The 71,747-nt window shown below is 37.2% G+C and overlaps 5 protein-coding genes across 15 annotated transcripts in view; 2 read left to right on the forward strand and 3 right to left on the reverse strand.

Moving 5' to 3' along the window:
• Positions 1-673: 673 nt before the first annotated feature.
• On the forward strand, positions 674-5,631 carry LOC140770607 (zinc finger CCCH domain-containing protein 17-like). Its single transcript, XM_073111861.1, has 11 exons — positions 674-698; positions 796-1,247; positions 1,331-1,426; positions 1,506-1,595; positions 1,713-1,814; positions 1,970-2,116; positions 3,711-3,869; positions 4,118-4,252; positions 4,331-4,390; positions 5,317-5,414; positions 5,490-5,631. The coding sequence occupies exons 1-11, from the start codon at positions 674-676 to the stop codon at positions 5,629-5,631; spliced, it is 1,506 nt and encodes a 501-aa protein (XP_072967962.1).
• Positions 5,632-17,703: 12,072 nt separating this feature from the next.
• LOC140770961 (uncharacterized) lies at positions 17,704-25,334 on the reverse strand. 9 transcript variants are annotated; one of them, XR_012106079.1, is made up of 10 exons: positions 25,093-25,334; positions 24,105-25,017; positions 23,917-23,981; positions 23,737-23,789; positions 20,120-20,232; positions 19,889-19,961; positions 19,625-19,805; positions 18,189-18,372; positions 18,007-18,077; positions 17,704-17,883 (listed from the first exon to the last, which is right to left on the reverse strand). XR_012106079.1 is itself a non-coding variant. In XM_073112300.1 (8 exons), exons 1-8 carry the CDS (start codon positions 25,289-25,291, stop codon positions 18,287-18,289), a joined length of 1,683 nt encoding a protein of 560 aa, XP_072968401.1. In that variant the 5' UTR covers positions 25,292-25,334; the 3' UTR covers positions 17,704-18,286. The 9 variants fall into 9 exon arrangements, 1 of the variants encoding a protein (XP_072968401.1); XR_012106078.1 differs by having other exon boundaries at positions 17,704-17,912; XR_012106081.1 differs by having other exon boundaries at positions 18,007-18,101.
• An 8,707-nt stretch (positions 25,335-34,041) lies between these two features.
• Positions 34,042-45,738, forward strand: LOC140770859 (protein cornichon homolog 1-like). 2 transcript variants are annotated; one of them, XM_073112170.1, is made up of 5 exons: positions 34,042-34,282; positions 36,736-36,917; positions 45,147-45,269; positions 45,344-45,421; positions 45,495-45,738. In XM_073112170.1, exons 1-4 carry the CDS (start codon positions 34,217-34,219, stop codon positions 45,372-45,374), a joined length of 402 nt encoding a protein of 133 aa, XP_072968271.1. In that variant the 5' UTR covers positions 34,042-34,216; the 3' UTR covers positions 45,375-45,421; positions 45,495-45,738. The 2 variants fall into 2 exon arrangements, 1 of the variants encoding a protein (XP_072968271.1); XR_012106069.1 differs by having other exon boundaries at positions 34,044-34,282; positions 45,344-45,425.
• A 2,493-nt stretch (positions 45,739-48,231) lies between these two features.
• On the reverse strand, positions 48,232-52,987 carry LOC140770994 (zinc finger CCCH domain-containing protein 17-like). Its single transcript, XM_073112338.1, has 10 exons — positions 52,878-52,987; positions 52,322-52,773; positions 52,143-52,238; positions 51,973-52,062; positions 51,750-51,851; positions 51,481-51,627; positions 49,867-49,986; positions 49,718-49,777; positions 48,479-48,576; positions 48,232-48,403 (listed from the first exon to the last, which is right to left on the reverse strand). The coding sequence occupies exons 1-10, from the start codon at positions 52,900-52,902 to the stop codon at positions 48,262-48,264; spliced, it is 1,332 nt and encodes a 443-aa protein (XP_072968439.1). The 5' UTR covers positions 52,903-52,987; the 3' UTR covers positions 48,232-48,261.
• Positions 52,988-69,611: 16,624 nt separating this feature from the next.
• LOC140770776 (pentatricopeptide repeat-containing protein At5g66520-like) overlaps positions 69,612-71,747 on the reverse strand; it is a 3,531-nt gene continuing 1,395 nt past the window's right edge. The window contains exons 1-4 of one of the 2 annotated variants that reach the window (XM_073112045.1): positions 71,381-71,747; positions 71,168-71,249; positions 70,468-70,632; positions 69,612-69,975 (exon numbers count right to left, since the gene is read on the reverse strand). The exon at positions 71,381-71,747 is cut by the window's right edge and continues 1,395 nt beyond it. In XM_073112045.1, the coding sequence (XP_072968146.1) occupies positions 71,486-71,747 (262 nt within the window). In that variant the 3' untranslated portion in view covers positions 69,612-69,975; positions 70,468-70,632; positions 71,168-71,249; positions 71,381-71,485. Of the gene's footprint in view, positions 69,976-70,467; positions 70,633-71,167 lie in introns of both variants that reach the window. The other variant, XM_073112044.1, reaches the window with a different exon arrangement.

Raw genomic sequence — 71,747 nt, forward strand, 5'->3', positions numbered from 1 at the left:
TTAAATTATCCTTTTTGACTAGGGAGTGAAAACGGTCAAAGAAAGTCGATTCGATCTAGTTTCGTATTCAAATGTTGTATTAAAATTTTTTTTTATTCAAATTAATGTATATATATAATTTAAAAAATTATAATAAGAATAATATAAAATTTTATACTTTACATAAATCTTAAATCTACATTTTTATATATATTAGTTAATTATGGTATAAATCTCAGTGATATAATAAATTCTTATAGAATTAAAAATTAAATGCGGATATATCATATCATTATCCGTCTCTATATTTAGTGGGTATGGTAATTAATTTTAACTTTTTAATTTGTATCTATATTAAAAATAATTATGGATACAAAAATATTTTGCCATTATGCGATCACCTTAGTGTTCAACCATTTCTTATAACTCAATTTCACCATGTTTTGATGCAAAAAATTATTACTACTATAACTATATTTTTTCAAACTATTCATCAAACTAATATAATTGCTGCCAAGTAAGTGTTTTTCCTCGGAATAGGTGGCTTTGAAACTATTTAGAGGACTAGGCGAGTTTTCAAACCCGCCACGGCGCCACCACACCGTCGTTTTAAAGGCGGTTTTTAGACGATCATTACTACTTATTTAAAGTTTAAACCCGAAGACGTTGGACATTACGAAGGAAATCGGAGACGATGACGATGACGCCAGCGCTCTCAGGTTTGTTTCCAAATCTTTCTATTCTAGGGGCTCGATCTTGATTTCGTTGTGCTTTCTTCTTGTTTTGATTTTCCTTCTCTTCGATTTTGTTGGGTAGAACCTCCGAGATCGGCGAACAAGAAGTGGTTCCGTAGGCCAAACGGCACCACCGCCTCCAGGGTTTGCTATTACTGGAAGTCCGGCCGCTGCACTCGCCGAGGATGCCCTTTCCTTCACGGGGAACCACCCACCGATGCGTCTGCGGCAACGCCTTCCTTTAGGAAGCGCAAGAACGTGTGGAAGAGGAACCCGGAGACCAAGAACTCCACTCCGGCTCCCAAAGAAGAATCGTTTAAGGGGGAGAACCCAAGAAACAACACAAAGAACCCCAACTCTCCTCCCAAAGGCGGATACAAGAGAAAGAGAAGAGAAAGTTGCCAGCCTAATGACATTGTATGTCGAGGCTTCATCGCTGGGAGTTGCACTGATGGGGAGAGCTGCGGGAATCGGCATGTCTACAGTATAAGCGACAGCTTCTCCCTTTTGGCCCGTCTTGAGGGTCACAGCCAGGTAGATACTGAGGACCTCAATCTTGGTTTCTTTATTTGGTATGATATTGTTTTGGCATCTGATGAGAAAGTGCTATTGTGCAGGCTGTTACGGGAATTGCATTGCCGTCAGGGTCGAATATGCTGTTCTCAGGAAGCAAAGATAAGACAGTGAAAGTATGGGACTGTGGGACAGGGCAGGTTGGTTTGATCATGGACTTTTAGTCAATTGATTTTTTGTGTTTGACCTGTTAATCAACAATTATGTGTTTGATAATAGTGTGCCCAAGTCATTACTATGGAAGGTGAAGTAGGTTGCCTCATCACTGAGGGCCCATGGGTTTTTGTTGGAATCCCCAATGCTGTTAAGGTACGACTAGTATGACTTTATTTTTGTCCTGAATTTGTCTGTTTCATTGTTATTATATCAAGAATGTTCCATTTGGTGTGCTTGGTTATTATTAACTTCATCATTTGATTCTTGCAGGCATGGAACTTGCAAACAGGCTTAGATTTAAGCCTTGAAGGACCCAAAGGGCAGGTCTATGCTTTAATGATCGGCAACGAGACACTTTTTGCTGGAGCACAGGTGATCTACTTCTATTTCCTTACCAATCTTAATGTTGAGTACATGATCTCTTGCCAGTCTTTGTGATGCATGCTTCTGCTTCCCTACTTCTTAGTTTTTCCATATGACGATCACATAAATCTAAATGAATGTTTTTCTAAATCTTATTGCTGCAGGATGGAAGTATTTCAGCTTGGAAATCAAATGCAGATGGGAAAAGCTTTGAATTAGCTGTTACCCTTGGTGGCCATCTAAAACCAGTAGTCTCACTAATTGTGGGCGCCATGAAGCTATACTCTGGTTCGATGGATGGTACCATTAGGGTAAGTTAACATACTTCTGAAAATTCCTTGATCTGTTCAGTTTTTGCATGGGTGTAAATGACGTGCAATTGCTTGCTAAGTATAGTCAGTACCTACCGTATTTATTTTTTCTGTTTTATTCCCCTAATAAGAATATGCTGGATGTAATTTTTTATGAATGCTTATAAATTTATTAAATGTATGGTTTTTCTTTTCTTGTTCTAACTCATTGACACGTTGTATAAAGTACGTGTATGAGCACCTTTTAGATATTACAAAAGTTATTGTGATTTATAACTCATAAACATTTTAAAGTAAGGGTTTTCAGTTTCAGCCTATTTGGGCCGATCCTGATCTAGATTAGCCAAGAGAAAGAAACAAAGAGAGGGAAGAATGCAAAAAAGAAAGGGAGAAAGAGAGAAAGAGAGAGAAGAGAGAGAAGAGGTTGACCGAGCTGGATCTATGTTGGAGAAGTTTGTCATATGTTGATGGAAGCCGAAATTATGCCGGAGAATTATCACTTAGGAGAGTAGGAGAGAGAAGACGTTGGCATCTAAGTTTGTTTTTTCAGAGAGGGAGAGTGAGAATAGAGATAGGGAGAAGATGGAAGAGAGTTAGTGGAAGAGTTAGTAGGAGAGTGAGCTAATGCGGAGAGAGTTAGAAAAAAAATTATTTATATAAGAGTGCATAAGTGATAGAAAATAATATTTTTAATTTTTAGACTTTATATATAAATAATTTATATTTATATCTTATTATTATTAGTTTTAAAAAATTTATTTTTTTATATTTTAAAATAAAAGTTGATATGGACAGTCGATATCGCGATACATATCGTTTTTTCATACGTCTCATTCCGATATCTAAAACCTTGAACTACATATTCTTTCCAACAAGTGGGACAAATGCAATTAAGGCGAATTGGAGATGTGCATCTATCTCCATTAGATGGCAATTTATCGAGTAATCTCCGATCGTCATTTCCAGTAGAGTATGAATAGCCGAAAGCTAGAGAGTAGCTAGCTGCCTAGCCACAAACTCTTGCAACATTTTTGTGAATCTTATCTTCGAACAGAAATTATTTAGGGCTTAGGAGCACCATGAATAGGCAGTATATAAACAGGGATAAGCTAGAAGAAAGAACAGACTTAATATTTGAAGAGGAAAACAAATTCCAGATGGCATCCTCCTGTTCTGAGATTTGGATAGCTAAATGGCAGGGGATGACTGACTTTAGTAGAGTGAAGTTTATGATGATTTATCTACAAAAGAATATAGCTTTTTTCTTTGCTAAAGTCAAGGTTTTGACAAGTATATGGTGATTGAACTTATAAGCATAAAATTTAAGATGATTCCTGTATGCAGAAGATGTGTAAAAATTGAAAGGAGTCATTTCACAGTCTTTTGTATTTTCTCTGGGTAGTTTGAATGCAATTCTTGGTGCTATTATATGGATTGTTCTCATATGGTATTGTTATAAAGGAAATTGGATTGCTTTTACTTTTATGAATTGTGGGAACTATCAGGTTTATTAAAACTGTATCAAGTGAGCAAAAGCAAATATGCTATTTGCTGAGCAACTTTGAAGTTTGACTAATGTTTACGCCTTTGCCAGATTCTGGTACGAAGTTTTCTCCATGTGAATCTTTCTCGTGATGTGCACAACAAGAGGATCATTTATGTACTTGTTGCTTCATGCATCTTGAGGTTTAGCGTGATCTTCTCGAAATTTGGTGACAGTGTGCGGTTGCTTTCTTTCTTTATCAACTTGTGTTGAGTAAGTATAGTCAGTATTCTCTGTAAGTCTTGTTTGCTCAATGTACTTACAGATTTCATATTGATCTTCTGTCCTCCAAATGAAACATTGCACATCTAATCGAAACAGGAGTTATTTTTTCCTCGTTTGTTGCTATGGTTTTATTTTCTATTGAAGAGATTCTTTGAGATCAAACGTGGATTTGAATACACATTTAGTTTCCATTGTTTCAAATTTTATTCCATCTGAGTGCGCTGGTTTAATTTCTCGGATTCCTTCAGGTTTGGGACGTTGCAACTTTGCAATGTACGAACACCTTTACAGGCCACCAATCAGTTGTTACATCACTATTATGTTGGGAAGATTTTCTGCTTTCCTGTTCATTGGACCAAACAGTAAAGGTTAGAGATCTCCACGGCAAAGTAAATTTTATGAACACATACTTTGGTTTTTCATTTTGAATGCTTGTTTGATTACAGGCTTGGCGTGCTACAGAAACTGAGGTCCTAGAAGTAACACATACTCATACAGAAGAACATGTAAGTCCTGCACATTTCTATATCATATATTTTTTGAATAGCTTGCACTTCTTGCATTTCAGTGTGTTGTTTAAAACTATTATTTGATTCTAATAGCCGGTATACATACCTTTAATTAATCCAAACTGCATCACTCGTGCTAGTTGTAATATTGAATTGTTCAAAATTTCGTGCAACTTGTAAAGAAAAGACGATATCTTTAGATAGGAAGCAGGTGGCAGGACCCATAGGAATCCCGCTGTATAAACCTTTAATTTACTTTCTATCTAATTAGATTAAATGGATGCATTCCACTTGTTTCATCATATTCTTAGATTCCTCAACTACCGGTCATATTTTTGAACTGAGTACCTAGTTGACCTCATTTTGATTTAATAATAATGTGGTAACTGAATTTTGGATATGAGAACAGGAGCTCACAAATCTACATTAATGTTTAGCACTACATCTGGCTTGATATATAGATTGCTCATTGCATGTAATATTTATTGGGTCTTCAAACCTTGCCCAGGTGCCTTTATGAAAATATTCACATTAAATATATTTTTTCTTGTATCTCATATCCTTGATCACTTTGTAATTTTCATGATCTATAATAGATTAGTTTTGTTTCTTAGACAAGTTCGACTGTAATTTTAGTTAGAAAAAATGCTTTGTACTTGCTTTGCCCTAACAAATTTAAGAGCTCTAGGAGTATAATTAAAAATTGCAAAAGAGGAAAATGTACTTGTTGCTTATCCTTGCATTATCACTATAAGCTGTGTTGAAATGTGAGTTGTGCCTCCGTATTGATGTAACCTTATTCTATGCAACTATAAGATGTGCTACTCACTTGTTAGCATTTCTGTAATGCTCTTTTAAGTGCTAGTAGAATTTTATGGTAGCTGTATTTCAACTGATTATTTTTGTATACTACCTTGTTGCAGGGAGTGCTTGCATTACGTGGGGTGTACGATGACCAAGGCAAACCAGTCTTACTATGCTCATGCAACGATAATAGTGTCCATGCCTATAACCTACCATCGTAAGTATCTTTCCACTATATATGAGAATAATAATTATTTTTGGCAGCTTGACAAATCTTTTGTGTAATTTTCAGTTTCAGGGACAGAGGCAGGATTTTCTCCAAGGAAGAAGTGAGAGCCATACAGATTGGTCCTCATGGTCTCTTCTTCACAGGAGATGGAACTGGCGATCTTAAAGTCTGGAAGTGGTTGAGCAATGAGAAATCAGCTTCTTGATTTATTGCTGTCTATGTACATATAGTCTTTTGTTGTAACTTAAGGATATTATATCATATAGATGATGTATATATATAAATATATATTTGTATATATTTTTTTTTAATAAAAAAGAGTAAAGATTTCCTTATTGATGTACATATATACGTAACCATGAGCCTTTATTTTTCTTTTAACCAGATAATTCATCCTTATACTTATGGACATGCACACAAGAAAGTTTAATAAATGTGTGGTAGAAATATTAAATCATAAGCATCCACTATTTAGGGAAGTCTTTCTTGAAATTGTTGATGAGTTGGATTTAGATCTATGTATTATACTATTAGTTTTACATCCACTAGGTGATGATAATTTTAGTTTTGCACCTATATTGGCTACTTGGAGCTGTTTGAAGTTTCTTCATGCACTTTTATGCTGTCTCACATGGGGTTCTTGAATGTCAAAGCTGGGTTTGTTTTGTCATTACTGTTCAAAATATCAAACAATAAGCTTTATAAATTTTTGCTAGGTTCTATCACTTATCTGGTTTAGATTTTCTACATGATGGTTGTGTAAAGAGGTGCATGGTGGTCTATACTTTTAGTTGTTTTTTTTCTTCATATAATTTTACTAGGTAGGTAGTGGATTTGTGATTCTACCTATAATTATCTTCCCTCCTTCCTCGACTTCTTCCTCTGTCCTATTTTTTCTCTTTGTTTTCTCACACTTCGTTTATTATTTTTTAATCTTTACCCATTCTTTGTCATCTTTTTATATAATTGTTCATCCCAAATGCTTCATATATATATATATATATATATATTGTGTATGTATGTGTGTGAGATTTGAAAGATAAGGTAATTTTATTGGTTTTAATAAAACAAGAAGCGTTGTAAGAAATATCATACAAGAATAAATTCCCAATTTTGCATTTCAAATAAGATAGAACCCAATGATCGAGATGATTTGATCATTCAGATGTTTTATCTTAGGGCGATGTTTTCAAGTTTTAAGTCTCGTTTATTTTAGAAATAACTTTTTTCTTATTCTAAAATATAACTTTTTATTTTAGAATAATAACGAAAGAGCGTTGTAAGAAATCTCGTGCAAGAATAAAATTTAACTGAGATGATTTTGTCAGTCCCAACAAAATATTCTATAAATATTCTATCTTAGGACAATGTTTCCAAGTTTATTGTGAATAAAAGGAGATGCCGGGTAGATTCTTAATGCGAGTTTATGCTCCGACATCCCAAGAAACTATAGATAGTTTTTTGGTCCATGTACATGCGCTTCTTGGTGGATAAGTTTCTGAGAATTGGTTTTATCTTTTCACCTATTTGATGATTTTCAAGTACATGTTGTAGGGCTTTTTGGTAGATAAATTTACTTTCATGTAATTTTAAATCCTTTCTAAGCTTGGAGAGGGAAAGAGTTTTGCATCAGTTAGCATGAAAAACTATAACGATGGGTCATTGCAGAATAATGCTTTAGGCAACTGAAGTGCATCCAAGCAAATAATGGTGGTGATTACAAGGGCCATTTTAAAAATATAGTAGAGATTATAGTATCAATCATTTGAAATAATTTGGATGTAGGATATATATGCACATTCCCAAGGGAATGTGTCTTCTGATCAGACGGTGAGTAGTCTTATCTTTAGACGTCTTTCTCAAATTAGGATATATTATATATTATGTATATATATATTTTAGCCTTCAGTATGATTATATGACTTTATATAGAGATGATTTCAGTCAAGTATATTTTATCATGCATTTGATTAGGCTGATCTAGGATATTAATATATTAGTGATATATAGAGATGATTGGAGATAATTATACTGTTATGGTTTTATATAGAGATGATCTTTATTATGAGTATGTATGTGATAGACTAGCAGAATTATGCATGTGTTACATCATTTTTCTCTTGGCTTCTTTACCACCTAAATTCCTAAGTTGCATAATCTGTTGTAGTACTGAATATATGCATATGATCTATCATGTATAGGAAATCATGAAAACACTTATATATGTGATGTGATGGCTGGAACGGTATCTGGTCCGGACTGGTACTGGACATACTCTTAGCGTATGGCAGAGTATGGTGATGGCTGATGGTTATACTCTTAGCGTATGACAGGGTACAACTATCATTGATATATCCTTAACATATGGCAGGGTATGATTACTTTCTTCTGAGATACCCTATCTCCAGAGATATTCTTAGCATATGACATGGTATGCTCTGAGCTTGTGACATGTTTGTATCGAGTTTGGGGCTGGGTACCGTAATCCAGCATGGTGGATGATATTCAGAGTTGAGATGAATGATTGTGATAGTGAGAGATATGTGGATTATGTCTGCTTTGACATATACGGTTATCTAGTGGTTGGCATGCATCATGTATATTATTGATGTGACTAATATCATTGGATCATAATTGTTATACATGATATGTTATTATATTCGGTGATGTTATATGGTAAATAAGCTAAAAATAAAAAAGTAGAGGAATATCATAATGGGACACAAGTGGAAATTTTCGATGTTGTGGTAGTCGTCGAAAGGTGACGGACGGCCAAGGGTGGTGGGGATGGTCGTAAAATAGGGTGGCTAGGGATTCAAAACTTGGAAGAGTTCTACGGTTAAAATTTACTCTTATGAAGATAAAGATAATCTAAAAGCTATGACAAAAATGATAAATGTGATAATAATAAATTGACTAAACTAAAATAATTTTTCATTGCTTAGATGTTTGGATTCCTAAAAAAAGGAGCCCAACCCTATATATATTGAGGTAGGATATAATGAGTCATTCTAGGATTAGCTATAAAGACTAACACGACTCAAATTAGGACTTGCATTGTAAGCTTATATGACATAATTAGACTTCTCTTAGTGAATTACATGACTTAATTTGATTTGACTTAGTGACTTACCTGACATAACTAGATTTATCTTAAAGGTTTATATAGTATAACTAGAGTTATCTTAAGGGCTTATATAATAGATAAACATAATTAATTAAATGATAAATAGATTCAATCCATGTCTTCATGATATGATCCGGCTCACATCAGCTTAATACTCATCTTCGTGCTCGAAGGTTACTTCCTCGTGAAAAGAAATCAACATTCGTTTTGGAATTGAAACTTTAGTTACTCCAGCGATCTACTCCTATTTGCTTCCTAACTGGAAATGTTTGAAACCGTTGCTTCCTCTTGTTTTTTATCTTAGCATTCTCTGAACTCATAAGGTATCGCTTGGCAACTCATAGAACTATTCGCATGCCACAGTTTTTGAATTTTGAACTGGCCACTAATAATGTCAATGAAACAATTTTACAAAGGAATTCTTTTAGATAACATGGCTACTAAACTGACTACTACCTTTAAGATTGTTTTTTTTAGTTATCAGTTTCTTTAAGTATTAACAGTAGTTCTCCAGTAGATAGATGTACTTCTATTCAATCACACTATTGTGTTTATGCTTTCCTGTTTCTGTTTAAATTTATTACAAAACCTAGACCTGCTGCCAGAGCATTGTCGTGTAATATTTTATTCAATATTCGCTTCTCTTTTTTTTCTAGTATTTGTTTCTCAAGTTAATATTTACAAAAGCTGGTAGCCAACCAAGAGGAACAATTATCTTATTTATGTTATTCAGCTACATTTTGTTTTGGTTCATATAAAACTATTATATAATAACTGTAACGCCCCGTTCGGCACGGGCACGTGCACGCGCCCACATGGCACACGCGGCGCACGCGACAAGACGGGCGGGGCCTGTCACGCACAGATATACTTCTATGCACATACAATCATGACATCATCAAATAGTACCTGCTAACATATTCATACTCACATAATCCAATATTAAATATATCATATTATCAACCAAACAAATCTGTTAAAATATGAATATCCAAGTCCACAATCATATACACTGGACCACTACCTAATCTGGTAGGACCCACACAGGCCACAACAAACCATCAAGATATAATTAAACAACTGTTACACAAGTCCACAATAATCTAACATGGACTATACAAATCATCGTCTGATACAATAAAGTACAAATATCAAACACTGGTACAACTCAATTTCTATATAAACTATCATCTATACCGTCTCGCACCTATAGCTCACTTCATCAATCTAAAATATCTTCACGGGATCTCTCAAATCGCTATCACGTACCATATATCTGAGAGGGTTAAAAAAGAAATAAAGAGAGTCATGAGCAAAAGGCTCAGTGAATAGACCTTACCCTGAATCAGTGATGTCAAATAGAAAGTAAATCATGTACTGGATAATATGAATCAGAAAGAATATTATGTCATGAATGAGTATATGAATGTATCCTTAATAATATATAAATGAAAAGTAGATAACATGTCATAACTGTTATTCATTTCAAGTTATTTTTCACTTGATCTTGGTTTGGTATATTTTTATTTGCAAGAATTGATATGCTAAAAGTACTAGACTTGTTGAATGCTTATTTTGAATTCTTTGTAATATCTTGTAAACTAGATGTTTTGTCACAAATTGCCAAAGGGGGAGATTGTTAGGTTTTTTAATTGTTGGCAATTATGTACAAAATATTCTAAGTGTATTTTTACATGTATATGAGCTTTATACAAGTCTAGAATATCTCTGGTTTGAAGAATTGCAAGATTATTAGAGAAAAGCTGTTGAGTTCACATCGCGTTCACAAACGCATTCGAACGCGGGTACTGCATTCACACAGACCGAGAGCAGCGTTCACAAACGCGTTCGAACGCGGGTACTGCGTTCACACACACCGAGAGTAGTGTTCACAAACGCGTTCAAACACAACCTGAAGAATTTAAGCTGTCGCGTTCGAACGCATTTGGGCCCGTTTGAACGCACCTGAGATTAAGTCAGGCCGTTCGAACGCACCTGGGCCGCGTTTGAACGCACTTATGAAGTTTGTAATTTATTGGATTTTCGTGAGTACGGATAAGACTTGGATTTGGCTCTATCTTGGAGATCATATATAAGGATTGTGATGCCCTATCTCTAGGGGGTTGAAGAAGATTATTGAAGGAGATTTCTTGAGGCTACATCGGTTCTTTAACTAACAAGGTTCCACTCATCTATAAAAATTTAATCTTTCATCTTAAGGGCTATCTAGACGAAGGATCAATCTCAAGAGCTACTGAGGTTGGACATCAATCACGAGAAGCAGTGAATCGTGGGTTCTAGCGATCAAGACTAAGAAGAATAAAATCGTTTGGATCGACGGGTTGTTTTGTGAGTCAGTCTTGTAATTACTAATATTCTAGTGATTGGTTTTGATCCGAGTTTGGATCCGTGGTTTTTTCCCGTTTGGGTTTTCCACGTTAAAATCTTGGTGTTAATCTCTACTTTCATTTTTAATATTTCTTCCGAGTTTTACTTAAGCGAACGAGCGATATCATTGCCTAGAGGTTAGATACATACATGTGTCTAAGGGTTTTTTCACAATGCATAACAGGAATTTATGTGGAATAGGAATCAAGAGAAAAATGATGTAATGCAGAGTCCAACTATATCATCAATACATGCATATTCGTGTTAATCTATTACATGCATACTCATGCTACAGATCATTTGGACATAACCTTACAACAATACAATCATCTCTCATCATCTCTATTTATCATCATCATACTCATATCCAAGATCGGCCTAATTATATGTATGATAAAAATATGCTTGACTGTAATCATCTCTAGATAAAGTCATATAGTCATGCTGAAGGCCAAAACATGCATGTACATAATATATAATATAACCTAATTTAAGAAAGGCGTCTAGGGGATAAGACTACTCACACTTGATCAAAAGACACAACCGGCGTATCCCCCACATCTGCCAATCAACCAAGTGACAACTCATAGCAAGGTCCACGAGGTCTCAAATAAGGGGTTAGGGATCTGAAAATATTTAAGTAGTATAATGTTAGCCGTTTATCTAATTAGAATTAATTCAATTAAAATATAAAGGTTTATTAGGTTTAGAATTACTTTTTTTTATTTTTGATTACATAACTAGATCTATATTATAAATACGATTCAAATACTATAATTATACTATTATCATAAAATGCTAATTATAGTATAAGGAGAAGAGGTTTGTTTTCTTTTATATAAGAATATTTCTAAATATATAATTATAAAATAAAATAAAATAAAAGGCTAAATAACTATAAGTATATTGTTGGTCTAATTATAATTAATTTTATAATTCACACTCTATCTTGATTAATTAAGGACTATGCAGTCTTTATTCGATAAAATAAGAAATAAATAACTAAATAAGCCTAGTATTTAATTTGTTGTAGAATAATAATATATAATAAATTAATAGAATTACTTAAAATATATATCATAAGAATATTAGAATATAAATCTAATAATTATAATTTACAAATCTATCTATTAAACTACTAGACATATAAGTAAATAAATAAATAAATATTGGTATTACCTATATTTATACGTAATAGTTTATAACCTAATTAATCATTAATTAATTATAATCAATAATAATCATATTGATGAATATATATTATTATCCAATAATTAATGTCTAAATCTATTTGTATTAATTGAGAAAGAAATATCTAAATAAATAAATAATAAAAATAAGGATTATTACACTAGTGTTGGGCTTGGTCCAGCACTGGCCTACTACAGTGCTGGGCCGAGCCTAGCACTGTTGTAGAAACAAAGAAGAGAAGAAGCAGCTGAGGAAGTAAAAGAAGAAAGGAAGAAGAAAGAAGAAAAAAGAAAGAAGAAAGAAGAAGAAGAAGAAGAGAAGAGAAGAGAAGAAGAGAAGAAGAGAAGAATGAGAGAAGGTGGGGGAGGGGTTTGCGGACTCGGGCCGGCGGGGAGGGCACCGGCCGCTGGTGGCCATCAAGCGGCTCGGCTTCGGCGAGTCCGAGCCCAAGGGCAAGAGAGAGAGAGAGAGAGAGAGAGAGAGAGAGAGAGAGAGAGAGAGAGAGAGAGAGAGAGAGTGTGTGTGTGGGAAAGAGAGAGGCTTACCTCGGTGGCGGCAGCGCTAGACCGGCCTCGGCGAGAGCGAGAGAGAGAGAGAGAGTGTGTGTGTGGGAAAGAGAATCGAGAGAGAGAAAGATATAGAGGGAGAAAGAGAGGCGGTGGGAGGGAGGCCGTGGCGGCGACGGCGGGGCCCACCGCGCCAGCTGGCTCGGCTAGGTTGGCCGGGCCGGCGCCAGGGGTGCGTGGTGCGCTCCCCTCCTGCCACTGCATGGCACGAGGCCGGCTACACTGTGGCCGACCACGTCGTGCCATGTAATTAGTTTTTTTTTCTTTTGGGATTGGGTTGTTACAATAACTCTCCTACTTGAATCAAAAGAACTCTGAACAGGGATTTATTTCTTTTAAGGTAATAAATCGTATTTCTATTTTCTCTGGTGGCCCTTTCTAGACCTTTATTCTTACCTGCATAAGTAGGAAGACATAGCTTTATTCTAAGTATCATTTTCTACATGTTCTAATGGTTTCAGCTCTTGAAGAAGTCGCCTCGGCTTTGCCAAGATGCATAATTGTTAAAAATTGGCTCAAATTCAGTTTCAGTAAAAACAAAAATCAGCATGTATCAGCTTTTCTGTGCCGCACGTTCGAACGGGCCCTGAGGGCATTTGAACGCGGACTCCAAACAAAGAGTAGTCTGTAATGTAGGCATTCGAACGGCTCCAGCCGCGTTCGAATGTGAGCCAACCCAAGAGCAGCCATTTCTGCAGGCATTCGAACGGGGCTTTGGCGTTCGAACGCTAGTCTGTATTTACACTAGGCACGTTCGAACGCGCCCACCGAGCATTCGAACGCCCCTTTGGTTCTGCTGCTTTGATATTGGGCGTGTTCGAACGCGCCGCCGAGGGCGTTTGAACGTGACGCGGAAAAACCCAATTTGAACCGACCCTATAAATAAAAATGTTGGGTTTTAGAGTTGTGGGTAGGCATTTTGCAAGAGAGAAAAGCTTATAGGGGAGAGTCACTATTGTTTAGAGAGATATTAGAGTTGTAATATCTTTGTATTTAAAGATTTGCACAGTGGATTAAAGATTGCTCCGCTTATAGATGTAGGCATATCGCCTAACCACGTAAATCTTGTCTCTCTCTCTCTTTATTGTCTCCATTGTTGTCTTTGAGAGTGTTTGCTTACATTAGGGTGTTAATCCGTGATTAGAACTTGCTTAGGGCTTTTTCTATCACCATTAACATCTCTCTAGAGGTTTTCAAGCTTTGCATTGTGTTTCCTTCCACTATTCCCATTTGAGCTATTTGGAGGTGAAGGTCTTGCTTCCGCTTCCTTCACCCATTTGATAGTTTTGTACAACAAGTTGGTATCAGAGCTTTAAGGTCTCAAACCTAGGGCTTTGAATTTGGGGATAGCATTAATTTGCAAATATGTCGGGATCATCCAAATTGGGGAAACTTATTTCAAATGCAAAATTTGACGTAGAGAAATTTGATGGCACAAATAACTTTGGAATGTGGCAATGTGAAGTGATGGACGTCTTGTTTCAACAAGAGTTGGACATCACCTTGGAGGAGAAGCCTGAAGATATATCCGAGAGGGATTGGGAGAAAATGAACCGGCAAGCTTGCAGCTCCATCTGGCTTTGTCTAGCAAAGGATCAAAAGTACTTTGTGATGAAGGAGACCTCGGCGAAGAGCTTGTGGATGAAATTAGAGGACAAGTTTATGACTAAGAGCATTAAGAATAGGCTATATTTGAAGAAGTTTTTCTGATTTCAGTACAAGGTTGGAACGCCTATGGCCGAGCATTTGAATGCCTTCAACAAGTTATTTGCGGATTTGTAAAATTTGGATGTGGAAATTTTGGATGAAGACAAAGCCTTGGTATTGTTGAATTCGTTGCCCGATGTATATGATCATTTGACTACTATCTTACTGTATGGAAAAGAATCTATTCGATATAAGGATATTGCAAATGCATTGATCAATAATGAATATCGCAAGATGGATAAACAGGTTCATACGGATTCTCCATCTGAAGCATTGACAGTGGGTGGTAGATTGAAAATTAGAAAGTTTAGTAAGCGGGGTAGATCGTCCAGTAGAGATATTCCTGCTAGAGATGAATGTTTATATTATCACAACAAAAGCCATTGGAAAAAGGATTGTCCGGTTTTGAATGGCAAGGATCAGCAGAAGGGAAAGGCAAATGTGACCGATCTTGAAAATGAGTTTGATGATTTGGATCTGGATATTGCACTTAGAATTCATCTGTACCATGTCTTACATATGAGTGGATTTTGGATTCGGGTTGCACTTATCATATGTGTCCTCATCGAGATTGGTTTTGCACTTTTGAAGAATTAAGCAATGGCATAGTTTTTATGGGTAATGATAATGCCTGTAAAATTGAAGGAATTGGCATAGTTCGTTTGCAGTTGCATAATGGATCAGTGAGAGAGTTGACGGGGGTACGATATGTCCCTCATTTGAAGAAGAATCTCATCTCAATGAGCGCATTGGAATCCAAAGGCTTCACAATCGCAATTAAAGATGGAATTTTGAAATTTGCATTGGGAATTCGAGTTGTGATGAAAGGCCTTCGGAAAATGAATTTGTATTTTTTGCAAGGCAAGACTATGATAGGCAGACATGGTCATGGATTACAAAGACCAAATTTGAAGAATGAGATTTCCAAGAGAATTGTAACTTTTGGAGAGTATTCTATTTTGAATCAAAGCATTTGTAGAATGGCATAAGCAAAGACTTCTCGCAGCAGGTGGAGAATGGAATCCTTGGTGCTCCACCAAAGTCTACCAATTTGGATGTAGAAGACTCAAGTTTGCATAAGGTGGAGACCTTAACTCAGGAAATTTTGCAGAAAGGAAAATTAATTGTAGTTAGTAGACCAAGAAGAAAGACCCAGAAGTTTGCACGGTGTACTAAAAGAATGGCATATGCACTTTTGGTTGTTCATGACGACAGTGCAGTTGTGACTGGGGTCAAGGTCCAACATTGCTTGGACTTGACCAAGTATTTGCATTGGTGGAGTGAGTTGCTTGGCATCTTTGAAGTCTCATCATATTTGTTTGCATTTGGGTTTTGGAGTGGTGCACTCACTTTGCAATAGTGAAGACCATTTGAAGTTTATTTTAAAATTGTTTGCAGAAATTGTTTGGATTTGGCATCTTGACGCAAATTTGCAGGCGGTGCAATTTTGGGATTTGCAGTCACTTAGTAGTGGTGGAGAGTGATTTGGTGAAGTTGTGAATTTGTCGCCAAGGTGGAGAATTGTTAAAAATCGGCTCAAATTCAGTTTCAGCAAAAAAAAAATCAGCATGTATCAGCTTTTCTGTGCCGCGCGTTTGAACGGGCCCTAGGGGCGTTCAAACGCGAGTTCCAAACAGAGAGTAGTCTGTGATGCAGGTGTTCGAACGACCCCAACCGCATTCAAACGTGAGCCAACCCGAGAGCAACTGTTTCTGCATGCGTTCGAATGGGGCTTTAGCGTTTGAACGGCAGTCTGCATTTGCACTAGGCGCGTTTGAACGCCCCTTTGGTTCTACTGCTTTGATATTGGGCGCGTTTGAACGTGCTCCTGAGGGTGTTCGAATGCGACGCGAAAAAACCCAATTTGAATCGACCCTATAAATAGAAATGTTGGGTTTTAGGGTTGTGGGTGGGCATTTTGCAAGAGAGAAAAGCTTGTAGGGAAGGGCCACCATTGTTTAGAGAGAGATTAAAGTTGTAATCTCTTTGTATTTGAAGATTTGCATAGTGGATTGAAGATTGCTCCGCCCATGAATATAGGCACATCGCCGAACCACGTAAATCTTGTCTCTCTCTCTCTATTTTGTCCATTGTTATCTTTGTGAGTGTTTGCTTACATTAGGGTGTTAATCCGTAATTAGAACTTGCTTAGGGCTTTTTCTATCACCATTAATATCTCTCTAGAGGTTTCCAAGCTTTGCATTGTATTTCCTTCCACTATTCTCATTTGAGCTATTTGGGGGTGAAGGTCTTGCTTCCGCTTCCTTCACCCATTTGGTAGTTTTGCACAACAATAATTTCATATCTCGCACCATTTTAGCTTTTACTATCTTTGTGATTGGAAGCTTGTGGGATCTGGAGAGGAGAGGAGAGACAACTATCTAGCGAAGAGGTGTAAACATCTATATGGAAATTTTGTGGGGATTATGCAACCTTAGAGCTCGTGTCAAGTAACTAGTGGTTCTTGTCTGTTAAATATGTTCTTGATAAAAAATAAAAAATAAAAACGTCCTATCATTGTTTTTATGAAGAGCATTTTAGCTTGTAGGAATGAAAATTGGTTTTGTTGTTTACCAAATAATTGAAGATATCTCTCCTACAATTATTGGTTGATGTGTTTGCGCTGAATTCTCTAGCTGATAGGGTCTCGTGAAAAGTGGGCTGCTTAGATTATTGTCCTGTAGATAGATATGCATTGTAATACATCACATTTGAACTGTTTATAGATTACAATTTATTTTATGTGGACTAACATGTAATTCCCATAGGTATCAGGCTAAAGGATTCTCTGGTCTGCTACAGAAAACAAATTCGATTTCCTATCCATGCTTAGCTCTTTCCAGATGTTCATTGCAACTGATTCCTCTATGAATCTTCTCCCTCTTTATTCTCGTAGCATTCCATTTGAAAGGATGACAGAACTTGAAGAGGGTGTCCAGAAGCGAAGCAGTTGACAATGAGTTTTTGGAGAAGTTCCAATGTGATGGCCTCGAAGATGATAAAAGGTACGGTGCAGCTAAATGTATATGTTGAGTCTTGAAAATTTAGGAAGGTCCATGCTTAATGCAGTAAAAATATGATTATAGACTGCAATAATTATAGTTAATATTTCTTCTTATTGAATATTTAGTGCCCACTATTCTCACGATTTCTGAGTATCTTTTCTGTAAATATGCTGTTTGGTGATACTCAATGTAGAACGATCTTTCTCTTCTACTGAAGATGCTGGAAACAACGTAGGTTTTATATCTTCAGTAGATAACTTGTTTTAAGTTGAGAGGTGCATATGATCAAGATGTAGCAACTGCAGTAAACTTTGGAATCAATTGTAACCTATTCCTTCGAAATGTATCAACCTGTTGGGAAAGCTAAACATTTTTTTATGCTATAGACCCAGACCTCTCAAAAACGCTGCCATCACCTCCAAACAGAAAAATATGAAGATATTACTACAACGACAATTTCACCATCATCACACCTGCATTCAAGAAATCCAATTCTGGAGCACTGAAACAAGTTAACAGCAAGATTAAGATACTATACAATTGGTGATTATCGCAACTTAAATTTAGTAACAAGTTACAAATGCAATGCAACTTGCCAGGTTTAGTAGCTCCAGCAGAAAGTGGTGTAAAGCTGCATATTCCTCTGCTTCTCGAAAACCAAGAGAATCTTCACGAGTGAAAGAATGCAAATCTATGGTTAACAAGGGCATTTCATGAAAGGAGGAACAAAATATCACTGATTAAGAATAGACAATTTCTCAGGAGACTGTTCCTTAACCTTTGTGAAAGACGTCTATAAGGGCAGGAGTTGGTCGAAGATTCTGTCCTCATTGCAGATGTCCAAAGATTTTTGGTTAACTTGTGCATCTGTTTATGTCACATGTCAGAGACAGACCATAGATAGGCTTCTTGCTCTGTTGCTCGTTTCTCGTTTTGTCTCTTAAACATTTCCTTCTCATATCCTGCAAAAAGAGATGCAACATCAATCATATGTCAAGAATGCTCATAAAATTCTCAGACTAAGCAATTAAATCTTACTTGCATAAAAACTACAGAACCAAAATTGCTTCACCACATTGCTGCTCAAAATGTACATAAAGAGAAAAGTATGACTATAAATGCAACTATAATTGCAGTCATGCAAACTATGAACCTAACCACCATTTTCATCACAAACTTCATTAAGTCATTGCACAAAGCATCTACTAGTAGAAACTTGCTGCTCTTAAAAATATAAATATTCTGAAAGATACAAATACAAAGAAAATGAATACTAATATAGTTGTTAGATTTTTCAGTTTGTTAAACAAAGCCACCAGAATAAATGCCAAACATTTTCCAGTCAGAATATTGCTTGAAATAAAAATAAATAAATAAAACTTTTGTGAACATGTTGAAATCAAGCCAAGTGCTTCTGCAGTTAGAAGCATGTTGTAAGATCATTAAGGATAGAGGCACAAGGTGGAAGAATCTGAGCTAACAAATTTTCAGTATAATTATAATGATAATCACCAATATATAATAGACAAGAGAAAAAATAATACCAATAACTGGAAGAAAAGAAGCAAAAAGACTTGGCATAGACTAATATAGATTATCACATCCGAGGGTGGCATCTATCATTTTTTAACAACAGTATAGAAGTCAGATTAGGTCAGGGTAGTGATAACCTAGAAGCATAAGAAGTTGATCGCATAAATAAAAAGCACCGGACACACCACAGAAAATGTTTACGTGGTATCAAATATGAAATTATTTCAGGCACGCAAAGAGATCCACCATGAGCATTGCATGTCATGATACAACCTACCGGATAACAAAGGTAAAGTACAGAAAAAAAACAGCCAAAGATAAAGAATATATCAAACAGCATATACAATGTCCAAATGTAGCATGAAATCTAGAAAAATCAGAGGGAGGAAAATGAAAATAATGACAGTATATTGGGAATGGTGAGTGATCATATCATGGTGAATCACAAGTATTTGCTCAAAAAGTAGAAAACAATACAATGTCACATGCTCCTATCATATCACAGGATTGAGATAATCAGTTAACTGGAAGCAAAAATAGAACTAAATGATGCTTATAGGCTCAGTTTCATATGATTCAAAGAACTTGATTTGCTATAGCAGCATAATGGCATACGTCATCAGTTAAAACAAAACATAAGTGGAGATAAGAATATGCCAAGAACATATGAGCAGGACGAACCACTACTGCGATCTACTCCATCCCAATGGCGGCCAGGTCTTATACCATATCGATTTGGAGGGCAATCTATTCCCCGTTTAAGCCAGCTATGACTTGGAATAGTCTGAGGAATTATAAAGCCAGAGTCTTTCATCTTCTCATTGTCACCTAAATCTTCTAAAACAGGCTCTGAAGACTTCCGCTGCAGCAGATAAATGAACAAGCATGTGAATCTACTGATGCCAAAATAGTATTTGTCCTCCTTATAGAAAAATTATGCAGTACCTTGACAAGATGTGCCATAGGGTCACCCCATCTAACCCTCTCTTTTAACATTTTGTCAAGATCAGGATCATCCCTGCAAACAGAGAAAAGAACATATATAACATGCATGACATGGTAGATCTCAAATGATTATATGCCCATTTGGAATTCTAGCCAACAAACTGTACATCCCTGCCCCACCTCTTGTTGGACACTAAGCAAAAAGAGGAATCCACTTTTCTTCATGCTTACCTCGTTCGTGCAAAAGGCTTATCCTTCTCAAGCTCTAGCTCTAGTGCTTTAGCCTCAACTTCTCTCTTCTGTGCTAGGCCTTTACCCCACTCCAATTTGTCGTGGCTACGGAACTAGAATAACAAATCATAAGCTGTAAGCATGGATCCAGTAAGAGGATGTAGGTATTACATCAGATATTCATCAGGGAAAGCATGAAAAAAAAAGGATAATATGCAGGGATAAGGAATTCAACAAACTCAGTTTAAAAATGACTAACATCAATCCTGTTCAGTATAAAAACAAACCAATTAACAACCAGGAATTTAGGGGGATCACCATAGTGGACACTATGTTATGCCTTGGTCCTCACCAATGGGAAGGATCTCAAGTCTTTTCTTTTTTCTACTTAAGAGATCAGAAAAAAGTACTAAAACCAAAATCCACTTTCCATCAGGCAAGTCTACGTGTCTAATAACTATCACACATCCATAAAAGTATAATATACTGAAATATATAATGCAATAGGATAACAAACCAAGCATTACTATAAAAATGAAGCCTAAATTTCTGCATTATAAAAGAGAAAACATGGTATAACAATAATGACCACTAGAATATTAGTCAAGATTTGAAAATATCTTTCCAAACTCACAACTCCAACAATTATGCTATTTTCAAGCTAAGCCCACTAGTCTTCATCTTCTTGATCCTTGTTGAAAATCTTTCTAATGCCACATAGCCATGAGGCCCATGACAACTGAAATGATTTATGATGAAAACCTCTTATTTTTTACATCCCCATGTGACCTTCAACCTCATTACCATCAAGTCAAGCTGAAATCATCTCATGCATGGTTCGCCGGATCGGCCGAACCCGATCCCAATCTAGGCCTAATCCGAACTCTCTCTTTCTCTCTTTCACTCTTTCTTCTTACTCTCTCTCTTACTCTCTTTCGCTCTCTTTTTTTCTTTTTCTTTTTCTCTTCTTACCATATAACCATTGTTTCTTTTACAGAGATATTTAGCTTTAGCAATCTCCGACGAACTCTGGTATATAGTTTTTTAATTAAGTTCTTTATTTCTCTCTCAGTTTTTTTTTATTTCTTCCACTCTCTCCCTTTCTTTCTTCTTCTTCTTCTTCTTCTTCCTTCTTCTTCTTCTTCTTCTTCTTCACTGCATTGATTTTTCTTTCTTTTGTTTGATTTTCTTCTGCTTACTCTCTTTCTAATCTCTTCTTTTCAATTTTGACTACATCATAGTTTTTCTTCTTTATTTTTTTATTTTTTATAAAAAAATTTCTAATTTTTTAAAAGTTTTCTAATATTTTTAAATAATATTTAGAATTTTACGTAATTTAAAAGTCATCCAATCCAGGTGACTGATCTGGCCAATCTAGCTGATACATATTATTTTTTTGAAAGGCCGATCTCTATCGATCCCGATTTTTCAAACCTTGATCTCATGAAGCTAAAATGTAGCAATTCACAAGCCAAAGATGTAGCATAAGTGACCACATATGTATATGATAAGTTGATAACTATAAGCTGTGTATTTGATATAAGTCTATGTTTCTTTTCTAGGATTTCAGTTTCTAGCAATTAATATTATGCCTGTTATTACTTGTTAATTTTATTGGTAACCTTACAATTACTAAGTGTCATTGGCTGGTCAAATAAGATTATTTTTAATTCATCACATATTATTAGCTATTTCTACCTATTACTAGTAATGAAAACATTTATGGTTAATATATTTATCCTCCCTAAAGTTGGGCCAAAAATTAGTACGGAAAATACTTTTCACTAAATAATGGTAAATTAGTCTACAGTTTTTTAAATTGATCACATGACACATGATATTTTTTAACGAAGAAAATCAAACGAACAATTAACGTAACGAGTACTTTAGATGTTTTACATAGATAAAGGGGTCAAGATGCTACAAAATAAATAAAGGGATCTATATAAAATATAGAAAATAGTTAGAGGGCCTTGGTATAATTAGTTAATTATGACAAAAAAAGCTTAAACAATTTGCTCAAATTGACTCATGTTATTTGGAACAGGGGCATGTATCTGATTGGCACTCCGTGTGCTGCTCGCATGATAACCTTTCCATCAACTATCCCTTTGGTCAACCAAACTAACATAGGGCATTACAGTCATTGTGAATCTCTAGGAACATCCATTTTAGTTTGCATACACGTTTGCACCATAAGGGGACAATTTAAATGACTGCTAGGGGTATAAATAGACTCGACTAAGGCAAGGTTAGTTGGGCTCAGCCTGCTTGGAATTAGCAAAAGATATCTCGGCTCAGCTTGAACTTGAATCAAGTTAGTAAGGGTCAACTTGAGAATAGCTTGAGGTTATACTAACTTAGCTTGGCCTTGGCTTGATTAATAGACAAGCCATGCCCATTGTAACAATACAACAAACACCCACCTCACAAAAGTGGGACTGAAAGAGACAAACTAAATTCACTGCTTAGATGTCAAGCTCAAACACTAGGTAGGTGGGTTTCCAGTTATAAAGCACAGATACAAATATGACATATAGATACGAATCCACCGATCTAGCGAATCATAAAAAGTAAGGATATGATTTGATACACTAAGGATATATAGCTCATATATGTATATATTTATGTCTTCACATATATTAGTGAACTTTGTGTACTTTTATTTTCTTAATTGAGGAATTTTATATTATCATTGTGTGTGATAGTTTACATAAGGAGACCTCTAATTTATCCATTAAAACACTACCATTTGTAACAAAGAACTAGTATTACGTAGTACATTACTAACTAAGATATAAGATAAATATAAAATACACAAGCTCTAGATCTAGCTTTTGGGTCAATTAGTTACTCTAGATTTCGGCATGTCTACTCTATTCCAGGTGCAGTATCAAGGTGCTATAAACTTCATCATTGGCCCAACAGATCAAGAGCTAGAGATGCCAAAAGAGAAAGCAAGGATAGAGAATCTACTTCGATATCTATTTTTAATTTCTACCCTTTTTGTAAATCCCTATACATATAGTTCTAGTCTAGTTATTGCATTTCTTTTCAACCATTCCTACTGTTGTAACATAATTTCCTCATATAGATCATAAAATAAACAAGCGAACTCAATTTTTCAACAAAGAGAAACTTTCTAAATCCAATAAGAAATGAAAGGTAACAGTCTCCTTGGATTTGACTATTATTGATAGGAATCTCAAAGGAATTATCCACAATATTAATTTTATTTTTAAAAATTCAGATAGTTTAAAAAATTATCTGATACGTGTATCTAGTATCCTATTCGATACAGGTAGGGTGAGGCTTCCTAAGTTTTCGGCCACCATAAGACACTAACCAATAGAAATGAGTAAGTGAGCGTCATAATAATTATTCACCACAGCAGAACCACAAAGCGCTTGTTGTGACATTGTTTATTAGAATAGACTTCTAAATCTTGTATGCCAAAAGTTAGAAAAAATCAAGCTAGCACTGCTAGCACCCTCTATCTGTACAGAAAACATCCAAGAGGAATATGACTAAGGAACACACACACACACACAGGTAGACACAATAAATAGAGAGATATCTAATGGTTTTTAGAATGATGACATGAAAACAAAATCTACCTTTGGCTTCTCTTCTTTTTCTTTTGTTATCTCCTCCTTTGATATGCGTTTTCCTGCAAGAACAATCAACTCAACAAATTGCATGAAAAGGAAATTCTAAATTCAAATCCAGCATATAGTAGAAAAGCATTAGAAGCTACAACAAGAACACTAAACAAATTTCAAAGCAAATAATCAGACCTTCCTTATCCCTAAATACTGGCTCGGCATCTTTCCCAGTCATGGACGGATCCATGGCAGCAAATCTACATGAACAAGAAAGTACCAAAAATTAATTCTTCAAGATAAGACTGAGTTTGTAAGATATAAAGCAAGGACGGAGCAACTTCTGAAAAGAAAGCAGCTCAAATAAGGCTTATTTAAATCACCTAGATTTCTCCTGCTTTTTCTTCTTATTTATCTCTTCCTTGATTTCTTGAGCTGAAAATAGTCCTGACCTCGGTGCCCCCTTGACTAAATATGCCTCCTTTCTCCCCTTTCTCGGAGGAGAAAGGTCCTCAGAGGAAATCTGGGGATTCGTTATCTCTGTCGAATTGCGATGAGGTCGACGCGGTGGAGAGAGATCATCGGACAAGCCCTTTTGACTTCTCCTAGGAGGAGAAAGGTCAGCAGCAGAAGGCCGACCTGGTTTTCCATCAGGCGAATGATGAGCACGACTTCTCCTCGGAGGAGAAAGATCAGCAGTAGAAGACCGACCTGGCCTTTCATCCTCAAGCGATGGACGAGCTCGACTTCTCCTAGGAGGAGAAAGGCCAGAAGCAGAAGACCGACCTGGTCTTTCATCTTCAGGCGAACGCCGAGCACGACTTCTCCTTGGAGGAGACAGGTCAGCAGGCTTCTCCGATTTATGACGACCATCCACATGATGGGGAGGAGAGAGGTCTTCTTTCGACCTAATTCTGATGCGCTTGTGAGACTTCCGAGGAGGGGACATATCACCCACTTCATCGTCACCCAAATTAGCTCCCTTCTCTCCACGCTCCGGTGAAGGCGTGTCAAGGCGCCTCCGGGGCTGCCGTGGCGGAGAAAGGTCGCCTCTTTCAGCGTCCGACGGCTCCCGCTCAAGCTCTGGAGATGGCGTGTCGTACCGGGCGCGTTGCTGCCGCGGCGGGGACGGATAAGGCCCCCCTGCCACATCCGAAGGCTTTGCCGGCTCCGAAATTGGCACCCAACCACTTCCGTCATCAGCGATGGAGTGATAGGGCTTCCGAGCACGGATGGCTTCGAGCCTCTTCATGCGCTTGACCTCTATATCCTCATCAACCTGGGGTAATTCCTCCCCTACACACAAATGATCCAGAAATTAACGAAATGGATTGGATATGCATTATACTAGGGTTAGGGTTTTAGAATTACCAGCGGAATCGGATTCCTCTTCCTCGATCTGGACGGGTTTTTGCCACACGGGATCTTCGTCGACGACGAGGACGCCTCCCCTAGAATCGGATTTGGGCTTCTCCTTCTTCCTCTTCTTCTTCTTCGCCTTGTTCGGGTCCTCGGCGCCGGATTGGTATCGCTTCAGGTACTCTTTGAGGGAAGCGCCGGTGGAGGCCATTAACGTGACGGAGGCGGAGGAAGAAGACCTAATTTGATCAAGGAGCTCTCCGGTATGAAAACCCCACAGTTACCGTGTGGGTGCTGGGGGGGTGGGGTGTAAACGGGTCGGATAATATTCGATCCGACCCGAATAGTATCCGGAAAGCATAGGATATGGATACAGATGAGAATTCTTTTAAAAAAAACACAAAATTACATATCACCCCCTATATTTTATCTATTTTATGATTCACATCCTGTCTAGTCTTTGAGTTTTTATAATCCGACCCCTATTTTTCCTTATAATTCTCATTTAACACCCTCCATTAATTTAAATAGTACCAACAAAGAAATATTTCATTATATATAAAATAATTTTAAATACCTAAATTATCCATGAATTCTTCAAAGAAAGGGAGAAAAAATAGTATTTTAGTAATTTGAGGTTTTTGTAACCTAACCCCTACTTTTTTCTTATAATTCTTATTTAACACCGTCCATTAATTTAAATAGTATCAATAAAAGAATATTCTATTATAATATATAAAATAATTTATAAATACATAAATTATTCGTGCCTCCTTCAAAGGAGGGGCGAATAGGAGAAATAATAGTGGTGAGGGTATTTTAGTAATTTAGTTGATATCAGTTAGTTAAAATAACGTTGGATGTTAAAAGAGAATTATAGAGAAAAATGAGGAATCAAATTACAAAATCGTAATTTAATAATTTGGTCGTATTAGTTAATCAAAATAAGGATGTTAAACGAGAATTATAGAGAAAAATTAAGGATCAGGTTACAAAATCGTATTTTAGTAATTTGGTCAATACAGTTAGTCAAAATAACGTTAGGGTGTTAAACAAGAATTATAAAGAAAAATGAGGAATCGGGTTATAAAATCATTAGAAATGAGGTGTAAATCATAAAATAGGTAAAATATAGAGTGTGACTTATAAAATATCCTTAAAAAATCTGAGTCAAGTCCGAGTACAGATTTTATATAGTTTTCACTTGGATACGAATTCTTAGACAACCATATATGGATTTAGATACAAATTCAAATTCAAATATCTGTTTATTTACAACTATACAACTTGAATTCAGTAGTATTTGATAGATCATTAAATTTCTAAATTCTCCTAATTAGTTTAGCTCTTTCATCTTCTGAAATCCACATTCCGCTTAATAAGGTTTTCTAAGTTTTAGAGCATACTCTCGATAGACCGAGTGTTTCTTCATTCGAGGAAAATGAAGCTACTTTTAAAATCCCATTAAGACAAAAGCCATGGACTCGAATGGTTACAATGCTAGATTTTTTTTTCGTTGTTCCTAGGGTTTCTTAAAACTGGCGATCTTCTATATAATCATTAGTTTCTTCTCCTCTAGTTGTTTAGAACCTGGGATAAATAATATGAACATCATTCTTATGCCGCAAGAAAGACAAGAAATACCTCAACTTCTTCTATAAATATTTCTTTAAATTATACCGAACAATAATCTTCTAAGATTAGTTTTAATAGTCTTTGGTTCAAATCTACATTCGATAGAAAAAAAAATTTAGTGCTTTTCCAAACTCTGATAAGTTTAAGAAGATATCTCCTAAGAAAGATTATCTGAAATAATACATTGTGGCACTTTATCTTTAGAAGTTTTTATATATTGTACAAAAAATTCTACATAATCGTCAATATTGACCTTAGGTTCAACATTTGTTGTCATGGATATGTTTAAAACAAGTTGATATTCAATATCAGTTGAGACAAATAAATTTACAAGCGGATGACTCTTATTTTGCCCATGTTACTCGTAAGATTGGATGCTTAAGTTTATCGACGTACATTTTCATCTTAATTAGTTAGAAATATATTTTAAAGAAAGGGAACTCTTCATAAAAATTCTCATCAAGTTTGTCATTAGTATTATAATGTTATTTATTGTGGCAACATTACGAAGGATATGTATAAAAGAATTAATTTTACCATCAAATACGTAATGTTCAATTAGGTCAAAGGGTTGAGCAGTAGGATGATTGAGATGAGACAAGCCTTCTGCCACCAAATAATTCAAGTTAATACAACCATGATTTGAAAGATGTAAACCAATAGGTTGCTGATGCATAGAATTCTACCTCTAAATTGATCTAATATAGAAATACTTTTTTTAATTAATAAAAAAATTGGTTAATGTGAATGGAATGTATCTTGTACTTAATATATCAAATATATAATTAAATTATGTAATACATTGTAATTAAACTAATGCATATGCGTCGAGTTGGACGTATTTTGTCCCTAATATATGAAATTTATTTACATAATTCATTGTAACTAAACTAATATACATATGCCAATTAGAACACACTATGTGGTTAATATATGAAATTCGTAATATATTTATGTAATATGCTATAATTTAACAATATCATTTTACAGCTCATTTAAATAATAATGTATTATGTATTTAAATCACATGTTAATTATGTAATACGAAATTAATGTGTTATCCTTAGTGATGGTTTTATGAATAAGAATGATAGCTTACCCAAAACAACCTTTTATTTATTTTCTTTTTTTGAATAATTATATAAATTAGCAAATTAATAGTAAGAAACATACATTGCCAAAATATTACTATAACATATTTCAACAAAAAAAATTAAGATTGTTATAAGAAATAGACATTTCAAATCAACTCCATAGTCATCCAAAGAGATTTGCATCAATTAGGAAACTTAGACTTCAACTATAATTGTAACACCTGCTACCAAATTTATATGTCCCTTATGTGAGTAGAGTTCATATGATTTTCACATAATTTATTGGTCAATATTTCTACATATATACAAGATAAAAACCTAATAATTCTACAAATAACTCAAATAAAAAAAAAAGCTCAACAAAATTTAAGCCATAATTTGTCGTAAAATACATATCTATAAACAGAACTAATACAAATGCTCACGTAGGGGCTACAATCTATTTATATTTTTTTCAGAAATAAATAAATAAATTTATAAATAATCATAGCCAGCTTCTTTATGAACTCAGGATTATTAACTAATCTGAAAATATTTTCACCAAAAGATGGTGAACATAATTCCAACAAGTATACATCTCTATAGTCTAAAAGTAGCATAAAAATAATGCAACATGACATATATATCATGCCTATCATATGTCTGTGCATCACTCAAACTATCAAATCCTCTATTTTAGGCTCGCATAAAGTCATAATCATAAGCACATTATACACTCATATCAAATATTACCCACTATAGACAAATGACCATAGTTATAGGCCCATCACTATTACTATCACATAATATTATCGACCATAGACTAAGGACCTTAGTCATAGATCCATCACTTTCTTTTATGATCGTACATGTGTGCAAGTGGTATAATATTCTAATGCACAAACAAGCATAATGAAACTATTATGAACCAATCTCGAGCTGGTTGGTCTAGTCAAGTCAGGGTTGCTGTGAACCAATCCAGAGCTGGTTGGACTAGTCAAGTTGAATCTAGTATAAAATTGTTTGGAGAGCAAGCCCTCCCTCTGTTAGTCGAATTGAATCTAGTATAAGGTTGTTTGGAGAGCAAGCCCTCCCTCTGTTAGTCGAGTTGAGTCCAGTATAATGATAAAATCCATTATATGGAATTACAGGGGTGCCTTAAAAAAAGAGGTATTGGATCGGTGTCAGAACCTTGAGAGGGAGCATACACTGGACTTTATTTGCTTGGTGGAAACCCATACAAATTGAATAAAAATAAAAAAAATTGCTCGAGGTCTTGGAAGAAGATGGACTCACTTTTAAATTATTATCTTATGGAAGCCCATGGTAGGATGGGTGGATGTGGTAGATGTTTAATGCTTTGTAGTTCATGTAGTTGTTTACCCGCCCAAGGTGCTTGCATAGATGATGACTTTTGTTTATGCTATTAATCATTTAGAGGAGCTAAAGAGTTTATGGATAGAGTTGCTTGCTACTTCATCAAACAACACTCCCTAGATGATAGTTGGCAACTTCAATGTTGTTCTATCCTCGGAAGACAAACAAGTTGCGGATATAGTGGTTATAGGACTAAAAGCCAAAAATTTCAAGGCTTTTGTCGATAAAGCAGGCCTATGTGATCTTGATTTCGAAGGGTTGCCTTTTACGTGGTGTAGACCAGGGAGGGAGAGGATATAAGTGCAACTTGACCAGGTCCTATCTAACCCTAGTTGGCTTGAGCAATTTTGACTTTGTAGGGTGGCTCACCTCGATAGATTGACATCGGATCACGCATCGATGCTATTTCTGTTTAGGGAAGACACCAACATCAAAGTGAGTTCTTTCCAATTTGAAAGCCTTTGGATGGAGTGCGAGTGCAAGATCACAATTGTGAAGGCGTGAGACAAAATGTGTAATGTTCTCCAATGTATGCACTTACACATAAATTGGTAAATACCAAAAGAGCGTTGAAGACTTGGAGCAAAAAAGTTGTTGGGAATATTGAGAGGTGGCTCAAGCTTATTAAGCAAGATATCAAGGATTTGGAGATGTTGGACGTGCATGAAGACTTAGATGAGACCAAGCTAGGTTAGCTTCTGATAGGTTTTATGGTACCAAATTGATAGGCTCTGATACCAATAATAGGGCTACAAAATAATTCCTTTAAGATCTGAATTTATTGTAGGAAGCAGTCAGTGCAATCGAGAGAAAATATTCATCAAATATTTTTTCGTAGTCAAAAAATTATAAAACTAAGTGGAATCGATCTGTAACTTCCTGATTACGTTTTTTGTATTTACGCCCTTCATAGATTCGAATTAAAACAGGGACAAAATTATAATTTAATGTGGATGATGGTGGTGGTGATAAATGGAGTGGATGTTAGGGTTATGAATGATAATGGAGATGAAGGTGGATTGTCAATGTGGTTTAAGGGATAAATATAAAGGGAAAGAAGTGGTCGAGATTCTAAGAAAGAGGGAGGACTCGACAAACGAGAGATATTAGAAGTTATGAGAGACCTTGCCAACGGTAGATATGGTAGGTTGGTGAAGAGGGAGGAGAGAGATTAGGGTAGAAAGAATAGAGAGAAGATAAAAGGTAAAAAATTAATAATCCAATAGTATAATGATTTTGGCTACCATCACATCTTTATAGAGACTAGCCAACAAGCCAAAATAACAATTATTAACCCTAATTCTAGAAGATTCCTGTTGATCGTATTTGAACACGCCCGATGATATTTGAACGCACAAAAGACATTCTTTGTATGTGTGAACGCGATGCAGGCATTCGAACGCGACTTTCGAACATGCTTGATCGTGTTCAATTGCACATTTTGCGTTATTTATTTTTGCAAACTTAATGCAGACATTTGCAAGGGCATTCGAACGCGACCCCTTCCGTGTTCGAACGTGACTTATAGAAATTTTATTTAAATAAAAATAAACAACTAATGAAATAAGAAAAGACCCTAACTAAATGTATCAGCTTCATAGCTTATATGATCTTAAAAATGTATTAAATCGATAGATGAATATGAAGTGGCTCTAAAGATCCCGTCAACAGTGGGTATAGAACAATGATAGGAATACCAGCTATATACTCATGTTGTTGCCTTGATCCAGAGTTGCCGTAATAGGATCACCGAGATTATTAATGATGAAGGAGCTTGGGTGAGAGATCGGGACTAGATCGCAAACCAATTCAAGAAGCACTATTAGAAGTTGTGGGGGAATCAAGACTCTGCAGAAACCAACCAGGATCTTTGGAGTGCCCTCCTGAGGCTCTCAAGGTTAGATAAAGTGGATGCAGCGCTGTGGTTACTCAAGTCTCCAAGGAGGAGATTCAGGCTGCGATATGGATCCTCCTTAGAGGTAAAGCGTCTGGATTGGATAGGTTTCATGCTGAGTTTTTCATCAACTACTGGGATATTCTTGGTGATGATCTCTGCACCGCTGTCTCCCACTTCACCTTTGGAAAACTTTTAGCAAACTAGAGTAGCACTTACCTCACGCTCATTTTAAAGGACCACCCAACAACCGTTTAAGACTATAGACCAATTGCATTTTGCAACACAACATATAAGGTTATTGCAAGAATTTTGGTGAATCAATTCAAACCTCCATTTTCAATATTTTTAGTGTTGAATAGGCAGCCTTTATCAAGGAGGGTCGATCCACAATAATATTCTAACAGTGCAAGAGATCGTTCATTCCTTATTCAACGATAAATGAGCCCCTCCAATGTCGATGGCAAAGCCCAATATGGAGAAGTCTTATGACATGATGTCTTGGGAGGTTGTTATGCAGGTAATGAAACTTATGGGTTTTCCAAGTCTTTGGCGAGAATGGATCTGAGTTTACATTAGCTCCCTGCAGTTTGAGATTCTCATGAATGGCATGCCAACGGCGTTGATGAGGTTGCACAAGGGTCTACAATAAGGAAATCAGTTTTGCCATATTTATTCATCCTCGGCTCTCAAATTCTCATATCCTTACTCAAATAGGCAAGTAAAAAGAGGTTAGTTAGTGGGCTTCAATTATGGTACAAGGCAAGTTTCACACCTATATGTCGATGACTTGCTTGTGGTGGCCAGGGCAGACAAGAGAAATACTATGACCATTATGGAAGCCCTGGCAGCATATGCTCATCTCACTAATCATGAGATTAATCTTAACAAATCAGAGCTTTTTCTTCCTCTTTGGGTAGATGCCTAGCTAAAAGCCAGGTTGAGCAATATGCTTGAACTAAAACTTGCATCTATACCTTTCACTTATCTAGGGGTGAAGAACTTAGGCCATTGAATTTTGGTTAGTGGTCATCAAGATTTGGTAGAGTGAGTCAAGCGAAAACTCTTGGGTTGGAAGTGGAGCACCCTATCAATGGTAGGTCAGTTTATCTTAGTGTAGGCAATGCTAACTACTATCCCCTACTACTGGTTAGGATCGACGTGGATACCTGATTTCGTCCTCGATGTCGTCACCAAGATAGCTAAATCTTTCCTTTGGGAGAAGCCAACAAACTAGCGAGGCATCCATCTTGTGGATTGGGACTTGATCACCTTACTAAAAATAGAAGGTGGCCTCAACTTGAGATGTCTCTACATGATGAAGAGGGCTATATTCGGGAAGCACATCCTCAATATGTTGCGGGCGGAGATAAAGGCCTTGGGTGGAGATAGTACAACATAAATATGGGGAGTTATCTTTGTGGTTGCAGGAGAAAGACAAAAATGTTTCTTAGCTTTGAAGGGCTCTAAAGCAAATGGCAAAATTCCTAAGAGGTGGTTTTCGACACTACGTCGGCAGCGATCATGATACAAGGGTGCTGTAAGATCCTTGGATATTGAACGTACTACTAATTTGCTGGCCATGCACGTTAGCAAGCTCGAAATTCAACTTGGAGACCAAGGTGGTAGAACTTCTTTATTGGTATACATGGGATGTGGAGAAGCTAATAGGAGCTTTTGGTGTGGATGCATACGGAAGATGGTGAAGCCATGCCAAGATTAATTTATACTTATCTAAAGAAGCCTAGGTGTGAGAACTGGTTGGGTTGGGCCACTCTCTAGCACCTCCCTTTGGTGCCAAGAGTGAGAATTTTGATCTGGAAGACTTTGTGGGGAAGGATATTGACCCGGGCTTTTCTTTTCAATATCAATTGTAGGATTGTTGACTTCTATGACCATGAATTTCAGGAGATAGGGGTCCACCTATTCTTTGGATGCCGGTTTGCAAAAGCAGTTTAGGATAGCATGGTAGAAATACTTGATGTTGATAAAGAATTCAAAGAACATCTAGATGCAAATTGGATTACAAAGGTGTGAGACAATGATCCTTCAAAAGGTATATGGGAAGCTAGAGGAAGAAGTTGCAACATGATAGTGGAAGCAGACGCAGATTGTGTAATCCAAATCCTACAAGGCAGGCGCAATGTCCCTTGGTGCATCCATGGAATTGTGCATGAGTGATTGATTTAGGATCATGGGATCCTTTTCTATCAAATAAAAAGGGCTATTGCACAATATGTACTTCTAAGTAATTGCCCAATAGATCCTATATCTATTTATATGAAAAAGAAATCATGTAAGGAAGGGGATTTTTATTTGTATAAATGGTACTTCAAACTTGGAACGAGTATGAAAAAATTAACGATACTTCTATATCTTTCGTACCTTGATTTCCTCCTTTAGAGGCATCAAATTTTGTCATGTGAGTAGAGCCAAAAAGATAGCAATAGACTGGTTAACTAAATATGGTAGGAGGGTGACTACTAGGGTTGTATGGGACTGTAACTCCCAATTGTGAGAGGAACTAGAAAAGATCCTCCGACATGACATTGCTGGTATCTGATCACTGTGGTGTAATTTTTAGCTAGTTAACAACTGAATATATATATATATATACTCGCAAAATTTCAAACCTTGCATAATGCATTTTATTGATGTATTGAGATATTATACCCAAAGGTTCCAAATATCGAGATCAGCTATAAAACAAAGATATATATCGGTTGTTTCGACCGCCAATATTAGATATGTATCAAACTATTTTTTAATTATAAAAAATTAAAAAAAATAGTTTAAAATACAGAAAAAACTTAATTTTTTTAGATAATAGAAAATTAAAAATAAAATTTGCTCAGTTTTAAGTCTAAAAGTTAAAAAATGAAAAATTCTCTCACTTTCTATCACTCGCCCACGTACTCTCCATCTCTCTCTCTCACCCACGTTCCCCTCCTTGACACTCAATCAGAGGAGTTAAAAATAAAAAGCCCTTACTCTCTTTCCCCCTTTGCTCTCGAGGGGAGACATGTAGGAACCCAAAAAAATAATTTAAAAGAGAGAAAAAGATTTACCCGAGCTCGTCGGAGTTGTTGTCGAACCCATCGGAGGGCGATATATATAGACATCGGCGTGTGATTTGGGTGCCCTGTCGGAGACGGCGATGGTTTTCGTCTGGCTCGGCGCCTTCTTCCTCCTTATCGCCCTTATCGTTCTTGTCATCTACCAGGTATCTTTTTCTCCCTTAAGTTCTGATTCCACTCGAAACCCTTCCGGAAAATTGCAACTTTCTGTTACACCAACTCTTGGAGAGGGGAAAGTTCAAATTTTGATGGGCTATTGTTCGAAGGTCTTATTTTCTTTGACCAATTGTTGATTTCGTAGTTGAGTTATTGGGTTTCTGATTCTGTTTATGTTTGTCAAAAAGAAGGCTTTGCCAGCTTCTTTGCAGTTAAGAAGTTCCAAATCTATTAAGAAATTGCTGAGAAATGGCTCTGGTAGGAGTATCCAAAACAGATCTAGGAAAGCCAGGTTGAAGTGGTCGAACCAATCAGATGGTGTACTCTAAATCATCTAACTGCAGTATCCTTCACCTTACAATTACTCCCTTCACTGGACATGTTAGAATTGTGTATAGGTGATTGAACATTTGTCGATGTTTCCACAATGTCAATACCTAAGGTAAGTCAATCATTTGTTCATTAAGGAGTTAGTAATCTACACTAGAGTTTCTTGTAGAATTTCTCTTATATTTTGGTTGTGATGTCCTATTTTAGGTTAGAAATCTATATTAGAATTGAAAGTAATCTCTAAGTTCATACGGAAGATCCATTCCAGGTTTAGAAAACCTTGTTCTGTTTTGTAAGGGTCTACACTTATCTTTTGCAAGGGAAGTGTCAGATTATGTATGATTTTCTTAGAAATTCGTCCAGTGTTTTCATGCCAAATTGCATGATCAGTTTTGTTATAAAATAGATTATAATTTGGAAGAAACAGCAAAATGTAAAACAAGCATAACACCTATAAAGAGAAAAAGATGAGAAAACCATAAAGCTTCAAAGTGTAGGCTGAAAGTTATTACTTTTGGCCAAACATGAGTCAATGACCAAGATTGACTTCTGTACCAGTTTCATACAACATTGAAAGTTGTGCAACGAGAGATGTTTGGGTAATTCTAGGTTGGGACTGAACTATTACTCACAAAATTTCAAACCTTGCATAATGCATTTTATGGATGCATTAAGACATTATACCCAAGGTTCAAATATCCGGATGGGCTGTAAAAAAAAAATTGATATATATCGGCCGTTTCAGTCGCCAATATCGAATATGTATTAGACTACTTTTTAATTATGTAAAAATTTAAAAAATCAGTTTAAAATACAGAAAAAATCTTGATTTTTTTAAATGATAGAAAAATAAAATAAAAATTGCTCAGATTTGAAGTCTAAAAGTTAAATAAAGAAAAACTCTTTCACTTTCTATCTCTTGCCCACTCACTATCCATCTCTCTCTCTCTCTCTCACCCACATCCCCCTCCTTGACACTCAGTTAGAGAGGAGTTAAAAAGAATCCCTTACTATCTTCCAGTCTCTCTCTCATGTGTCACTCTCTCCCCCTTTGCTCTCTCTATCTTGCTAAACAATGAGGGAGAGAGAGAGAGAAGAGAGGAGACATGTAGAACCAAAAAAAAAATTTAAAAGAGAGAAAAAAGATTTACCTGAGGTCGTCGGAGTTGCTGCCAGATCCATTGGAGGAGGAGCTTGCTGAACTTCTATTTCGTTGGGGTATTTCAAGAGATGGGGTGAGTTTCGTACTGGGTTGTTTCAACTGATCCGGACCGGGGCTAATATGCCACTAGGGTGGGATCAGAATTGGTTATCGCCTCAATGTTCCTTTTCTTTATGATATGAGAATCACCTTTTTAGTAGTGAATAGAATATGCACTTTTTTATGTCTTGTATTTGTAAGACTTGAGAACTATTTAAGACTCAACTTTATAGTGTGTATTATTATACTAACATGAAAAATAATTCTAAAGCGTTAAATTAAATTAGATAGTGAAACATATGTATTGATTACAAGATTAGGAAAATGCGAATAGTCTTAATAAAAGCTTTAAGGGTAACAGACATTAAATATAGTGTTTAAGTAGTTAGCTTTCTATACTGCATTCTTAATGCACATGAATAGTCTTAACAAAAGCTTTAAGGGTAACAAATGACATAAAATATGGTGTTTAAGTAATTAGTTTTCTATATTGAATTCTTAATGCACTTACATCTAGTTATGACATGGTAGCTTTGGTAGGTCATAAGCAGCTCACTTTTTGGTATCTATAGTATTCTTCAACTGCATTAACACTCCATCTGGGCCCTTTCTGGTGTAATCAAGTGGCTAGCCAGACATATATGTATATAGATAGGCAACATTTATTACATTGTACCTTTGATCTGTAAACACCATTTTGCATTCAAAATCTTTTAGAGAGATAATGAAGTTTACATGAAGCATTTTGATTTTAATAAAGGTGATCATCTTCTCCATGACAAATTTAGCCTTGGAAAGATGATTATATATTCTGTTCTTGACAACTCATGAATGTTTTCGTACAAGTTTTTTGAATTCATGTTTATATATGTTGTCCAATTTATATTTTGACTTTGCAATATTCTTTTGTAGCTTATGTGTTTGGCAGACCTAGAGTTTGATTATATCAACCCATATGATTCAGCTTCACGGATAAATAAAGTGGTTCTTCCAGAATTTGCTTTGCAAGCAGCCTTATGCCTACTCTTTCTTTTGTCTGGGCATTGGTTGATGTGCTTGTTTTGTGCTCCAATTATTTACTACAATGTGAAATTGTAAGTGCTTTCTTGGTACCTCATATCAGAATATTCATTTTGTGTCATTGGTTTACTAGTGCTGTTTAGTGTCTGTTACTGGTCTTCTATTTTCAGTCCGTGAAATGGACTTGATCTTGATTAGTTTTGGTTCAGTATGAGTTTGTTGGACTAGTTGACTTGCAATTAGGGTAAAATTAGGTGTGGAATTGTCCATACTGGCTAAACTAGTTGCTAGAATATCATAATAGTATTTTTTAAGTTTTAATGATCCCTTTAGGGTGGAAAATAATGACTGGCCATCTGAAATGCCTTCATCATTAATATAATTTTCACATCAACGTCATTCTCTCTTTCCTTTTCTATTTGTTAGTTGGACTTACTATGATAATTTGGTTCAATTTGATCTAGTTACATCAATCAATTGTTGATTACACTCAAGGTGTGGAATTGTCCATCTCGGTTAACGTACTCAATAGGACATCCATTAGATTAGGACTTTAATCAAAATAGGCTATAGATAAGAAAATGTAAGGGTCCTAATGTAACTTGCCCTTATTCCCCTTTGACTCGGGTCATACTTAGGAAGTTTTGCAGAAATTACAACTTCGAGATAAATACTAGGGAAGATTAGTTTTTGATACCCTAAACATATAGGTCATTTTCACTTGCACTCCTTTATCCCTACAACTTGATCCCCTTAACTCTTCAAGTTCAAATTTATCAAACTCCCTGATGATGCAGATATAAAAGAAGTTGCAAAATGGCCATTCTTTTTTTCATCCCCTGCTGATCTCCTGAACCCTTTCGCTTTTTGCCAAACCCTACTCATTTCCCAAACCCTTATCATCTCCTTTTGGTTGATTTATAGGAAAAGAGAGAAGCTAATTTTTTATTGTAATGCTATTCTTTTCTCTCAATTTTAGAAGAATGTGATTTCAAAGGAATCTCATCAAATGATTCCAATGTTTTCCTCTTTAAATTAGGGTTTAGAGGGAGACTAAATTGAAGAAAGAAAGATAGACACTAGGAGCCCGTTTGGTTGAAGATCAAGGAGCCCTACTTTTGAATTAGGAGTTCCTTATTTATGGTTTGTAGCCAAACACCATCTAAATCTAATATAACTAATACTATGATCACATCCTCATAGTATTACTAATACGATGGATACCATACCTTTTATTCCTGTTTTCTCTGTTCTGACTTGGACTTAGGCATAAGGGAGAGAAGGCTTGACCATGTTTAAGATTAAAATAAATATTTACCAAAATACCCCTAAAAACAAAGAACAACTACTCTTTTAAAAGCATCAAGAGTATTTTTTATATTTGGCTTTAATCCTCCTCCTTGTTTTATCTTTTAACAATTAAATACCTCTTATTCATGACAACATTTATTCTAGTATGGTAATCAAACACACAAAACATAATTAACATTAACTCTCCTATAAATCATGGATAAAAAATGAGTATAATACTATTCATAGATTATCTTATTTTTTAACCAAACAAGGCCCCAAAAGAGGAAGAGGGCATGAACACAAGGTGGGATACACAGCTTGCAATAGGGCAAATGATGGAGATATGATATGAGGAAGAAGATGATGAGTTCCTCTCCCACAGTAGTGGCAATGGAGGGGTCATCAAAGTGAGAGAAATCAAAGATTGGAGCCCAGAAGGAGATGGAGGAGGAGGTCCACACTTCCATATAAGATGGCCAAAAGACTGTTGGTGGTTGTGGGGGATTTAGGGTTAGGGTTTTAGAGGTGGATGAGAAGCAGTTGAAGAGGATGTTGTTTTGGTCTGTAATGGAGTCATCTGCTAGTAACTTGTCCTTTTTTGTTAAATATGCTAACTTCAGTCTAACAGAAAGGATTAGTTGATTATTTTGATGAGTTGAGATGTCAAATTATAGGGAAAGAAAAGATGAAGGGGTGAAAGTTAAAATGGCCTACAGTTGAAGGAGACTAGAGAGAAATTTTCGCAATAATAACCAGCCAACTTAAAATCTTTCTGTGTGGGGATTTGGCATTATTGAAACTAAGCCTTAGATCTATAACTTTAGAATCTTAGATCAAAACTAAACCAAGCCTTGTAAGAGAAAAGACTACTGAGAAAGTGGTGAAACAACCTACACTCTCTTTTCTTCTTACTTTTTTTAGTTTTTATTGCTCTTATTCTTTCTTTTCTTATTGCTGCTTCTGTTGTCCATCTAGTTATGCTCTTTCCCCTATCTTTGTCCCTCCTGCTGCTGTTCTATTTTATCCCTGCTACTTCTATCCTCTCTTCTCTTATCCTTTCCTTTCTTTATTACTCTATTTACTATTGTTGCCGATATTTGGCAACCTTGGATGAGTCAACAATCAAGTCCAATTGATTGCCTAAAATGAAGACAAAGGCTCATTGGAATGTCTAAACAGTTGATACTTTATCTTCTCAGAACTAGTGTGGAATCATCTAAAATTAAAGCATTTGACCTTCATTTAATTCTGCTCTAAAGTTCCAAGTGATTAGAATTTCTTTTTAAAAACCATAATACCTTTATTCAATTTTCATCTGTTCTTTAAATCCTTCGTCTTATCTTTGATATTTTTTTGCTTTCAAACATTGAGTTTAATTCTATAATTACATCTATTGCTATGCATGAACACTCTTGGCTCTTTGATGTGTTCATATTGTAACTGAATCACGTTAGTACTTTGCAACAAGTTGCCAAAGGAAGATGAAATAGCTGCATTAGAAGTATGACTTCCCAATAGGACCATTGGCAAATCCTCTTATATTGGAAATCCTGGCAACATCATGTGCCTGCAAGGTAAAATGACTTACAGATGGAGCATCGGCATACCTTGTTTAGATGATCCCCATTTTCTATTTATGTAATTCCGCTGGAAGTATAAGCAGGTATGAAACAATTACTTGCTTATTGCCATTTTTACATAATTGGAGACTAGTTACTGAGATTTTGATTTAATCTGTTGGTCTAACTAAGATAGTGAGATGCTAGGTTGGTTACAAGTTATTAGTATATTTATTCAGCAGCTGAAAACATGTGAAGTTGACAATTAAAAAAAAATGGTAGTAGCAACTATCATTGACTTGACTTTTAACATGTGAAGTTGACAATTACAAAAAAATGGTAGTAGCAACTATCATTGACTTGACTTTTAACATGTGAAATGAAGGTTAGAAATTTTAGTGCAAATGAATTTTCTTCTAGCCAAACTAATGTAAAACTGCCTAAATTAAAGTAAGTTTTGATATTCTATTAATTTAGGGAGGATCTATGAGCTGCAAACTTCATTGGTCTTGTTTTGACATTATTATTCTTTTCCTGACATAATGATGGTATGCTTAATATATTAAACCTGCCATCTTTTGACATAAGATTGTAATCTTAGTTTTGGACAGTTTGGCAGTGTGTAAGTTTGTGGGAAAAAGATCAAGATTATTACACTTCTGCAATGTTATATGCTGTTCATGTTAAAACTTCCAATCTTAACCAAGATTTTAGGATCCTTGTTTTAGGCAAAATATACAAGAAAAAAGTGGCTTTCACATGGCATTATTGATATATTTTGTAGTTGATTAGATTGTGATTAATTAGATATTTTGTTTTATTAAACTTCCAATCATAACTAAGATTTTGAGATCCTAGTTTTAGACCGAAAAAAGGGAAGAAAACGAGAATCACAAATATAAAGAAAATCTGACTCACATGGCATTTTTACAGCAGTTTCCTTTCATAAATTTTTTAGTCAATTATGATTAATTAGGTATTTTGTATTTCTTCCTTACTTTCTAGTGTTCTCATATATTTTCTCTTAGGGGCTTCTTTATTGTTTGGTCATTTTCTTTTTCTTTTTAAGTTAATCTCGGATGGGTTCAGTAGAAAAGTCTTCTAAATTTCATCCTAGTGTTTAACATGATGGCTTTACAATCTAATACTTAGAATCATAGGTATATATACAAACTAGGGAGTGTAAACAAATCGAGCTTGCTCGGCTCAAGAGGTAGAAAAGTTTAGCTCAGCTCGACAACTCGATGGGAGGATTTGGGGGCCGAGCATTGATGAGGTGGCGAAAAAGGGAGAGGGCTAAGGGATGTTACAGAAAGGCCAGTAGCATTTCCAATTCCTTTCAGGGCTAGAGTATGAAGGTCCACCGTCTTCATTTCAACATCGTCGAAAGAAGCCCTCACCAGTGGCGGGGAGAGCTTGCCGGAGAGCAGAGTCTTCCTAAGTCTCTCACACCGGCGGCTAGAGTAGAACTCTCACAAAGTGGTGACTTCGATGACGATGAAGGTGATGATTGGAAACGTTGTCGTTGAACTCAACAATAAGTGCCAAAAGCCTAGGAGTCTCCATCCTTGACCGCACCGGTCACGCCCGCCAGCTTCTACTGCGGCACCACAAAGGCCCAACTGGAACCCCAACGGAAGGAGAGAAGAGAAGACGCTCGATGATGACAAGAGCGGTTCCGATGTGAATGCTCGGTGTGGCTCTAGTGACCAGTGAGGATGCTCAGTGTGGCTCTGGTGACCTGTGAGGATGCTTGGTGAGGACGCGATCTAGGGTTACGAAATAAGAATTGAGAGAGAGAGGGCATCCCGCATCTGATATTATATATATATGCTACAGTTTCAAGCCTAATCAAGCTGAGCTTGAGCGAGCTAGCTCTAGCTTGGCTTGGCTCGATAATGTATTTGAGCTTAAAAAATCAGCTCGGCTCATTTAGAGCTCGAGTCGGGCTCTCACCGAGCCGAGCCCACGGGCTTTTTTTGATAGCCCTAATACAAACATCATACTTAGTCAATTTCACATGTTATATTATACAGTCTAGATAATGCATTGTATGATGGTGAACATATTCCCTTAATCCTTTATCTATTTTATTGATTGTTGTACTTGTAGTCTTTGACAATCTTCAGCCAAAATCAGAAGGAACATAGTCAAAATACAAGATTACCCATTTATGCATCTAATGTTGCGAATTATATGTTTCCTATGTTTCCTTGGGGGAATATGGGAAAGATCCCATTTGTTATTTCCAATGGCTTTTTACCAAATTCCTGTTTTTTTTATGATTCCTATATTTTATTTCATAAAACTTTGGAGGATATAACATGCCTAAAGTTAAATGTCTCCAAATTACTGGCGAATCCTGGTCAAAACCTGTGACATTCACTGATTATTTGGTAAAGATCATTTTGTTCCTTTATTGCCATGTCCTCCACCAAAGTACACCAATCAATGTCCCACCCTGTTCTGTATCTTATTGAGATGTTTTCTAGTCACCACTCTTCCCAACTGTTCTTCTCTGACATTTATAATATTCAGCTAGTTCAAGAGATGAGACAAGATACTGCTAGTATAGTCTCGGACTCTCAATGTGGAATAGTTGGTTACTGTATTCCTCATTTTTCTGCTTGACTCCTCAAACTGCCTATCAAAATTGACTGACCTGAGACCATTTCAAGATCAAAGTTAAATTTGTAATCAGAAGTTCAAACTTTAATATCCTAATTACACTTTACTTTCTGGTAATACCTTAAGGTATTCCAATCACACCTTAAACTTAAGTATTCCAATTTGGTCAAATTTTCCATTGTACTTTAAATGTTTCTTTTTCAAATCAGTACCTATTTGAGTTCTATTTATGAACTACATATGCATTTCACACACACTTTTATTAGTTTGACGGATCCGTTCTTCTTTCATCTTTTAACTTGTGATGAACTCCTTGGGTCTTGGTCTATATGTTCTTAATTCTGAATCATTTACAAAGCTAATTCCTGATCTGAGTTTAATCTTGTACCCCTAAGATTTTGTGCTTAAATTGGTTTTAGTATGAGTGAAAGAACCTGCAACAGAGTTTGACATTAAGGCACTTATTATTATCTGACATCAACCTTAACTTACAAGAATAAGGCACCAGTGCTCTTTGCTGACATCATCATCATCCTCTCCTGATAAAAATTTAGAATCCAGGATAAACTGAAAAAGGAAAAGAAAGGCACTTAAAATTTTGGAGACTAAATTGTAATGACTAGTGAATTGGAACTTTTCCGACCATATTATACCTATAAAATTGCCAAAAGTAATTAAAAGTTTGTATTTGACATACTATAGCCATAAGTGAAGTTAATAGCACGGTTGCTAGTATGGTTTCATGGCCTCTTGAGGCTTTCATCCCATCTGATTATGGTATGATGGCTCCCTCATGCTTGTCCCTACTCATGTACTATATAAACTACAAAATGAATTTGACTATTTCCAATGTGGGAATTTGGATTAGGTGATGTCCCTTAGTGTGGGAATTTGGATATTTCCAATTTAAAGTACTGTTTCTGAATCAAGATTGAGGTTGAGGAAATTTGGTTTTGAACCACTGAACTCAAGCCCATTGTTAGATCTACTCGAAAGTAATACAGAGGGACTTATGGCAGAATATGTCAATATGATCTTCAAGAATAAATTGATAAAAGCTTTGCCATGTGAAGCTCATCCTTGAGTTGTGGCAAAGGAATCCTTAATGTTCAACCCACTGACTTAATAGCTATAAAAGAACTCTCTGCAGCATCTTCCTAAAACATTTAAATGAATCTCAATGAAACCTTCAATTCTAAGACCTTTTCATCATTTTCAGCAAGTTTCATGCTTCTGTTTATTATGTTCCAAACTTCCCATAGTCTGGAAATCTCCAACAATTTTAACTTTTGCTTTATCCAGGTTGTCACTGTTTAGATTTTCTTGTCCTATCTATTTGTGATCTTATCGTGTTTTCAGTTTTTTGAGGATCTTGCCCTGTGTCACAGGCAAGGCAATCTTTGTTAAAGCGAATTGTTTTGTATAGTTACTTCATATCATATCATATCTAAGTGACTGAAAACTGGCACTTCAAGTCTCTAATTGAAATGCCCAAGTAATAAAGTTGCCCCCACATGCTTTTATGTTGTTGAAGCCACTTGTGCATTCCTCATCTCGAAGTTGAGCCAGGGTCTAGCATGGTCTCATAGCTTTTAGCTAAACTCGTGATTGGCGTTAGCTCTCCTTAGCTCATCTTGTTTTTGCCCCTAAAGTTATTTTGGCACCAATTTTACACAAGTGAAACTTGATTTGAACTAAAATTTTAAGACAACTAATCCAAATTTGATGTGAATTAGCAAAAACATTTGAAAACTGTATAATATAGATCATGTATTTCTACCCTTCATAGGTCATGTTACATATGTTTTTACAGATTTGATGTGGAGTCTTGGGTCATATTGGAGAAAATGATTTTTCCTAATCAGTTGTATTATGATAGAACAATGGGCATAATCTTGAAATGTGTGCAATAACAACAATTGATTGTGTATCCAAAGGATGAAATATGTTTACCAGTTCTATTTCATAATTTTAGGTTCATAGTGCATTATGAAACCCCTATCAAGTTGCACTATATTGTGCCAGTTAAATTTCAAAGTATTGTGGGCAGCAGGCCATGTCATGGACTTTGATAATGAGACGAGAATTCTCAGTATCTTTCCTAAATATCTTGAAAGGATACGAGAAATAGGGAAAAATATAATTTTTGTTGGGTTAAATTGATTCAAGGTTCATAGGGTTGACAAATCATCTAGGTCCATTCCTACTTTAACAACGTCCATGATACTGTAAATTTTGGGAACACTTTAGGTCAGACGTTATTTATCTTTTGCTGTAAGAGCCTTTTTGTAGAAATGGATACGCCGTCACTTCTTCCTCCTGTTTTTGCTGCTTGGCTCTTCCTCTGTTACATTCTCTGTACTCTCTTTCCTGTTAAAAGTTATTTTATCTCCTTTTCTTGCTCTATTTACTTGGAATTTTCCTCCAATCCCCCTTTTCTTTCTGTTGGAACCAAAAGCCGGAGGATGTACCTCATTATTTTTGTTTCACTTTTACAATATCTATATTCATCCCCCAGTCCTTTCTTTTCTTTCGTTGGATGATTATGAAGGGTTTACTATTGCCCCTTTTTTCACACTGAAAATTGGTCGTTTTTTAACACATGTCCATTCCTTAAAGCCAGTTAAACCCTATTTTGTTGTAAAGAGGATGTGTGCTTCTCTTATCCTTATTGTGCTTAATTTTCTGTAATGAGTCAGGTTCTTTTTGCACTGCTGCCTTTCTCTAATTTACAAGTTACCCTTTGTAGGGCTGGGATTGCTAATTTAGAATCAGCAACATATGCTTTATAGTTTTGGAAGTGAACAGTTACTGTCCTTTCAGGTATCAAAAGCGTCAGCATTTGGTAGACGTGACGGAGATCTTTAATCATCTCAGCAGGGAGAAGAAGCGGCGCCTCATCAAACTCATCGGTCTTGTTGTCCTCCTCTTTCTGTCTTTATTCTGGTAAATGGGTTGCGAATCTACCAGATTGTGTGCGCTTAAGCAGGAGAATTTTAATTGTTCTGCCTTCTCTATAGGATGATTTGGAGTGTGCTGGAGGATGACTGAGTAGACAGAGCTGCTGTGCTTCTGTTACTTCCATGCTTGCTTCATCTGTAGGTATGAATTCCATTACTTGCTGCTTGCTTCTACTGGACTACTAATTTGAAAACTCTCTCTTTATTGCAGGGCATTTCCATCTGATCATTCAGCAGCCGTCTAAAGTGGTCACACGAAGATCTACGTTGTTTGCCATCTCTGATTTCGCGACACCGCCCACATTGTAACATGAACTGATGATGTTGCTCTTGTAATTTATTGGATTATGCAGAAACTGTCAAGGGGCATCTCGCATCTTTTTCTGTCAATACATTGGCATTTTAAATCATATTTATATAAGCTGTGAAAGTTGTTTATTGAGCCTTGTAGATCATTTAATTTCCTTCCAATGTGGGATGTGGGTTTCTTAGTACTGTATTTTACCCTGTAATTTATAGGTGATAAAGAAACTAATTAGCATGTGTATATTATTTATACCTGAAATTTTGCTGATAATTGGTGGCCATATCTCATTACTACTCAAGTCACAAAACTATGGTTTGATGAAAATTTTCTATTTTCATGGCCAAGGAGCGACCAGGGTAACATCGCTGCGCCGTCTGACTCTGCTCATTTGATCCATCTATAGGCATGATCTTCGATTCGAAGACCTTCTCTACCTGCTCCTTGAACTCTCTTCTTCTTCATAGCTTTTGTAGGCTTAATTGTCTGAAAGGGCCATGCAACCTTATATTATTTCGTTGCAATTTTCTTAGACCCTTTTGGGACTCTTTCCTTCAAGCTTTGGGCTTGTCTTCTCTGCCGTTGTCTCTCCTTGCTTACTGGTTATTTTGGAGGCGTGCCTCTATCCAAGGCCACCGGCGCCTCATGTTTCCACATGAAATGCATTTGTTACACCAAATATCCATAGGATTAACTGTCTTCAATTTAGCCATTGTAACTATGTACACTAAAAAATAAAATCCAAAAGTCATTCTTCTAGGGTGTGCTGATGAGCCAGTGGTATGCCCTAGGTGCCTACTTTTCCGGAGTTAACCTTTTCCGACCGGTTGACAAAGATAATGTAGAAGAAAGAAAAGAAAAAAAAAATTTCAATAGCACTTCAAAGACGAGATTTTTTAATAAAGTTTTCACTTCTTTTCATTCACTAAAGTTTAAATAACTTATAAGTAAAATGTTCATATCTTTATATAGGCAAAAGAAAATTTAGTTATTAAGTTTCATAAATATCTTTTCTAGATTTTTAGAAGGTTAATGATAAGAACAAAAGAGTCTATCCCTTTATCCTTATCTATCCACCCAATGGATAAATTCAACACTTGTCCAAATAAGCTCAAATTTAGCCTAATTACTATAGTGTCCTTCGAGTCAGGCTTTGCTATTGCATCACTTAGACTCTTGAACTGTCATGACACTTCGGTTTCAACCAAAATTTTAATGAAGTATCACACCACGCTCTACAATCGACTCATCTTATGAATGCAATGTGAACATGAAAATATACAACAACTATGAAGTCTGTTTATCAACCTAAGAAGACCTGTAGTATGTACTTTGGATCATAATGGATGGCTACTAGCCAAGTGTTCCTATAGAAACTCTCTATAGTTTTATTAGATGTGGTAGCATAATTTCGCGTTTAGGATCCACTCACCATCTCCTTCTATTCACAACCTTACTCTTTTAACTTGGAAACATCAACCATAGCCCTAAGAAAGAACATCTTATTGGAAATGACTAAATCATCCCACTTAAGTTTTATTCTTGTATAATATTTTTACGACACTCTTTGTTTTACTAAAATTAATAAAATAATATTTATATTTTAGAATGGAGATATTATGATGTTTAGTTATTATTTTGGAATAAAAAATTGTATTTTAAAATAAAAAAAAATATTCTTAAAATAAACAAGGCTTAAAACTTGAAAACGTCTAAGATAGACATTTTAGTGGGAATGATCAAATCATATCGATCACTTGGTTCTACCTTATCTGAAACACAAACTTGAGAATTTATTCTTATATGATATTTCTTACAACACTCCTTGCTTTACTAAAACCAATAAGTTCCTTTATGATTGGACTTACTTATCCTTCAAATTTTACACACACACACACACAATATATATATGAAACATTTGGAATGAACAATCATATAAAAAGATGAGAGAGAATAGGTAAAGATACAAAAATAACAAACAAAGTGTAAAAACTAAAACGAAAAATAAGAAAGAGGAAACAAGGAGGAGAAACAAAACAAAAGAAAAAAAAATCTAGTAAGGAGGGAAGACAATTATAGGTAGAAACACAAATCCACTACCTACCTAGTAAAATTATATGAAAGAAAAAACAACTAAAAGCTTAGACAACCATGCACCTCTTTACGTGATAGAACCTAGCAAAAATTTATAAAGCTTATTATTTGATATTTTGAATAGTAATGACAAACAAATCTAACTTTGACGATCAAGAACCCCAAGTGAGATAATAAAGGTTAGGGAAGAAACTTCAAACTACTCCAAATAGCCAATGTAGGTGCAAAACTAAAATTATCAGCACCTAGTGGATGTAAAACTAATAGTATAATATATAGATTTCAAATCCAAGTGATCAACAATTTCAAAAAAGACTTCCCTAAATAGTGGATGCTTATGCTTAATATTCCTACCACACAAATATTAAACTTTCTTGTGTGCATATCCATAAGTATAAGGACGAATTATTTGGTTAAAAAAAAAAAGGCTCATGGTTATGTATATATGTACATCGAAATATTAACACTTTTTTATTAAAAAAATATATATACAAATATATATTTATATATATACATCATCCATATGATATAATATCCTTAGGTTACAACAAAAGACTAGATGTACATAGACAGCAATAAATCAAGAAGCTGATTTCTCATTGCTCAACCACTTCCAGACTTTAAGATCGCCGGTTCCATCTCCTGTGAAGAAGAGACCATGAGGACCAATCTGTATGGCTCTCACTTCTTCCTTGGAGAAAATCCTGCCTCTGTCCCTGAAACTGAAAATCACACAAAAGATTTGTCAAGCTGCCAAAAATAATTATTATTTTCATATACAGTGGAAAGATACTTACGATGGTAGGTCATAGGCATGGACACTATTATCATTGCATGAGCATAGTAAGACTGGTTTGCCCTGGTTATCGTACACCCCACGTAGTGCAAGCACTCCCTGCAACAAAGAATACAAAAATAATCAGTTGAAATATATCTACTATGAAATTCTATTAGCGCTTAAAAGAGCATTACAGAAATGCTGACAATTGAGCAGCGCACATCTTATAGTTGAATAGAATAAATTAAGTCAATACGAAGGCACAAGTCACATTTCAACACAGCTTATAGTGATAATGCAAGGATAAGCAACAAGTACATTTTCCTCTTTTGCAATTTTTATACTCCTAGAGCTCTTAAATTTGTTAGGGCAAAGTAAGTACAAAGCATTTTTTCTAACTAAAATTACAATCGAACTTGTCTAAGAAACAAAACTAACCTAATATAGATCATGAAAATTACAAAGTGATCGGGGATATGAGATACAAGAAAAAATATATATAATGTGAATATTTTCATAAAGGCGCTTGGCCAAGGTTTGAAGACCCAATAAATATTACATGCAATAGGCAATCTATATATCAAGCCGGATGTAGTGATAAACATTAATGTGGATTTGTGAGCTCCTGTTCTCATGTCCAAAATTCACTTACCACATTATTATTAAATCCATATGAGGTCAACTAGGTACGCAGTTCAAAAATATGACTGGTAATTGAGGAATCTAAGAATATGATGAAACAACTGGAATGCATCCATTTAATCTAATTAGATAGAAAGTAAATTAAAGGTTTATCCAGCGGGATTCCTATGGGTCCTGCCACCTGCCTCCTATCTAAAGATATCATGTCTTTTCTTTACAAGTTGCAGGAAATTTTGAACAATTCAATGTTACAACTAGCACGAGTGATGCAGTTTGGATTAATTAAAGGTATGTTTATCGGCTATTAGAATCAAATAATAGTACACTGATGTAAAATTGAACAACTTTCAACTTTTGAGTGCCCACAGTTTCTCCTAAATCTTCTAATTTTAGCTTGTCACTAGTACGCAGCAATAAATGCTTGACCACACACCCAAGGAATTGTTGACTTCTCCACTCCTCACCCAAAATAGTTGGATGTCTATATTCTACAAAAACAGTAGACATAAACAGATTGAAAAAGGAAAAGGAAGCATATAGTTTTAAACAACACACAGAAATGCAAGAAGTGCAAGCTATTAAAAAAATATATGATATAACAATGTGCAGGACTAACATGTTCTTCTGTATGAGTATATGTTACTTCTAGGACCTCAGTTTCTGTAGCCCGCCAAGCCTGTAATCAAACAAGCATTCAGAATAAAAAAAAAAAAACCAAAGTATGGGCGTTCATAAAATTTATACTTGGCTATGGAGATCTCTAACCTTTATCGTTTGGTCCAGTGAACAAGAAAGCAGAAAATCTTCCCAACATATTAAGGATGTAACAACTGATTGGTGGCCTGTAAAGGTATGCGTACACTGCAAAGTTTCAAGGTCCCAAACCTGAAAGGAATTCGAGAAATTAGACCAGCGCACTCAAATGGAATAAAATTTGAAACAATGGAAACTAGATGTGCATTCAAACCTACGTTTGATCTCAAAGAATCTCTTCAATAGAAATTAAAACCATAGCAACAAAGAGGAAAAAATAAATCCTCCTGTTTCAATTAGATGTACAATGTTTCATTTGGAAGACAGAAGATCAATATGAAATCTGTAAGTAAATTGATCAGACAAGACTTAAAGAGAATACTTACTATACTTGCTCAAGACAAGTTGATAAAGAAAGAAAGCAACTAGTCACTGTCATCAATTATTGAGAAGATCACGCAAAACCTCAAGATTCATGAACCAACAAGTACGTAAAAGATCCTCTTGTTGGGCACATCATGACAAAGATTCACATGGAGAAAACTTCCTACCAGAATCTGGCAAAGGCATAAACATTAGTCATACTTTAAAGTTGTTCAGCAATTAGCATATTTACATTTGCTCACTTTATACAGTTCTAATATACCTGATAGTTCCCACAATTCATAAAAGTAAAAGCAATCCAATTTCCTTTATAACAATTGCGTATAAAAACAATCCATAAAATAGTAAAGAATTACATTCAAACTACCCAGAGAAAATACAAAAGACTGCAATGACTCCTTTTCAATTTTTACACATCTTCTGTAGATAAGAATCACCTCAAATTTCATGCTTATAAATTTAATCACCATCTACTTGTCAAGATCTTGAGTTGAGCAAAGAATAGAGCTAGATCCTTTTGTAGATAGAAATCATCTTAAACTTCACTCTAATAAAGTAAATCATCCCTTGCCATTAAACTATCCAAATCTCAGAACAGGAAGATGTCATCTGGAATTTGTTTTCCTGTCCAAAGATTAAGTCTGTTCTTTCTTCTAGCTTATCCCCTGTTTATATACTTCCTCCTGTATTTTCATGGTGCTCCTAAGACCTAATTAATTTCAGTTTGAAGATATGATATGATTCACAAAAAATTCAAGTTGCAAGAGTTTGTAGATAGGTGGCTAGCTACTCTCTAGCTTCCAATTATTCATACTCGTACTGGAAATGACGATCAAGGATGCCTCTCTATAATCGCCATCTAATGGAGACAGATGTACATCTCCAATACCCCTTGATTGCAGGGATTTTGTCCCACTTGTTGCAAAGGATATCTGGCCTTATGATTGTATTATCTACTCTTACTTAAAAATGTTAAAGAGTTATGAATCACAATAATTTTTGTAATATTTAAAAGGTGCTCAGAGACATATCAATGAATTAGAACAAGAAAAGAAAAGGCATACATTTAATAAATTTATAAGCATTCACAAAAAATTATATTTATCATATTCTTACTAGAGGAATTAAACGGACAAAAAAAATGAAACAGGTACTGACTATTCTTAGCAAGCAATTGCATGCCATTTACACCATGCAAAAACTGAACAGATCAAGGTTTTTTTCAGAAGTATATTAACTTACCCTAATGGTACCGTCCATCGAACCAGAGTAGAGCTTCATTGCGCCTACAATTAGTGAGACTACAGATTTTTTATGGCCACCAAGGGTAGCAGCTAATTCAAAGTTTTTCCCATCTGCATTAGGTCTCCAAGCTGATATACTTCCATCCTGCAGCAATAAGATTTAGAAAAGAATTCATTTAGATCGATGTGATCATCATATGGAAAAACTGTTAAGTAGGGAAGCAGAAGCATGCATTTAAGATTGGTAAGGAAATAGAAGTAGATCACCTGTGCTCCAGCAAAAAGTGTCTCGTTGCCGATCATTAAAGCATAGACGTGCCCTTTGGGTCCTTCAAGGCTTAAATCTAAGCCTGTTTGCAAGTTCCATGCCTGCAAAGTCAAATGACGAAGATAATCTTAACCAAGTACACCAAATAGAACGTTCTTGATAAAAAAAAAGAACAATGAAACAGACAAATAAAGGACAAAAATAAAGTTATACTAGTCGTACTTTAACAGCATTGGGGATTCCAACAAAAACCCATGGGCCCTCAGTGATGAGGCAACCGACTTCACCTTCCATAGTAATGACTTGGGCACACTATTATCAAACATATAATTGTTAATGAACAGGTCAAACACACAAGAAATCAATCGACTAAAGTCCATGATCAAACCAACCTGCCCTGTCCCACAGTCCCATACTTTCACTGTCTTATCTTTGCTTCCTGAGAACATCATATTCGACCCTGACGGCAATGCAATTCCCGTAACAGCCTGCACAATAGCACTTTCTCATCAGATGCCAAAACAATATCATACCAAATAAAGAAACCAAGATTGAGGTCCTCAGTATCTACCTGGCTGTGACCCTCAAGACGGGCCAAAAGGGAGAAGCCGTCGCTTATACTGTAGACATGCCGATTCCCGCAGCTCTCCCCATCAGTGCAACTCCCAGCGATGAAGCCTCGACATACAATGTTATTAGGCTCGCAACTTTCTCTTCTCTTTCTCTTGTATCCGCCACTGGGAGGAGAGTTGGGGTTCTTTGTGTTGTTTCTTGGGTTCTTCCCCTTAGACGATTCTTCTTTGGGAGCCGGAGAGGAGTTCTTGGTTTCCGGGTTCCTCTTCCACACGTTCTTCTGCTTCATAAAGGAAGGGGTTGCCGCAAACGCATCGGTGGGTGGCTCCCCGTGAAGGAAAGGGCATCCTCGGCGAGTGCAGCGGCCGGACTTCCAATAATAGCAAACCCTGGAGGTGGTGGTGCCGTTTGGCCTACGGAATCGCTTCTTGTTCGCAGATCTCGGAGGTTCTAAGATCAACCCAACAAAATCGAAGAGAAGAAAAATCAAAACAAGAAGAAAGCACAACGAAATTAAGATCGAAACCCTAGAATAGAAGGATTTGGCGACAAACCTGAGAGCGTCGCCGTCATCGTCATCGTCTCCGATTTTCTTCGTAATCTCTATCGGCATCGGGTTTAAACTTTAAATAGGTAGTAATGCTCGTGTAAAACCCGCCATTTATAACGTCGGTGCGGGAGCGCCCTGGCGGGTTTGAAAACTCGCCTAGTCTGACATATATCGTGACCAAGAAAACCCCTCCTCCCCCAATTTGCTGACGTGGCACTTACTTCCGCAATTATTTTAGTTGATGAATACTTATGGCTAATGGCTAATAGTAATAATTTTTCTATCAAAACCTAGTGAGATTGAGTTATAGGAAATGTCTGAACAGACAGAGGTGATCAAACAATGGTAAAATTGTATTTGTATCCATATTTTATAAATAGGTATGATTCAAATGGTGAACATCATACCCATTAAGTTGAGCTTTGTGATATGACCTAGTTAGATTCGATCCATTCGTGGCACGTTAGGTTCAATGGGATGAGCCTATTTATCTAATTTGATTTCTTGCATTTCTTTTTAGCAGCTGCCCAGTTAGTTGAGCCATAAACTCAAATACTTGCTAAATATTGACTCAACTTGTTAATTGGTTAATTGAGTCTAGTCAAGTCGATTAATTGTTTTAGTTGAGTCATGAGATGTATTGTAAACTCGAGTTCGACTCGAGTTAGTTGAGTGGTATAGGTTGATCGATTCCTTATCTAGGTCGGTCTAGAGTTAGCCTCTACAAATATGTGGAGGAAACTCTAATTTGATCTTAATCTAGTAATTGCATTAGCATTACTACCCTTTTTCCCTCCTCCTTACTCTAGCCATCGGCACCCTCTCTCACCTCCTTCCTTCCACCACCCAAGTCCTTGGGCAGCCTTCTCTAACTCCTAATCCCTCATCTTCTGCTGTAACTTCTCCCCCTTCACTCTAAATGAAGAATTTTCCTAGCTATCTAGCCATTGAATGGCTAATAAGCTAGAATTCATCCGACTTTCGATCACTGTTTGGCCATTATCTCAAGATCTAGCCATTCAAATCTTGAGATCTTAGATTTGTTAGAAAGTTCTCTTCAAGAGAATCAACATATCCAAATTTCAATAGGATCCAACGGTTAGATCAACCATAACAACCTTCAAAAGTTCTGTGCAAATTCATCTAGAACCAGTTGTGAGATGATTAAACTTTTTGAGGGAAGATCGGATCGTAACACTCTGCCCATCTAAAAGTAGCGGTGGCAATTGGGACAGGTTAGTCGAGTTTGAATTGGGTCAAGATAATGCAAACATGAACACAACCTGTTTATTAAACATGTCAAATTTTTAGACACAAACACGACCCATTTATTAAACGAGTAACACAATATGACTCATTTACCAATTTAATAAATGTGTTGTTTTCCTTATACAACACAGTCAACTCGTTTACGCAACATGATTACCTCGTTTACAAAACTAAATTAACCCATTTATAGAACAAGATTAATCCATTTACAAAACAAGATTACTATAAAAACTTAATACAACAAGATTTAGAATATATAACACATAACAAAAATCAAACTAATAAAAATTATATAAAACAACACAAATCTAGAAGAATTATTGACAATATTTAGTAACAAATCTACATCGACTTCTAGCTGTGGAGGTGTTGTCGGAGTTGGTGAAGCGGCGGTGGAGATCAAAGTGTCAGTGACGACGAGGCTCTCAGAGTGGACCTCCATGGCGACGGAGTCCCATCTCTAGCTCCCATGGTGGCGAGGCGAGAACACCTTGAGGCCAAGCTCCATTGGTGGCATTGGGTACTCGACGCCAGAGGAGTTGTAGTCACATGAGGGTTGCTTCCATTGACGAGAACACACTTATCGCGGAGCAGCATCGTCGAAGAGTGGTAAAGCTAGGGAGTCGCCACCACGCTTGCACATCGATGGGTGAGGGTGACGACGTTGTCGTTCGGCAATGTTACTTGGTGGCGTGAGGAGATCTGGTGGTGTGAGTAAGGGGGAGATTCGACGGCATGAGTGAGGGGGATATTTGACAGGTGATCAGCTTGAGGAGTGAGAAGACCTGATGGCATGAGTGAGGAGATTCGGCAATATTACTCGATGGCGTGAGGAGATCCGACGGCGAGAGTTAGGAGATCGGATGGGCGTGAGGAGATCTGGTAGTGTGAGGAGTCTAGCGGCATGAGGAGTTCGGACATGGGTAAGGGGCTAAGAGCAACGATGGCACATCTTTATTATTGGCCTCTTGGAGAGTGTGTAGTTAGGTCTTAGGGTTAGAATATATATATAATGGTTGGCGGGTTAACCCAACTTGAATCAACCCGACCCATATACTTAAATGAGTTAAACGGGTCAAGTGGGTTAGTGGTATAAACTCGAACATGACCCAATTAATAATCAGGAAAGGTGGGTTGATCTATTTATGACCCGAACCCAATTAGAATAAACCCAAACCTGATTAACAGGCGAGTTATCATCAAGTTATCGGGTTGAATCAATTTTTGCCACCCCTATCTAAAAGCATCTTGTAGTGCAATATTGTATTTTCCTGAGCAAGTCTCTAGTTTTCCTCTTCCCATCTGGGCCCTTCTCTCCACCTTCTCCATTCTAGCTCCTTTCTCCCCTTCTCCTCTTCTTCCACTCCACTGTCCTCTCCCCTCCTCTAGGTGGCCATTTCTGTCGCTTCCTTTCCTCTATCTCGATGCTAGCTCACTGCTATGGACGCTGCAAATTATGAGCTTGTCAGTAGGTTCTCAGCTCTCTAGTGAAAATGGGGTAGAGGAGATTATACCTCTAGCAGATGACTTCTCCATCTGTTTGGTGGAGAAGTTACTTACCTCCAAACACTTCAACCAGTCGGGCTTGAAAGATGCACTCTCCAAAGCCTGGTACATGGAGGGATCTCTCGATTTTGTCAAAGTTGGGAAGAACACTTTTTTGATTGTGTTTGAACTCGAACATGACAAATGAAAAGTCTGGTTTGGAGCTCCTAGTCCGTCAATTGGGACATGTTTGTCCTCGCGCCTTTATAACCAAGCTTACCTGCAAATGAATGGGACTTCTCAAAATCGAAAATGTGGGTCCAATTCCATGGCATCCCTCTCTAGTTCATGTTCATGAAGATCACTATTCCTCTAGCAATGTGCATAAGTGAGCTAGTAGTTACAAGTGCCACAGACCCCTTGAAGTGAACAAAGTTCGTCTGCATGAGAATCCTTGTTGAGATATAACAGATCCCTTGCCAAGCTCACTTATAGTCTTGCCACCAAACGGGGGTGCTATGAGATCAAAGTGAAGTTTGAACATCTAAGGTTCTATTTTTCTATGCCAAGATAGGGTACAAAAGCTTGAGTTGCATCCATCAAAGCGTGCTAGGAGAAAGACATTCCCCCTCGTCTCCACCCAAAGTACATTAATCTTCTCAAGCCAAAATTTAGTGATCTAAATGCTTCAGCTAGGTCTTTAGATCATTTATCTCTTAGTGGTGAGATAAACACAAGCCTTGCCACTAGAACCTTATCGGTACAAGACTAGCACACGATGGCGACCAGGGTGATGCAAATCAGGTCGGATCGTATAATGAGAACATTGGGATCGATAGATTGATCATATTATCTTTTAATTAATTCATACTTATGCAAGTCTTTAAGACAAGTCTACTTAAGTCAAGTAAGCCATTAAAATAAGTTCAACTAAGTCATATAAGCTACTAAAGCAAGTTCAATTAAGTCATATAAGTCTCTATAATAAGTCCTAGTTCGAGTTGTAAAAGCATTTAGGACTAAGTCCAAGTAAGACTCATTGTACTTGACTTTTATATACAAAGAGGTTGGGCTTCTTTATTTATTAATCCAAGTATCCAAGCTTTGAGAATTAATTAAGTTTAGTTATTTTCTTATTATCGCATTTAATATTTTTATCATAGTCGTTAGATCGTCTTTAACTTCATAGATGTAAATCGTAACCGTAAAATTCTTCTAAGCACCTAAACCCTAACAACCACCTTCTTTTTGCAACCATCCTACTATATGGCTGTCCACCGCCACCCTTGGCCGTCCGTCACCCTTCGACGGCCGCCACAATATTAGATATTTACCATTCTGCCCTATTTAAATTTCTTTCCACTATTTTATTTCTATCTTTCAGTTCAGACTTCTGATTTAAGTAAAACCAAAGCTATTAGAACCCTAAGTCAAAAGGCTACCACTAAGTTTTCATAATTTAAGTAAAACCAAAGCCATTAGAAGTCAAAAGGCTACTACTAAGTTTTCATTTAGATCTCTGATTTAAGTGAAACCAAAGCCATTAGAACCCTAAGTCAAAAGTCAAAAGCCACCCTCTTTCTCTGATCGATTACTTGAGAGAAAGAGCCGACATTCCTCGTAGAAGAAACCATAGAGGACTAGGAATTCATCTCTGTTCCTATGGGTGTTTCCCTGATGCCACCACTATCTCCAGTGACTGTTAATGAAGAGCCACCGACGTGGGCAAAGGCATGGGTAGAGCCCATGGACTTGTTGCGAGAATCATCGAAGAGAGCCAAGGAGAGCTCTGAGAGGATTGAGAAGGCTATCCAAGCTTTGATAGCAATTATCTAGGTCAACACCACCCATCTGCGCAGCCAGAACTATTGGCCACACCTGAATGAACCACCCATGACAAGACAAGCTCCAACCTTGAAGGAGATGGAGAAGAGCTCCAAACTACCACAACTGCTCCTCCTCCGACCTCGGTGGAGACCTCTCCACCACCACAGACACTCACTACCGCCGCTATCGTGCTGGCAATGTCGCCAGCGCAAGGGTCGAGGACATCTTCCTCGCATACAATGAAAGCTAGGCCCAAAAACCCTAGCTTTTCACTAGTAGAGATCTAGGCCCTACCGGCCCAAACTATCATGACTGTTCACTTCCTTGGACTAGCAATGTCCAAGCCATGGTCTAAACATTATGCACTAGTTACTTGGCTCAAACCACTTGTGGCTAAGATTTAGCCCAAGCCACCCATAGCTAGGGTAGGCTATGGCTCGAACAAGTTGGCCCTTGAGAAGAACCCATCGTGGGGCCCTACTCCTTGTGGCAAATGAGACCTATATGGAGATTGAGGATATGTAATTTGATAGGGACACAAGGTATGAAAATCACCATGGACACTTTGAGGATAAGGTGGTAGGAAGCATGATGGATTGATGCGAACAAAGTCAGATTAGATTATTTCATGAGGATATTGGGCTCAATGAATTGAGCCTATTTATCTTTTAATTGATTCATGGTTATGTAAGTTTTTAAAGAAAATCTAGTTAATTCATATAAGCTACTAAGACAAGTTCAATTAAGTCATGTAAGTACCAAAGCAAGTTCAATTAAGTCACGTAAGCCTTTAAGGCAAGTCCTAGTTCAAGCCAAATAAGCCTTTAGGACTTAGTCTGAGTATGACTCGTTATACCTAACCTCTATATATAGCAAGGTTGGGGGACTTTTTTGTTTATTAATCTAAGTATCTAGGAATTCAGAATTAATTGAGTTTAGTTATTTTCTTATTATCGCATTTACCATTTTTATCGTACCAGTTAGATCATCTTTATCTCCATAAAAGTATATTATAACCGTAGAACTCTTTTAAGTACCCAAACCCTGTCCGCCACCTTCTTCTAGCTGCCACCCTACTATACGGTCATCCGCCACCACCGTTGGCCGTCTACCACCCTCTAACGATCACCATAACATTGGATATTTATCGTTCTGTCTTATTTCTACTTCCCTCTAGTATTTTATTTATACATGTTTATCCAGACCTTTGATTTAGGTGAAACTAAAGCCATTAGAACCCTAACTCATGAGGCTATAATTAGCTAAGTTTTCATAATTTCTTATGTTTGAATCAGTTTAGATCTGGTTCATAACACAGGGCGGAGTAGTGCCCAGCAACACAACGTTCCTCATTTCATGCAAGTTAGTATCACTAGCTCCCGGTCCAATCGCTAAGGATGAATGAATCAATCGACAAGGATGGCCTCTCTAAAGTCACTATCACTCAAGACCTAGGTGTCGGCTGTAGTGGTTCTTCAATTGGGAAAATGTTTCTAAAAGTACTAATTGTCAATATCAGGCCCTATCCCCCTTCTAAAAAATTCCAGTTGTCTCCGTCAACAACAGTTTAAGCTTGGTTTCTAAAGAGAGCCCGGGTAGTTTAATCTTGGTTCCAATTCTACTTGGGGACGGTACTTCTCATCCTATTAAATTCACCAATACCCAACCTATCACTAATCTCCAGCCTGTCAACCTCACCTCCACTCCTCCTTTCATTATTACACATGCTAGTGACCAAATCCCCTCCACTCAATCCCTCTTATCAATCAATATCTACTAGTCTCTTACATATTCGGGTGTAGGCTCCCCCTCTCCCTCCCATGCAACAAATCCAAAATTGTATGCAAAGTCCCTTCCACATAGAAAGCTGCATACTCTCCCCTTATCCTCATCGTCCCTTCCATCCTCGCTCACACCTCTCGAGAAAAGAAAAACCTCCTCTACCTCGACACCCCTCCTAGTGAATTTAGGCTCAAACACTATGGTGTCCAAAAGGCTGATGTTAAATGCTCTCCCAATCCGTTGTCTCGTGGCTAAGCTAGACTTGCCGTGAAACCAATCATGAAACTAATTGCTTGGAATTGTCAAGGGTGTGGAGGCTTCTCGACAATTCGAAATCTCAAAGCCATCCTCCACGGTTCGTGTGCTTCAATTGCTTTTTTGTCTGAGATAAAGTGCAGACAGGAGAAATCAGAAAGAATAATCTCTTCTCTCCATCTTTGTAATCACCACCTTGTTAGCTCTCAGAGGAAGATTTGGCTGGCTTTGGCTCCTTTGGAACAACATCTCACTCAAGGTCCTTGAGGCATCTAACCACTTCATCATTGCTTCCATTAAAAGACTCTCCAATGATAGACATTGGGTCCTTATAGGTATCTATGATGACCCTCATTGTAAGTCCAACCCTCTGCTCTAGCAAAGGATTGAGTTTTTCACTAATAGCATCACACCTCTGTGTTGTATTGGTAACTTCAACCACATCAAGCAATTGATTAGAGAAAGAGGGTGGCTTCCCTGGCTCTTTCTACTCAAGCAAAAGGTTTGCTGAATGCATCAACAAGGTGAGCCTATTGGACCTGGGTTTCTCAAGTCAGCGTACACCTGGTTAAATAGGAGAGCATTCAATAGTCTCATCCATGAATGTCATGATTGAACATTAGTATCCCCTCAGCGGTACAATCTCTTTCCGACAGCCCAAATTTTGCATCTTTCGATGGTTTTATTAGACCACAATCCCCTCCTTTTCAAGACACTGCCATTTTTTAGACATATACAAAAGAGATTTAGAACTAAGAATTGGTGGTTCACAGTCCACTCATATCTGGGGTTTTGTCGTCAAGCTTGTAGGAAATCGTTATTACTAACTTTCCTTTTATAGGTAACCTGGCGACATTAGCAATTTGTATTAGAGGTTGGGCAAAAAAAGAAGCTGGTTCACTCTTATTCTATATCAGAGGTCTAGAGAAGAGGATCATGAAGATTCAAGCTGAAGCTGCTTTTAAGAAAAATCTTTACAAAGAAATATTCATTTGCTGCTGGCTTTGAAGACCTTTACCTAAAGGAAGAGATCTATTGGAAACAAAGATCGTGAAATGATTTGCTTAAATGGGGAGACAAAAACTCTAAATTCTTCCACACGTTCGCCTAGGCCAGGAAACATAGTAACTCTATAGCTAGTATGTAACACCCCAATTAAAAAATAAAAAATCCCGTGACGCACGTGCTGAGTGTGTGCATCACAGATGCCTGCCACCCCCCTCTTCTCCTTCTTCTTCCCCTTCCCTTGACGCTACCCTCCCCCCCCCCCCCACCTCCTTTAATCCCCATCTTCCCCTCCCCGACCGCCCCATTTTCTCCTCCACCTCACTATCTCTCTCCCTCTCTCATGGGTTGCCGACGCTGGAGCTGATGAAGCCCCGGACCGAGAGTGATTGAGCCTGCTGACCAACCCCCCTTTCGGTAAGCCTCCTACCCCCCCCCCCCCTCCCCCGCCATTAATTTCAGTAGTTAATTTTCCCTCCCTCTCACGATCAACCTCAGCGGTCAACGATCCCGCGTCTGTCCGCTAGTCCGAGGGCTCCGATGGAAGGAGAGAAACCCCTCCTTAGGACGGCTTCGGGCCCTTGGTGATGGGAGGGAGGATGGATCCCCCCATAGCCGCTGGCCATGGAACATGGTCGTCGCCGTCGGGCCCTCCTCCTCCCCTTTTTTTCCTTTTCCCCTTTCACTTACCCGTCGGTCTTGTAGCTGCATCGCCGGCCTTGTGGGCCTCCCCTCCCCTCCCTCTATCTCCTTCCCTTGGAAGGGAAGGGCGTGAGAGGGTGGGGGTGGTTTAACCCCCCACCCACACCCCTACTGGGCTATAGCTTAGACTACAGCCCACGGGACTTATGGGCTGCAGTCCAGCTGCAGCCCATGAGCCCATTAGGTAACGGGCTGCTGTTCAGACCGCAGCCCATGGACCCACAAGGCCTGTGGGCTGCGGGTCAGACCGCAACCCATGGAGCCCGTGGGCTGTAGTTTGGACTGCAGCCCATGAGCTGCCTCCTCCTTACCTACTGAGATGGGCTTGGGCCCAACCTAATACCTCCAACCTAACCCATTTGGGGTCATTTGGACCATATAGCTCCGTTTATCTATTTCCACCTGATGATTTAGTGTACTGTGGAGACCCTTAGGCGAGTAGAGTTATACAAATCTAGAATAATATAGTTACAGTCATTATACCTATCATGATATTGTAGAAAATGTCAATATTAATACATGCATTTAGTATACCATGTTATATTTTTACATATGCAGTTATTGATAATTTGCTCATCATGATATTATGAGAATGTTAATGTAGCATAAGCATTAGCGTGATGATGCTCTACATGTATCATGTATGATATACCCTTGTATATATATATATCTGTTGTGAATATAGAATGTAACGATCATGATGACTATGACATGCTTTATACACTCATAGACACTGCACTACTTCCACTTATTATTAGTATTCGGTTTCTGACTAGGCAGAACCCTTACTCACTCAGCCCAGGGTTAAGGGTAGAGTGTATTTTATATGGCTATACTATTAGCGACCTATACCTGAGGTCGGGAGCCTGTGTGGCATTTAGGTAGTATACTGCATAGCTAGGACTAGATTATGATGATAGAAGAACATGATTGTGAGGCGGGGATATAACTCTAGCGATACCTGACGACACAAGGTTAGGGCGTGTGTTGATAAGTCGAGGGCTCTTGATTCTCCCGCTGAGGGCGGTGATGATTTGGAGAGAGTGAGATATGGGCTTACGATCGGGGTCCTTAGTCTGATGGCCACAGACAAACTGGTCACTTGTAGTGTCGCCATACACGTGTAGGTGGCATTACCGCTAGATGTGTATATATTCCCTTTAATGAGATGATAAATGGCTATGTGATGGATGATTGTTTCTTGAGAGTATTTACCCTGTGTGGTGAATAGCTTAGTGAGCGATGATAAGTATGATTAATGCTTTGGTAGGCATGAAATGACTAAACTGCTCTTTTATTGCTATACATAACATGTAAACACTAGGAATGAGATGTGTACGAATAAGAGATTGTATTAAGATTTATATCTGTGTGAACTTATCTTGATACGTTAGGAACTAGCATGTTCTATAATAGTGACTAATAATCTTCATCGATTGCATTGATTTAGTAACTCATGTTAAGTCATTTCAATAAGCATATTGTTATTGCTAGCAAATATAGGCATACAATAGATATACACATATGATTTTATTATTTTAGATTATATGGATCCTACTCACTGGGCTATAAGCTCGCCACCTTTTGGTGGCATTATTTCAAAGCTAGGGGACATAGGTGCGGGTAGCGAGGAGTAGCTGTGTTTCTTTCTTTCAGTATGTTTATTAGTTGTATTAAGCCCTTACGAGGGCGTAATGATTGATGATGTATTTTGGACTTTAGCATTGTATTTTGGATATATATTTAGAAGGCTTGTTGTGGCCTGTGGAACTTGTATCCGGACTCTAATGGTTGAGTTTATTTATGGTGAATTTGTACTGTTGTGTGCTTTGTGAAATCCTTGTACTGATAGGTCATGTGATACACCGCATGGGGGGATTTACCCACACGGTTTACACGTGTATTTGGAGGTTTGGGTGTTTCATAGTATCAAGCTAGGCTCAAGCGAGTGGGTTCATAACCCAGATGCTATTCGCAACTTATTCATTGATCACTTCAAACATATTTTCACCTCCTCAAATCCCTTTGAGTTGCATAGTGGCTTTCTAGGCCCTCCTTCTGATATTCCTCAAATTTTGATTTCATTTTATGGTGCTCTCACCGAGAGCCCATCTGAAGAAGAAATCAAAGCTACAATCAAAAGTTTGAGGTCGAATAAAACCCTGAGCCTAGATGGCTTTAATGCTGGCTTTTTTAGTCCTACTAGGATCTTTTAAAGCATGATAGTCTTGCCACAATCAAAGACTTCTTCAGCTCAGGCATTATGGAGCAAGAAATTAATCTGTAACACTCGTTAAAAAAAAAATTTAGTGCACGCGCCATGCGCGTGCACCCTAACCGCAGTGCACGCGCTTGGCGCGTGCGCTGACTCCTTCTTCCCCCTCCCCCACCTCTCGTAGTCAGTTGCGAGAGGTGGGAGAGAAGTGCGCCGGAGTGGAGTTAACTCCACTCCGTTGCCCTCTCCACCTCTTCTCTATTTAATCTCCACTCTTTCCCATCGACTTTCCCTCTTTCGCAATTTCCTCTTCTTCGCTCTTCTCTTCTCTCTTTTCTCTCCCAAGCCGCCGAAGTTTTCGTCACGGGAAGCGAGTCACCGGAGCGCCGACTGCCAACCAAAACCCCTCACCTCGATCCTCGGGTTAGTCTCCATCCCTCCTTTAGTTTAATTTGAAAATAGCCTAGAAAATCATGTGTAATTAGGAATTTATTTATGTCTGCCTTCCCGGAGAAATTCGCCGGTCGGCGACCTCGGGTCGACAACCCACCGGTCCGGGAAGTTTCCCCGCTTCAACCCCTTACTGTGGATACCTAAATTGGGTACCCACGGGGTGCGAGGGAGGCGATGCCATGTCGCCTCCCACCACCGGGTTTCTTTGGCACAAGCAGCCACCATTGGCAATGGTGGCCTCGATCGTCAACCTCGACTGACCCACCTCTTAACTTAGAAGAGATAGGTACTCGAGATGAGGGCTTCGAACCCACCTAGCACTGAGTCGAGAAGCTCCATGGCCGTCGACCATAAAGTTCCTCAACTCTCACCCTCCGGCTGCACTGGCCGGAGGTTCTGATCGCTCCTGCACCCAAGTCGACTTGGGGAGGAGTTGCCGGTGACGGGGATCACCGGCAGCATCATCTCTTTCTCCTCTTTTTCTCCTTCTCTGACAAGGAGACGAGGAGAAGGTGGGGGTTGGGCCAACCCCCATCGCTCCCTCTCTAGGCTGTGGCGTGGGCTGCGCTGCAGCCTAGATCCTCAGACCCTCTTCTCTAAGGTCTTGGTGGACTGGAGCCCAGTCCACCCCCTTAGTTTCTGGTGGGCTGCGGTAGGCCCCGCAGCCCACCTCCTCATTTTGTCTGACTAGGCTCTGGAGCCCAGTCCACTATCTCTGGTCCAGTGGGCTGCAGGTAGGTCTGCAGCCCACTCTCCCTCTCTCACTCTCTCACTCTCACATAATTTGCTGGGCCTTGAGCCCAGCCCAACCTTTAACATTTTAACCCTAGACTAATTTATTATGAGTCTGTTATTTTTCTTAAATTCTGTTAGCTACCTAAATTGTAATTATTATAATTTTCTCAACCATGTTATTAATAAAATTAGGAACTATACAAAATCAAAATAGGTATTTGAATTTATTAGTCTTTTCAATTATCTTCACATTTACAATGTGAACGACTCTAAATGACCATTATTATTTTAATTAAGACAAATAATATCTCGGACCTAGAGAATCAAACTTAAATTTATACAACAAGATGGTTAGTTTATAAGTCCATTAATCTTATGTTTATTTTATTTATAAATTATTAGATTCATTATTGTGCGGGAAGGATCTCGAAATTCAAGAAGAGCCGACTGATTAGAAGAGTAAGACGGATTCCAGAAATATCCCAGGTGAGTAGAATTCTATAATAGTCTATGAAAAATGCATGTTTATGTCATTTCTTACCTGTAATAATTACATGTCATTTTCTTACTTGTGAAACTTATATGATATATCATATCTGCATTTAATTACATGTCAATTTTTACTTGCATTATTTATCACTTAATGCACATGTATGATAGACTCTATGATTGTCTATAATATCTGTTATTATGATGATTATGTTAAATAAATAATGGAGGTCATGGCACCACGTGCACGTATCACTATTAGTCAAGTCCCAGTTAGGCAGTGCCCTTTTACCCACTCAACCCGGGGTTAAGGGTAGAGTGCATATTATATAGTATTACATTAGCGATCCACACCTGAGGTCGGTAGCTGGTGGAGCATTTAGGTGATTACACTGCCCTAGTTGGAGACTAGACTAGTATGATATTAGAAAATATGATTGAGAGGTAGGGATTGTAGTTCTAGCGGTACCCGAGGACACAGGGCCAGGACGTCTATTGAGCTGTGTGCTCTTATTAGCCGTATGTGATGATTTCGCTCTGTGCGATAATTACTAGAGCGGTGTTGATGGGCTTACGACTAGGGTCCTTAGTCTGATGGCCACAGACAACCGGTCATATGCAGCGTCGCCAGGTATGTATGGGCGATAATACCGCTAGTTGACTAGTCCACCTCGATTTTTATGGTGCTTGCGAGATATGTTATCGTGACTTGACTCTTGTGTGGATTTCTATGTGAAATGAGCTATAATGATGAAACTTATTAAAAGTCATAATGTACATTTTTCCTGACATGTTATGAGTTGCATCTTTATCATGTAATATTCGTAGATTATTATTAGATTTTACTTGCTGGGCCCCGTGCTCATCGCCTTTTTAGTGGAAATATTTCAGAGTTGATTATAGAGGATGTAGACATCGAGGAGTAGCAGATTCGTTCCTTTATTTTTTTAGCATTTGTTTATTCTATTATTTCAGTTGGACCTAGCCCCTGCGAGAGTATTTATGTTTTAACAAATTTGTGATGGACTTGCACTCCTAGAGGCTTGTTGATGCCTGTGATATTATAATTCTGGACTATTTGTTGGATTATTATGGTATCTTCTTGGCTTATTTAGATACTTGGTGAGATTATTTCACTAACAGGTCACGTGAGAATCACGTGGAATTTCTCCACGTGAGAAACATGTGAATTTTTGGAAGTGGGTATTTCATAATCACTCCAATATTGTTCTTATTCCAAAAAGGCATGAGATTACCACGGTGGGAGACTACTGTCCAATAAGCCTTTATAATGTTATCTATAAAGCCATTGCAAACATTTTGGCCTCTAGAATGAAACCACTCCTCGATGGTATCATCTCTCAAGCACAAGCTGCTTTCATCCCCTGGTGGCAAATTAGTGACAATCAAATTGTAGCTCAGGAGATGGTTAATTACCTCAAGTTCTCCAAAAGCAAAGTGAGCTCCTTCATGCTAAAAGAAGACCTCTCTAAAGCTTTTAATATGATGGACTGAATTTTTCTAGGTGACTACCTAAAGTTTCACGGCTTTCCAACTCATTTTATCAATCTTATTATGGGATGTATCACCTTCGTCACTTTTGAGGTCATTATTAATAGCTCTCTGAGCTGCAAGTTCACCCTAGCTCATGGTCTTCGCCAAGGGTGTCCTTTATCTCCTTTCCTATTCATCATTGGTTCAAACATGTCTTCCCTCCTACTTCTTGAGACTCACAAGCTCAAAGTTTAAAAGGATATTTAACCAACAAGAGGAGGACCAGTTGTTACTCATCTACTTTTTGTAGAGGACCTCCTCATTTTCGGCAAACAAGAGCTATGGAGGTTGATCAATTGAAATCCATTATTGATAAGTATGGAAAGGTATCCGGCCAAGAACTTAAAATCAGCAATCATGCTTAGTAAACAAGCTTCCCCCATAGTATATCTGAAGTGACTCAATTGCTCACTATCCAAAATCTTAGGGTGGGTGATAAACATCTAGGTTTCCTATTATGGGCTCAGAGTCTAAAACTGAAGCCCTTAACTTTGTTCTTGAAAAGGTGCAGTCAAAGCTAGAGGGTTGGAAGTCTCAAATCCACTCTCAAGATGATAGGATAGTTTGTTAAATCTGTTCTAAGTTCTATTCCAGTTTTTTTCATGGCTGCAACAATCTTTCCCATAGCTCTTACAAAAAAAACATTACCTCCATGACTAGAAACTTTTGGTGGTTAGATGGGCATGATTCTAAATCCTTTTATCTCAGATGTTGGGAATTATTGTGTAGACCCCTCTCCCATGGTGGGTTGGGTTGGGTTGGGCTTCTAAAACCTTCAGCTAGTCAACAAGAGTTTGGTCCTCAAGCTGGCTTGGAGACTACTTTTTGAGCCAAAAAGTTTATGAGCTATTCTTCTCTAGGCTAGGTCCTTTTGGAATAGTTATTTCTGAGAAGCAAAGTCCAGACACCAGTCATCATAGCCATGGCCATATTGAGTATTAGAGATGAAATCATGAAAAATATGATGTCGGAAGTGGGTAATGGTAAGTCCATTCACCTTTGTTTTGATCCTTGGTTACTGTTCTCACCATAGCAGCTTCATTCTTCCATCCTTGCAAGTTTTATAGTAAAAAATCTCATTGTCAACCAAGCATAGAACTAAGACCTTGTCAATACCCTATTCACTCCTAGAAGAAGTATCTCAAATCCTTAGAATCAACCTTGCTTTCGTTCCTTCTGAAAGGGAGGATTGTCTCATTTGGAAACCAATGGCCAATGGTATCTTCTCATCAAAGTCGGCCTTCTATTCCCTATCAATGGGGAGCTCGCCAAGCTCCTCCTCTTCTCTCGATGGGAAAAAGCTTTGAAAACTTATCTAGAAGAGCGTAGCTCCACCTCAAGTTAGAACTTTCGTTTGGAAATGTGTTGTTGGAGCTCTCCCTACCAAAACTACTCTCCATCGCCGACTAAAGGAGCTCGACACCACTTGTCCCTTTTGCAAACTTGAATAAGATTTAATTGAGCATGTTCTCATCTACTGCTCTTTTGCAAGGGTAGTTCAATTCTAGTCTCAGGTTGGAGCACAACGAGCTCAGTTTTGATAAATGGCTACTAAGTATTTGCTCACCCCTTTCTATCCAAGAAGACATAGCTTATTGTATCAATATTTTACGGAGCCTATGGAAGTGCGAAACAACCTCATATTTTGAAGAGAAAAGTCATGCCCAAGAAATGTTCTTTTGTCGGCTGAGTTAGTCGGCGACACCAACTCTTCTCCTCTTCTCCTTGACTTCCTTGCTAAGGCGGCCCTCAAGGCCTTCCCCACTGAGCTTTGTGATAGAAACATTCAGCCGGGAGATCTAGTAGGCTGGTCGGATGCCGCGTGGTGAGGCATGCACTAAGGCGGGGTAAGGCTAGCTCTAGCTGTCTTCTCACTTACTTTTGTCATGGCAAAGCAATTTTTTTAAACCACTATAGCAGTGCTCTTTACGGTGAAGCGACAGTATTACATGAGTTAATTAAAGCAATTAGAGTCGAGGGAAGAAAAATTCGGCTATTCTCAAACAGCCAAAAGTTAGTAGGCATGCTACATGCTGGAAGTTCAACCAAATTGGACTGGTCTGTCGCACACTCAGTAAGCAAGTGCGATCAATTGATCTCAAAAAATCCATCATCTAGAGTTTGTCACACAAGTAGAAGAAACAATGATATAGCAAATAGTCTTGCTTCGTTTGCGTTTGTCAAACGTACTTGTAAGGAGTGGATATATCCCCTCCCTAATTTCTATTGTAATATGTTCTCAAATAAATGAATAGGGGTATCGATTTTTTTTAAAATAAAATAAAATTTTATAAATCACACCCTACATTTTATCTATTTTATGATTCACACCCGCCTTGAAGATTTTGTAATCTGATTGCTACTTTTTCCTTATAATTCTTATTTAACATCCTCTGTTAATTTAAATAGTACGAGCAAAAGAACATTACATTATGATATATGAAATAATTGATAAATATTTTCTTTAGATGAGGGGCAAAGAGGAGGAAAAATAGTGGTAAGGATATTTTAGTAATTTAATCAATATCAGTTAGTTGAAATAACATTATAGTGTTAAACAAAAATTATAAAGAAAAATAAGAGATCAGATTATAAAATCATTAAAAACGGTTAATCACAAAATAGATAAAATATAGAGTGTGAATTGTAAAATACTTCCCAAAAAATTATCGAAGATATGGATTCAAATAGTGAACTTAATTATCATACCCATTAGTTACAGACACAAGTATGAATTAGATATCAGATGTATTGGCATCTATAAGAACGAATGTATTACTGAAACTTATACCACAATTAGTAAATATATACAAAAAGTTAATTTAAGATTTATCTAACAGCATAAAGTCTTCAGTATCATTATATTTATAATATTATTTATATAGACTTAGATATTGATTATTCGGATATTTTTCCTCAATTTGAGGAAAGCAAATAGATGTCTGCATACATAAAGTATATCACAGAAAAGCGATATCTGGGTTCAAAAGTTTGTTAATTTGTTTAATCTTAGCAATAGATTAAATAAACATAGACCAAATGATTGAAAGGGGAGACATCGTCCAAGACGATCTATAGGTCAGTTACATATGCTGCCATCTCCTACCAGTTCTGGTAACTGGACAAGAATTTCTCATCCTCTCAATGTATTCTCTGCCATGCCTAAATAAGAAATTGAGGTGCAAAGGCCCCATTATTTTGATGAAACTTAATCAGAGATCAGGGAAGAATCGAGGCACAGCCTCAAGAAGTTATCTGTTGCTGTCGTCGAGAGGGCTTCATTGATCTCAACGGGGCTGGAAGATTTGAACTTCAGTTATCCTTCGAGGAGCTGTCATCAAACACCAAAAACAATGCCTCAGTATTCAGCCAAGAATACCTATCATGTTATTTAACAAACTAAAGGAAAAAACTATAACAAGGTAATGGCATGATTAATTACATCCTAGTTCAATCTGGCCCTTTCTTATAAGCTTAGAGGAATCATTTAGAAGTTAAAGGACATTACTAATTTTTACCAATGAGAAAAGAGAGCATATGGGTAATGATGTACAAGTGTCCAACATTATACACAATATTGAAAGGAAAAGGAAAAGGAAAAGATGCTAGAAGAATAATAGTAGAAATTTAAGGAAAAGATTGCTATTCATGAATCATATATCCCTCCCTAATTTTTATTGTAAGGAGTGGATATATCCACAATATTGCTATTCATAATTCATAGAAATTAAGGAGCTTTCTCTCGAAAAATAAATGATTCAGTTCGATTAGAAAATAAAAATGTTGAATAAAACAAGATAGCCTGAAAAAGCATCCCACTAACATGTACTGTATAGACTTAAAGAGTTAGGACTGTTCTTTTGCACACTACTCCAAAGCATGTTCTGCTTCTCTCAGAAATAAGCTAGTTAGCTGCTTTTGTCCTCCTGTAGACCAGCTAGATCAGAGATTTATCCTTGACTTGTCATAGTTTGTCTTCCGGATTTTGCTGAAACACAGTAAGAAAAGTCAAAGCAGATTAAAGATAAAAACAATATGGAGGTACAAAATCTGCATCAAGCAACAGACAACACACATACAGCAGATATATAGCACCAAACTGGATATTTACAAGGTAAACCTCAACAAATGGTGGAATTAGTGATCCTAAATATGCAATAAAGAAAAGGTATCAACTTGATGGTAGGCAAAGTTAATGCAATCTAGAAGAAAGAAGGTTCTAAAGATTAAGAAAGATATGGTTGAGTCAATCTGCATCAAAACCTAGTGTTAGAGGAGTGATGTTCTCTCTATTAAGAACTCAATTAGAGTTATTACCAATGGTATAACCAACAGGCAATTGCCTTTTGAGGAAAACCAATGTAGGAGATGTGAACAAAACAAACTGAAGCTTCTATGATCATATAACAGGGAATAAATTTTGGTTATATAAAGATAGCAAATAAAGTAGCAAAAAAAGGAAAACATGAGGGAGGAACTTATTTAATGGATTGCCAAATAAACTGCTTGATGAAAAGAGTTACCATGAAAAGCAACTTGATGCTCTCAGCATGCAGTTTGTAGCTTCAGCTGACAAGGCTTGGTTGTCTTACTTTTTCTTTCTATCTGTAGTACAATATCATAAAAGACATTCTGTGCCTTGTAAGAGCAAAATTTGCTTTTAATATGTAGATTCTATTTGACATGCATCTCAGTAACAGCTTCCTGAGATTATCAAAATATTTAAGGTAAATTACCATGGTCATTAATCTTCATTACACAAAGGGCTGCAGGCTGCAGACATAGTTCAGGTGTGAATGAACATGACAATCTCTAACAACAGCCAAGTTGATTATTGAGTTTCACGTCACTCCAATCTGAAAGTCATTAAATTCCATAAGGTAAGGATCATCACCAGAGGATTTCATTTGTTTGTCCATCCCTTTGACAATTACCAGAATCTCCTCCATCTGCAAGTGTGACCTATCACCTGCGACAAACTCACAAGCCATACCATCTACCTCAATCATGCTACAACCAGGCAGCTTCCTTACCTTTTTCTCCTCCATCCTCTTCCTGACCTTCATGACATCTTCCCACCTAGAAGCCGATGCATACATGTTT

This window comes from Typha angustifolia, chromosome 11 (assembly GCF_048772165.1).
Source record: "Typha angustifolia cultivar Huaian chromosome 11, ASM4877216v1, whole genome shotgun sequence".
Taxonomy (NCBI): domain Eukaryota; kingdom Viridiplantae; phylum Streptophyta; class Magnoliopsida; order Poales; family Typhaceae; genus Typha; species Typha angustifolia.

Bases quoted from the DNA above. Each gene is read 5' to 3' on its own strand.
- LOC140770607 (XM_073111861.1), top strand. From the start codon at position 674: ATGACGATGACGCCAGCGCTCTCAG. The intron at 1,248-1,330 runs GTAGATACTGAG...GCTATTGTGCAG, and splicing joins GTCTTGAGGGTCACAGCCAG to GCTGTTACGGGAATTGCATT. The intron at 1,427-1,505 runs GTTGGTTTGATC...GTTTGATAATAG, and splicing joins GGGACTGTGGGACAGGGCAG to TGTGCCCAAGTCATTACTAT.
- LOC140770961 (XM_073112300.1), bottom strand. From the start codon at position 25,291: ATGGCCTCCACCGGCGCTTCCCTCAAAGAGTACCTGAAGCGATACCAA. The intron at 19,806-19,888 runs GTACTGCATAAT...TATCTGCTGCAG, and splicing joins CTATGGCACATCTTGTCAAG to CGGAAGTCTTCAGAGCCTGT. The intron at 18,373-19,624 runs GTTCGTCCTGCT...CTCTTTTTGCAG, and splicing joins TGGAGTAGATCGCAGTAGTG to GATATGAGAAGGAAATGTTT.
- LOC140770859 (XM_073112170.1), top strand. From the start codon at position 34,217: ATGGTTTTCGTCTGGCTCGGCGCCTTCTTCCTCCTTATCGCCCTTATC. The intron at 36,918-45,146 runs GTAAGTGCTTTC...CTGTCCTTTCAG, and splicing joins ATTTACTACAATGTGAAATT to GTATCAAAAGCGTCAGCATT. The intron at 45,270-45,343 runs GTAAATGGGTTG...CCTTCTCTATAG, and splicing joins CTCTTTCTGTCTTTATTCTG to GATGATTTGGAGTGTGCTGG.
- LOC140770994 (XM_073112338.1), bottom strand. From the start codon at position 52,902: ATGACGATGACGGCGACGCTCTCAG. The intron at 52,774-52,877 runs GTTTGTCGCCAA...GGTTGATCTTAG, and splicing joins GATGACGGCGACGCTCTCAG to AACCTCCGAGATCTGCGAAC. The intron at 48,577-49,717 runs GTTAGTCCTGCA...TCTTTGTTGCAG, and splicing joins ATACTCATACAGAAGAACAT to GGAGTGCTTGCACTACGTGG.